The sequence below is a fragment of the Haliotis rufescens genome, unplaced genomic scaffold (genome assembly GCF_023055435.1).
Source record: "Haliotis rufescens isolate VD_foot unplaced genomic scaffold, xgHalRufe1.0.p SCAF_8, whole genome shotgun sequence".
NCBI classification, from domain to species: domain Eukaryota; kingdom Metazoa; phylum Mollusca; class Gastropoda; order Lepetellida; family Haliotidae; genus Haliotis; species Haliotis rufescens.
Genome location: NW_025964372.1, coordinates 46,586,487 through 46,658,575, shown reverse-complemented (window position 1 = coordinate 46,658,575; position 72,089 = coordinate 46,586,487). Strand labels below are relative to the sequence as shown.

At 37.7% G+C, this 72,089-nt stretch overlaps 2 protein-coding genes and 1 long non-coding RNA gene across 6 annotated transcripts; 1 reads left to right on the top strand and 2 right to left on the bottom strand.

The window, feature by feature from the left end:
• Positions 1-33,647: 33,647 nt before the first annotated feature.
• Positions 33,648-44,472, bottom strand: LOC124143588. Its single transcript, XM_046512615.2, has 5 exons — positions 44,239-44,472; positions 43,545-43,775; positions 35,806-35,958; positions 35,273-35,354; positions 33,648-34,651 (listed from the first exon to the last, which is right to left on the bottom strand). Exons 1-5 carry the CDS (start codon positions 44,398-44,400, stop codon positions 34,620-34,622), a joined length of 660 nt encoding a protein of 219 aa, XP_046368571.2. The 5' UTR covers positions 44,401-44,472; the 3' UTR covers positions 33,648-34,619.
• Positions 44,473-50,229: 5,757 nt separating this feature from the next.
• Positions 50,230-57,009, bottom strand: LOC124143616 (histidine N-acetyltransferase-like). 3 transcript variants are annotated; one of them, XM_046512642.2, is made up of 5 exons: positions 56,956-57,009; positions 55,801-56,036; positions 54,090-54,259; positions 52,883-53,116; positions 50,230-51,390 (listed from the first exon to the last, which is right to left on the bottom strand). In XM_046512642.2, the coding sequence occupies exons 3-5, from the start codon at positions 54,249-54,251 to the stop codon at positions 50,869-50,871; spliced, it is 918 nt and encodes a 305-aa protein (XP_046368598.2). In that variant the 5' UTR covers positions 54,252-54,259; positions 55,801-56,036; positions 56,956-57,009; the 3' UTR covers positions 50,230-50,868. The 3 variants fall into 3 exon arrangements, with proteins under 3 accessions (XP_046368598.2, XP_048245360.1, XP_048245359.1); XM_048389403.1 differs by lacking the exon at positions 56,956-57,009 and adding an exon at positions 54,884-54,952 and having other exon boundaries at positions 55,801-56,495; XM_048389402.1 differs by lacking the exon at positions 56,956-57,009 and having other exon boundaries at positions 55,801-56,494.
• Positions 57,010-58,743: 1,734 nt separating this feature from the next.
• On the top strand, positions 58,744-64,029 carry LOC124143587. 2 transcript variants are annotated; one of them, XR_006862305.1, is made up of 3 exons: positions 58,744-58,758; positions 62,928-63,051; positions 63,737-64,029. It is a non-coding gene; the product is annotated as an uncharacterized LOC124143587 (long non-coding RNA). The 2 variants fall into 2 exon arrangements; XR_006862306.1 differs by lacking the exon at positions 58,744-58,758 and adding an exon at positions 60,311-60,324.
• Positions 64,030-72,089: the final 8,060 nt, after the last annotated feature.

The window sequence follows — 72,089 nt, the reverse complement described above, 5'->3', positions numbered from 1 at the left end:
GCGTCGCGTCGGGTTTATCGCGATCCCCTCACGTCAGGTTTATGGCGTTCCCCTTGCATAAGGTTTATCGCGTTCCCCTCGCGTCAGGTTTATCGCAGGTTTATCCCGTTCCCGTCGCGTCAGGTTTATCGCGATCCCGTCGCGTCAGGTTTATCGCGATCCCGTCGCGTCAGGTTTATTGCGTTCCCCTCGCGTCAGGTTTATCGCAGGTTTATCTCGTTCCCGTCGCGTCAGGTTTATCGCGATCCCGTCGCGTCAGGATTATCGCGATCCCGTCGCGTCAGGTTTATCGCGATCCCGTCGCGTCAGGTTTATTGCGTTCCCCTCGCGTCAGGTTTATCGCAGGTTTATCTCGTTCCCGTCGCGTCAGGTTTATCGCATTTGACTGGTTTATATACGAGTGGCGGTACAGGACTTAGTCACTGCATGTCCTACCAGTCAAAATGCATGTGTATACAATAAATGTGTCTTACAATTCAAATGAATAACAGCTTGTACCAAGAAAATCTCTCGCGTCAGTTTGATCGTGTTGACTATTCATCTAACCACGCACTTTAAATTCTTCTTTAAATATATTTATTGTGACAATACATTAATGAGGCTACTGTAACACAGTATGTTCTGTATTGAACATAATCTCGTTATGTGTGTCTATGTACATATTTGGCCTCAACTATGTGACTGTAAGTGCAGTGTGTGTATCGAAGAGAAGTGGGTTGTCATACATTGAACCTTGAACTCTCTGACCAAATTGACAAACAATATTTGTGATTAATCTAATCTTAAAAATAGGTAACAGGAAAGTGATCAAAAATAAAAACATGACTTGATGCACTGAGGCGAAGTCAACCCTGAAGTGTGGATTTATATATATTTTTATAGTTTGTAGTGAGTGAGTGACATCGTCAATATTTCAGCCCTATCATGACTAAAGCAATTTATTCATTAAGAAAACATCAATTAAGACCATATAAAAAACTTGTCAGCAAAGGACAGTAATATAACTAGACAAATCCCAGATATCTACACTCACACGCAAAAGAAACGCAAGTCGAGTATGCAGTATACATGTTATTTATTTTCAACAGTAAAGACAAGAAATACTAATGGGGCAAGATTGACAAAAATTTGACTGAAGACATAATTGTTTTATTCAAATGTTAAGGGCTCACGCAGTATCGGGTCAATTCCCAAAATGTCAGTCAATACCTGGAGTGACCACAATTAGCATCGATCACTGCCACACATCTTCTGTACATTGAGTGGATCAGACGATTTGTGAAAGCCCTAGGGATCCTCCTGCATACATACAGAGCAGTTCACCGGCAGTTGTAGGGACTGGGCGCACATTGTGCAGACGCCTTTGAACATCATCTCACAAGTGCTCTGTCAACGTGGGAACGAGCGTTGTCCGGCTGGAAAATATGTTGTTGATGTTGTGCAAAAAATGGAACAACGTGGGATCTGATCACTTGGTCGATATACCGCTAAGCAGTGACGCCGTGTCCCTAACCTTGACCAATATTCAGAAAGGACATGGGTCCAAGTCTCGCATTATGTCCAATCCCTGCCCATATCATGACGCTAGGTCCACACCATTGATCCCTTTCAACAACGTTTCTGTCAGCGAAACGATCACCTCGACGCCGCCAAATTCTGACTCTTCCGTCTGCATGGGAGACACAAAAGCGACTTTCATCAGAGAAGATTACACGCCTCCACTCACGATGATGCCAATTGTGATGACCCTGTGCCCACTGAAGTCGTGCGGTTCGATGCCGTGGTTGGAGAACAGGACGACGTGCTGGTCGGCGACATCTGAGGTTGTTGGAACGGAGACGTCGGATCACAGAGTCCAGGCTAATGTGTCGATTATGTGTTCCTATGGTCTGTCGAGCACTTTCACTTGCAGTTAGGAACGGATGCCGCTGGTGTCGACGGGTAATCTGCCGATCTTGTCGAGGTGTTGTGACCCTAGGACGACCGCTCCGAGGAAGGTCATCTGTGGTCTGTGTAGCATTGTATTAATGCAGGAGACGGTAAATTATGGTAATGTTAACTTTGAAATGACGGGCAACATTTTGGACAGACTCTCCACCTTCCAAACGTCCGATAGCCTGGTTTATCTGAATTTGAGTTAGGCGTGGCATTGTTGACCAAGGAGTGGTAGGTCCAAGAATCGGCCACAGTTTTATACCTTCTACAGTTCGTGCATTTTCGATTTCGCGAGAAATGGGTGCATGATACCCACATAATTCATTGAAATGGTGCGTTTTGGCGATTCGTTTTTTATGTTGCGTTTTTACTCGGGGCTTCCAAAATGCAACCTAAAATATTGATAACACCATCAGGCTTCACTACATGCTAAAACATGTATCAATTTATAGTTCTGTGTTTGTTACCTATTTGCTTAAAACCACTTGCGTTTCTTTTCGCGTGAGTATATATTTAAGACAAGTATGGGACCATAAAAGGATATTACTAAACAGAACAATACATTGTAAAAACGGGCTACAGATCACCAGCAATTGAAGGTAGATCACCATACTAGGTTGGTTGGTTGTTTTTTTAACGCCGCACTCAGCAATATTCCAGCTATATGACGGCGGTCTGTAAATAATCGAGTCTGGACCAGACAATCCAGTGATTAATATCTTAATCATCGATCCACGCAATTGGGATCGATGACATGCATTAACCAAGTCAGCGAGCCTGACCACCCGATCCCGTTAGTCGCCTCTTACGAAAAGCATAGTCGCCTTTTACGGCAACCATGGGTTGCTGAAGACCAATTCTACCCCAGAATCTTCACGGGTCTCACCATACAAGTGTCATAGCTTTCTTCTAACACCAAATTCCTATTAGAAAATATATATCAATCAACCTATATCGGTAAACTAAATCTGACTATTCTTAAAGTAAATTCAGTATAGCGAATGCACTAACTGACCGCCGCATACAAGATATTTTATGTTTCACATATGCGGCTAAACACACGGTCACTCCAGCTGTGAGACAGTGGCTCATTATGCAAGTCTGCCCATATCCAGACAATACTTCCTCTCGCGAACATATATTAGTATATTAGTATATTAGTATACTAGTTGCACGGCAACATCCCAATATGAGTATGTGTACCAATGTCAATAACTTGTACGTTCCTACATTCAGTGACACATACTCATAGCAATGATTTGCCTGCAACTTAGTAACATTGAAAACTGAGTCGGCCAACATGTAATTATATTGTCTCTTATAACAGAATATCCACGCGTGACTGTTTTTCTACTGTTTTCTACCAGACACATTTTCGCGTAATTAATGCCTTTTAATAACCATCCGTTAAACAAATATATTGTACATCTTTACAGTCATGTTATTACCGGTTGTATGCCGATTGTATTATTATGATCGTACGTGTTGTACACGTATTGAATTGTTATAATTACATGTATGCAATTAGATGAATGTGACTCAACCTCTTATATATATTATCGTGCCATTACAATTAAATGTACTTCTGTGTAAACTCACTCTGCTTCCACCAATAAACGCCACCAACTCAACAGCCTTCTCTGTCCTTCAAGGTGATAGCCAGTCGTGACCGCTGCTACCGACTAATTCCCCCAATTAAGTAGTACACCCAAAAGACAAGCTACGTCACCCAAAAGACGCGCTACGTCACAAGGAACCATGGGGACTTATAGTACCTTTGCTACCTACGTGGACCCAGGATGTATACCATCCCTACAGCCGCTGGTGATTGTATGCAAACGTAGCCATCAATTAAACTAACAAATATACTACGATTAAAATCGTGGTAGGACTAAATTTACTTTGAATGAAGTGCAGTTCTGTGTTCTGAAGTTCTTTGGTTTCGCGGAAGAACATTGCAAGAAGGTTATTTTGTCGCTATTTGCCGGCTATCGGTCACATACGTTTCCCCACTCATATTAAGTAACGCAAAGAAAAATGGTTCTTTGAATACATAAAACATAACCTGAAAATATGTCAGCATCAACATAATTGTATTCTCTGAAAAAATTGACAAATAATATTTGGTTTAATCAAATCTTAAAAAGAGGTAACGGGAAAGTGAACAAAAATATAAACATGACTCGATGCACTGAGGCGTGGTCAACCTTCAAGTGCGGATTTATATACGACATTACACAAGTTTGAAATGAGGTACATTTCGAGTCGAACGGGAGCATGAGGATGAAATTCATACTTAAAATGATGGAACGGTTATGGAAAACACCCCGAGGAGTGAACCCTCACATGGCACAAGCAGATTGTGTTGCTTGTGTTTAAATAATCTCAAACGAAGTTGTACGATGTGGAATGGAATTGCGGGGATTGAACGGAGTGCTCTGAAACGTGTGTGTTTTGTTTTTCAACGTGAGAGCGTGTTATATATGGAGTTTGGGATTTGTTTGTTCTGGAATAATTTGCTTAGCTGTATGATCTAATGCTAGTTTTATTCTGTGCCCTGTCCTTCCTCATGTGCCGCCGCTTCACGGCCTAGAAAGCACAAAGAAGGACGGTCAACCCAGAAAACGGAATAGTTATGCAGTCTACTTATATTTTTCTCGTCTCCGATGACCAATCAGTAAAACAGGTAGGCGAGTTTGTTCATTGCTGATTCGGCAGAATTCATTTTACATACTTGAGGTACCAGTATTCATCGATAGCCATTCCATATCCAAATTACCGTAAGGACGATCCATTTTCTTTCATCTAGCAGACGATATCAAACACCAGAACCAAAGCATTTATTTAAGTTTAAGTCAGGTAAAATGTTACAAGACCAGGGGCAAATACTAAATTGATTATAATGCTGATAAATGCCATGCAGGGATTAAAAATAAAATAAAAAAGACGAGTTGATTGAACACCGGACAGAAGTTCCGGTAAAAGTTTACACGATCAAGTTTACTTTTCTGTCCGTTCACAGGTGTGAACTCAAAATATCAGGTCACGTGACTACCCATTTAGCAAATCAGCATAATAGAAACGGTGTAAACTTTTAAGTATGAAATTATTTCTTTACTGACGTATTCAATACATGTTCTCAAACATGTCACTCTGGAATAATATGGCGTCATAATACAAATGGTGACGTCATATGCCTTCATAGTAAATAAATCGACCGTTAATAACCAACTAAAGTTGTTCTGAAAATATTTATCAATCTGAATCTATGTATACGACGTTCGTTTCGCCGTGCCAAATCCCACGTTTAGTATTCTTCCATGATACTTAAGAAAACGTTTGACACACACCGGTCCAGCTTTTTTCCAGGCATCGAGTTCCACAATTCCTTTACTGATCCATTAATCCCTTTGCCAAATTGTTAGAAATATCTGTTCAGAGCATGTATATGAAATCAGTGTATACTGTTTTATTTGAAATAAACATTTTCCTACTACTGCATTGTTGTCTATGAATACTAATAGTTTTCCTAATATCCTGACTAAAGGTGGTCATTGTCTCCTCAGATGTATACCGTATTCGGCGTAATAAGCGCCCAGGGCTCATTCAAAATTAGAAATAGTTTGTTTTTATTAGAATATTATTTTGGTGGAAAAAAAACACAGTTGAAAAATAGATTTCGTGGTTTATGCTGACAGCCTGAAATGTTTACATACGACAGATATATTTTTCAAGAATTTAAATGCCCATAATAAAGGATGCATATAACACACGAGTGCGTATTATACGCGAATAAATCAATCTTTTGTACATTGACCAATCGGAGAGGGTGCTACTTTGGATTGTGGATAATTGGGATATATTAGCAAATATCGCCGTGGGCGCTTATTAGAGTGGAGCGCTTATGACGTCGAATACGGTATGTGAAATCAGCATATGCTATTTTACTTAACTTAAACAAAGTCTCTTTCAAAAACATACATTTTCTTACTTTTGCACTGGTGTTCATGAATACAAAGAGTTTTCATAATATTCCGACATAAGGGGGTCGTTTTTTCCTCGGATGCCATGCTTATGAGAACGTCATCTTGGCTGAACGTCATCGTGTGATGAAGATGACTTAAGACATGATAACGTAATGATGTGTCGTCACTGCCAAATATGTCAATATGGTACATGCGACCTGCATCGACTGTTTTGGGAGTTCCAATGGTCAACAAGGACACATCACCATTGTCGCCATTTGTGGACGCAAGAATCATAGAGTCTTGCAGAAATATGTACATCGTGTTTGAGGTCATCGGCCGAAGTGGCACCCAATCTACAGTGACTTTTCCATCGGGAAACAATTTACTGCATGACAGTTGGGAAGAGAATAGTGTTGTCATGTCATATTTTGTCATTTCCTTTATTATCGGAAACGATGTCGGTTTCGGTAACCTTGCCACCTCAGACGGGCTGCTGGTGTGGTAGATCAGATTCTGTAATTAAAGTAGGGATTTTACATTGTGTGACAATTTGTTAGTTGGTTACATAACGCCGGAAACAATATGTGAGATATATGACTGGAGTCTGAAAACAATCTGGACTAGACAATCCACGGATCGGAATGTGAGCATCAATCAGGGCATGATATCACACAAATATCGCAAACATGTCATTGAGCCTGAAGACCTGATCCATTTGTTTACCTTTTACGAACATGTTTCTGAAGACTAAGTTTAACCATGAAATCCTCCAGGTGTGGGGTCCCACAATTTTAATATAAATGTAAAATGTGGAATTTACTCAATGAAATCAAACAAGTGTACCTTAAGTGTCTTCATAGGGCTTCATATACATGTGTATCTGAATGTTCTTTCAGTTCTCCCATTCATCAGGGATACTGTACGTATCATTTAGAAAATACTACATGGTAAACACTAAAACCAAGAAGTAAAACATAAATCTCACCTTGTAAGACAGCTCAGTGAATGATTCTCTTAGACTTGGTCTTGCACTAACGTTAACGTTGCTTGAAGTCAGAACTTCGTATTTGACGGATTCTATACTTCGATACTGCTGACGTACATATTTCGTCAATGTTCGAAATATGCCTTGACCTTGGAAAGAGGCCTTCACCCTACCGCCACGAGACAGCAAACTCAGTCCTCCATCAATGAGAAAGGTTGCAGAGAAGCCAATCTGTGAGATGGGAAGTTTTATAAAGAATGTTCCAATGAGTTGTCAACAAATGAACCTTTTACCGGGAAATACCAATAGCTGAGACCCGATTATTTACAGGACACCGTACTATGATCGTAATGCAGCATGTCTATCTCCTCAAAATCAACATATTTACACAATAACAGATTCACAGATTAACAACGTTTTGCATATTAATATTAGCAAGTAATAAAAATAACGTAACATCGGCATTGACTCTTCAATATAGCGACTTGCTTATGCTCTCTGAATAAGTGTACTCGTATGAACTCCAGGAAAGAGAAGGTCAAGTTACCATTTTGATAAATCACAACGTAGTGTCACTTTACAGCGTTCCACAAAACGTCCTCTGGCTACTGGTGGTTACCATGCAATACTGAAAATTCTTAATATTGACTTATTAGTGAATATATAATTTTGTTTAGCAGACTGTGTTCTGGGAAACTACCAGATCACCGCCGACCATGTAGACGTATGACCTGTTGTTGGGGTCGTCTATAAAGCTGCCATAACCGTAACTGAGACACCTCTCCGATCCCCATGACGGCATCAAAGTCAGATCTGGTCGCTCGTCGAATTTCGTGCTGGGCCATATCAGTCGGTTTGCAACAAAATCAATACATGAGAACCACTGACGCGTGAACGTTCTCCTTCCTGTGCTGTTACTGTAGTGTTGTCATGTCATATTTTGTCATTTCCTTTATTATCGGAAACGATGTCGGTTTCGGTAACCTTGCCACCTCAGACGGGCTGCTGGTGTGGTAGATCAGATTCTGTAATTAAAGTAGGGATTTTACATTGTGTGACAATTTGTTAGTTGGTTACATAACGCCGGAAACAATATGTGAGATATATGACTGGAGTCTGAAAACAATCTGGACTAGACAATCCACGGATCGGAATGTGAGCATCAATCAGGGCATGATATCACACAAATATCGCAAACATGTCATTGAGCCTGAAGACCTGATCCATTTGTTTACCTTTTACGAACATGTTTCTGAAGACTAAGTTTAACCATGAAATCCTCCAGGTGTGGGGTCCCACAATTTTAATATAAATGTAAAATGTGGAATTTACTCAATGAAATCAAACAAGTGTACCTTAAGTGTCTTCATAGGGCTTCATATACATGTGTATCTGAATGTTCTTTCAGTTCTCCCATTCATCAGGGATACTGTACGTATCATTTAGAAAATACTACATGGTAAACACTAAAACCAAGAAGTAAAACATAAATCTCACCTTGTAAGACAGCTCAGTGAATGATTCTCTTAGACTTGGTCTTGCACTAACGTTAACGTTGCTTGAAGTCAGAACTTCGTATTTGACGGATTCTATACTTCGATACTGCTGACGTACATATTTCGTCAATGTTCGAAATATGCCTTGACCTTGGAAAGAGGCCTTCACCCTACCGCCACGAGACAGCAAACTCAGTCCTCCATCAATGAGAAAGGTTGCAGAGAAGCCAATCTGTGAGATGGGAAGTTTTATAAAGAATGTTCCAATGAGTTGTCAACAAATGAACCTTTTACCGGGAAATACCAATAGCTGAGACCCGATTATTTACAGGACACCGTACTATGATCGTAATGCAGCATGTCTATCTCCTCAAAATCAACATATTTACACAATAACAGATTCACAGATTAACAACGTTTTGCATATTAATATTAGCAAGTAATAAAAATAACGTAACATCGGCATTGACTCTTCAATATAGCGACTTGCTTATGCTCTCTGAATAAGTGTACTCGTATGAACTCCAGGAAAGAGAAGGTCAAGTTACCATTTTGATAAATCACAACGTAGTGTCACTTTACAGCGTTCCACAAAACGTCCTCTGGCTACTGGTGGTTACCATGCAATACTGAAAATTCTTAATATTGACTTATTAGTGAATATATAATTTTGTTTAGCAGACTGTGTTCTGGGAAACTACCAGATCACCGCCGACCATGTAGACGTATGACCTGTTGTTGGGGTCGTCTATAAAGCTGCCATAACCGTAACTGAGACACCTCTCCGATCCCCATGACGGCATCAAAGTCAGATCTGGTCGCTCGTCGAATTTCGTGCTGGGCCATATCAGTCGGTTTGCAACAAAATCAATACATGAGAACCACTGACGCGTGAACGTTCTCCTTCCTGTGCTGTTACTGTATAATATCATGATCTGTGTCGGGAAAAATAGTGAGGCTTGACTGACGGCTGGCGTGCATCGGAATGCAATATGATTAACATGCAAGTGGTAACGTGACATGGATACGTCACGTGGAGTCACTTTAAATTTACGGCGTTCCACAAAACGTCCTACTGGCAATACTGAAATTTGTTTGTATTTTGACTGAATAAAATATCAGTGAACCTATAAAATCGTTTTGCTGACTGTGACTGGGAACCTACCACATCACGGCCGACCATGTAGACGTATGACCTGTTGTTGGGGTCGTCTAAAAAGCTGTTGTAGCGGTAACGGAGGTAGTCCTTGCCGCTGTACACCTCTCCGATCCCCATGACGGCATCAAAGTCAGATCTGGTTGCTCGTCGAATTTCGTGCTGAGACATATCAGTCGGTTTGCAGAGAAGACAACACAATATTATATATACCGACTGACACCTGGTATGCTTCAGAATGCAACATAATTCACAGGCACGTGGTTTAGTGCATAAATATATAAATACCCGTATAAAAAGAGTATGTGACTCATACATATTGTAAGTATGACTGAATGTTTGCATAACGATGTTTGTAAAATCGTTATTTACACAACGCATATACAAATCTCTTTTTAATCAAACTGTCGTGAAACAAACTGATAAAAATGAAATTATATCAGAAAAAAACAATATACAAAACGGGGAGGAAATCCTGAGAGACCTAAGTACTAGATCAAGGTCACAGTGAAGGTCATTCGTCATGGACCGTTATTTCAATGAGTAGTATATTGAATTTCAGGAAGGTTGGTTTGTTGTTTTACGCCGCACTCAGCAATATTCCAGCCTTACGGCGGTCTGTAAATAATCGAGTCTGGACCAGACAATCCAGTGATTAATATCTTAATCATCGATCCACGCAATTGGGATCGATAACATGCTTCAAACAAGTCAGCGAGCCTGTCCACCCGATCCCGGCTTTATATATGACGTCACATAAGTTTTTAGTGAGTGAGTCAATATTGATAGTCATATCGGCAATATTTCAGCCCTATCGTGACTAAAGCAATTTATACATTAACCGTTAGCCAGCTGAATTATTTTCACACTTCTTACCCCTGCCTGCTGGATTAGTTTTAGCATAAGGCGCTCTAAAGAGGGTGGGTGATTTCCAACAGTCAGTGCCTCATTAAACAAGGGCCAATTGAAGAAATAATTTGCACATTTATTCATGATAGACAACTACACAGTACTATATAAAAATATCCCGATATTTTCAATCGATATTTTCAATCATAGCAAGGTTAAGACCAGAGCGAACACAAATTTGTAAATTTTCTTGAACTTACCTGAATTGCGTTAATGAAGGTGGTTTGCGTTTCATACTAGGAACCGTTTTGTATATCCTAACATTTGTGTAAATGATTTCAATAATCATATCTCCGATATCGTGATTTTTAATTGAGTAAAAGTTCGTTTTTTTATCGGCAAATAACAGCTCGATGGTAAATTATGAACCATTTCAGTAAATGTATTATGTAAACGTTAAACAGAAAAATACTTAATTTTCGAGGTCATCATGTCGGTTGCAGAAATACGATCATTCGGGGTTAATCTGACGTGCCATGTTATATAATTTGCAAGAAACAATTAATGACTTATAAATATTCATTAATCCTAATTTCAAGCGTTTTGGTTGAATATTTATGATATACAAAAATAAACAACCCGTGCCATGATGCTAGGAGACTTCCTAAAATCAAACATGGCGCGCTTCGCCCGACCTCTGAATAACGTTTGGCTATTTAATATCAACAAAGTATATTGCCTTAGAAATATGCCTTGGCGAAAGTTGACGATCTTCTCAATCGAAGGATGTTTTATTTGTCATTTTCCATTTAATATGACGAGAGAAAAACGAAATAAAGATCGTGAATTCAGATAGCAATATTTCAGTAAGTGCAAATGTCACCGGATGTTATGTCACAAACAGGGGATGTCTCCTGATATTTTTTAGTACCAAAACAATTACAGTAAATTTTAAAATATTTCGTCTATCACAAACAGCAAAAACATAAGTCAATACATAGTATCAGTAATCACCACTAATATGAAATATAAATGTGACTTTGACGATATAATTGCCGTATTATTTAATTTGTTTGACCTTGCATGCTCCCGTCACCCGGAAACGGTAGACGATAAATCAACATGCCACTTGCAAGTTTCTCGGTATCTTTTATTTGAACTTTTGTTGATATTTAAGAATCACCATTCAATTTTACGGTGAATATAAATGGGCATGATTCATATTTCTGCGATGTACACGCTGCTCAGTTTCACCATTATAAGTGTATCCCACGCAATACGTCTATAGATATCGTCGATCAGCAGGTGCGCGAAAATGGGCTTGACAAAACGTGTTTGAAAAGTACATTCGTGCGTTGTTGAATATGACAGGATATATATAAGCAATAAAATGGTACATACATATTTTCGGTGTTAGTTCCACATTACATTTGTGACAGTTTTCCTTTCATAATACATTCATAGATTCTAGCATAATTTTTAGAACAATTTCACAAAGCATTTCTCAATGTATTCCAAAAATATGAAGACCGCCATGATTGCGTATTGATTATAGATTTATAATTGCTTAATTATTTACAGCTGTTTACAGGTTTTAAAATTTTATGTTATATTTTTATATTTAGTAGTTATTTTTCCTCACAATGATTGTGTGTATTGACACTAAATATTTGTTAATGCGTCAGCACAGTGTAACTGATCAAACTTCAATTATTATCTTTAGTTAAAAGATATTTTATTCTACAATTATTATCTTTTACTCTGAACATCAATTATGTGAATAAGTAACTATTTGATATCATTTAAATTTAGTATTCCATAAATAATGAATAAATTGATCAGATCCTTAACATATACACAATTTACCTCATATGGACATTAAGCTTGTGCATCAAGTGGTTTGTTTCCAAATAAAACAATTCTAAAATATATTTGTAATAGGAATATGATACGTTACTTATTTGTAACAGTACATGAATTTTTTGTTTGTTTAATCACAAGAACCATGGTGGCACATAAGCTGGTGAGTTAGCCATATGTTTCTAAGAAAATGCTTTTTTCTGGTCAGCAAAGCCCGATGACTTTAATTCTTCTTATGTGGTCTTTTTTTGCATATACAGGTACTGCTGCAAACCTGCTTTTCCTTTGTATGCAATCACAGTATCACAACTTCCTCAGCTGGTGTGTGTAAAGGTTCCCCTGTCATCATGAAACTAGAATTATAAAGGAAAGTCATATTTACAATTAAAAACATATCTGTCTTTCCTTGAATACGCTTTGTCTGAGGAGTCATAAGGACTTTCTTAGATAGACCTAAGTCAAACCATGTGACAAGGTTGGTAGAATTATAACTTTAAAAGCCCTCATTTTTTTAGGTGTCCGTATTTTGCACATTTTTATATATTTTAAGGACAAAATGTGAGACGTGTAGGTCTGCCTGTTGTGTTACGTAAAACAAATTCTTGTTTTGAAATGAGAAAAGGAATCGTTCAGACGAAAATACTTTTATCCCATTGACTCACGAAAACCAGTTAAAATGTACAGGACATCAAGTGACCTTTGTACCCAAAATTCTAGGGATTTGGTACCCAAATGAGTATGTGATTTTGTAGATCTACCTAGAATTATTTCAAAGATATACATAAATTTGGGTCTTATACTTAACATACTATCAAAACAATACATTGTAACTTAGGTTTAACCAACTTATACAGGTCTCTTCTTCAGTGACAAGACGTCAAGTTTCTATCAAAACTAAACAATCAATTTCAAGGATCACAGTCATAATCATATTATGAACTTGATGGAATATTTTATTGTGTGTTCTGTTCATCTACATGAAAACATAAATATAAGTATAGATCTATTATCTTATTTTCTTAGGTACAAATTTACAAAGTATTTTGGGTACAATTTAATTTGTTTTGGGTACAAAATCACATAAAGGAGTCTACATATATTTACACTACCTCCATACAGTCGTCGTGTACCAATATTTTAATCGGTTCAGAGGACGGGAGGTTCTAAGAAAAAATTCATCAACATCTTTAATATTCTTAATTGTTCTCTTTGTTAGACCAATAACAACATTATGTTGTTATTATATTAGCACATCAATACGTTATATCGCTCTCCGTTGCGTTCGTTTTCAGAAAATAATTTTAAATTAAAATCTTCGAGCGTGAAATCCATTACGGTCTCGGATTTAGACTGACACATTTGATGGCGACAGTCACGAAGAACTATGAAACCAACAGGAGTGAAGACTGCTCTCCAGATCAATCAATAGTAAATAGTTGACGAAAAATAGAAAATAACGTATTTTCTTTTAAATTTGAATCTATTTCGGAATTTCTTTATGATAGCTTACCAACTTTAGCATATTTTTCTTTCATGTGTCACATGCGGTACGTAATTCCGGTTTCAGAAATGATAGCTAAAATTGCAAGTATTTTGATTATTTCTCGTACACTGCACTATTTAGCTATTGAATGGTTTATCTAGAATGTATATCAGTTCAGATTTTGCCTATCATTCAATATTTGTCATTTTTCGCAGTGTTTGTTGACTTTGTTCAACTCGCGAGTTAGGCCACGCCCAAACATGTCACTGACGTTTGTCGGTTTGTCAATGTGTCCGAAAGTTTATTAAACGGAATCATTTGCAAACTCTTTAAAAATGATTTTTTTTCTACAAAGATTTAAACAGGTGTGTCAATAGTTCTAGAAAATTAAGTTAGATGTAACAAAATGATTGTAATAGTCTAACGGGATAACTTTGCATGTTGAGTTGCTTGTTTACCGCCGTTGCCATGATCGTACAGGTTCCATCCAATCGATGATGATATGATTCAGATTGTTTTTGTTTATAATCAAAAACATCGAAATTTGCTAATTTTTTTAAATTAAGGAAATTCAGTGTTTTCCTTTCGTCAGCAAACAATATATTATGATCGAATGTGAAAACTGATAACATTATAAGGAAAATATCGACAGCAGCAACACGGCTAGTGACACAGTCTGTCGACCTTTTTCGACAGGTTATATAGGTTATATAATTTAGGTTATATAAAAAACCTGTCAGCAAAGGACAGTAATATTACTAGACTTATCACATATCTCTTTTTAAAACTAGTATGTGACCATAAAAAGTTATTAGAAAACATAACAATACATTGTAAGAACGGGCTACAGATCACTAGCAATTGATGGTAGATCACCATACTAGGAACCATGGGGACTTATAGTACCTTTGCTACCTACATGGACCCCAGGAGGATTTACACCATCCCTTCAGCCGCTGGCGATTGTATGCAAGTTTAGCCATCAAATATAATCGTGGTAGGACTAAATTTACTTTGAATAATGTGGAACTTACGTACCATAAGTTTGTAAAGAGGTACATATCTCGTGGAACGGGAGTATGAGGATGAAATTGATACTTATTGCTGTTTAAAATGACGTTTATGGAACGGGTATAGAAAACACCCCGAGGCATAAACATTAGCAAATTAGGAATATGACTGATTTGTGAAGGTGTTGCTTGTGTTTGGATAATCGCAAACAAAGTTGGAATGTAATGGCTGGATTGAACAGAGTGTTCTGAAACGTGTGTGTTTTGTGTTTCAACGTGAGGGTGTGTTATATTTGGAGTTTGGGATTTGTTTGTTCTGGAATAATTTGCTTAGCTGCATGATCTAATCCTAGCTTCATTTCCATGCCCTGTCCCTCCTCATGTGCCGCTGCTTCTCGGCCTAGAATACCGTAGATTCCAGTCTACGGATATTTGCCTCGTCTCCGATGACCAATCGGTAAAACAAGGAGGCAAGTTCGTTGGGGTTTTTTAATTTAAGTTTCGTTCCTTACATTTTAATGCCTTATTTATTTAAAAGCTAGATTATTTTTATGTGACTTGCCATTGAACATTTTCAGAGCCCATTTAGTGTTTTTCATTGTAGATTTGCTGTGTCTTGGTTTCTCCAATCTTGGAGGTTTTTTTCCCAAAACAACTGTGAATCGAGATTTAGTTTGGGATTGATCAGGACCAGTCGACAGCCACATGTAAGCAGGGAACAACATTGTTGTCATTCGCAATTGTCTTGGTGCTAGATTCCTGTCATTTCCGAAAACAAGGCATCAATGTTAACATTGATCAATAAATCAATTTCGTTCAACTCACTAATTTGGCAGAATTAAATTTCTTCACTTGCGTTACTAGTATTCATAGATAGACATTCCAAATCCACATCACCATAAGGACAATCCATTTTGTTTCATGTAGCAGATGACATCAAACACCAGAACCAAAGCATTTATTTAATTTTAAGTCAGATAAAATGTTACAAGACCAGGCAAAAAATACTTAATTGATTTTCATGCTAATAAATGCAGGGATTAAAAAGAAAATAGAAAAACGAGTTGATCGGAAACACCCATTGGGCGTTCGGGGAAACCGCAATAGAAGTTCTGGCAAAACTTCACAAGATGAATTTCACAAAAAAAATTAAAAAAGCACTAGTCAAGAATATTTCCAGGCATCGAGTTCCACACTTTCTCTACTGAGCCATTGATCCCTTTTCCAAATCGTAATTCATATCCGTTTACAGCAAATAGATGAAATCAGTGTATACTGTTTTATTTAAAATAAACATGTTCCTACTACTGCATTTTGTCCATGAATACTAAGAGTTTTCATAATATCCTGACTAAAGGGTGTCGTTTTCTCCTCAGATGTACAAGTGAAATCAGTATATGCTACTTTATTTAACATGAACAAAGTCTCTTTCAAAAACATACATTTTCTTACTACTGCACTGGTATTCATGAATACAAAGAGTTTTTATAATATCCTGACATAAGAGGGTCGTTTTTTACTCGGATGCCAAGCTTAAGAGAACGTCATCTTGGCTGAACGTCATCGTGTGATGAAGATGACTTAAGACATGATAACGTAATAGTGTGACGTCACTGCCAAATATGTCAATATGGTACATGCGACCTGCATCGACTGTTTTGGGAGTTCCAATGGTCAACAAGGACACATCACCATTTTCGCCATTTGTTGACGCAAGAATCAGAGAGTCTTGCTGAAATATGTACTTCGTGTTTGAGGTCATCGGTCGAAGTGGCACCCAATCTACCGTGACTTTTCCATCGGGAAACAATTTACTGCATGACAGTTGGGAGGAGAATAGTGTTGCCATGTCATATTTTGTCATTTCCTTTATTATCGGAAACGATGTCGGTTTCGGTAACCTTGCCACCTCAGACAGGCTGCTGGTGTAGTAGATCAGATTCTGTAATTAAAGTAGGGATTGTACATTGAGTGACAATTTGTTAATTTGTTACATAACGCCGGAAACAATATATGAGATATATGACTGCTATGATTGCAGTCTGAAAACAATCTGGACTAGACAATCCACTGATCGGAATGTGAGCATCAATCAGGGCATGATATCACACAAACATCGCAAACATGTCACTGAGCCTGAAGACCGGATCCATTTGTTTACCTTTTACGAACATGTTTCTGAAGACTAATTTTAACATGGAAATCCTCCAGGTGTGGGGTCCGACAATTTTAATATAAATGCAAAATGTGTAATTTACTCATTTAAATCAAACAAGTGTACCTTAAGTGTCTTCATAATGCTTCATATATCTGAATGTTGTTTCAGTTCTCCCATTTATCAGGGATACTGTTCGTATCATTTAGAAAATACTACGTGCACAAGAAAAAATACCCAAATATACAAAATATACAATTTTGTATATTTGGTATTTCCAAAATATACAATTTTGTATAGTTGGTATTTCCAAAACTATACAATTTTGTATATATGGATAGATTTTACCACTGCTTCATTGAATTTTTGAACTCGTAAGAGGTCTTCTTGGGGTTTGAAACTAATGTAACCGAACAGTATTTTTGCACGTGACAATAACACGTTAATACTATTTCATTATGGCAACTATATTTGGAGTGTTATGAAATAATTTTTATTTCTTTATGTTGACAGAATTTTACATAAGAAATAGAACATTTGTGCAGATTTTAGTAACAGATAATGTAAATAATACCGCTGTCTTAATTAGATCGCGGTTTGAAAAAGCACTGTTTGTATAACGAAAGGCTGCTGCTGTTTTAATTAGGTCGGAGTTAGAAAAGCACTGTTTGTTTAACGAAAGGCTGCCGCTGTATAAACTTAATTGGGGTTAGAAAAGCACTGTTTGTATAACGAAAGGCTGCCGCTTCTTAACTAGGTCGGGGTTAGAAAAGCACTGTTTGTATGGGGAAAGGCTGCCGCTGTCTTAACTAAATCGGGGTTAGAAAAAACACTGTTTGTATAGCGAATGACAGACGCTGTCTTAAATAAATCGGGGTTAGAAAAGCACTGGTTGTATAACGAGAGGCTGTCGCTGTCTAAACTAGAATAACCACTAAACGGAATAGCAAGAGAGTAGCCTTTTAGCGATTGTCACGATCATTGCAAAATAATAGATAAAAAATCCATGAATTTAAAATTGTACAAGGAAACATATATAGGAAACACATCGTTGGAATAAATTCCTATTATATTACGTTCACGACATTAGTTCTGGAGTTTTCAAAGTAAAATTTAATATATATGTTTCTGTGATTTCATGTAATGGTGATTCTAAATATGAAATATTGGTTGATATTGTTTGTCAAACAGTTGTACACACCGTCCATTGTGATACTTCTACTTAAGGATGTTTGTTTAGTCAATTGGCATGCGTTCATTGTAAACAAGGATCATTAGTGTGAAAGGATTACTAAGTTTGTCATCCAGTATAATGCACTTCCACGATTAGCATAATTAGAACAGAGTTTGTAATTAGGTACATCCGGACTCCAGTTAATCAAGGCAGCTACATCAGTTGAGAGTGTGAGCAACTGGAGAAGAGGCGAGCAACTCAATGTGATTAATGAATTAGTGGAATTTTAATAAATAAACGAACGCCTGTCGCAAAAAAGCATTCGAACATTGAACACGCACAATCGCAGATTTCTATGGTACATTTGAGGGTGAACGTGAACGAAGCCGTGCAGGATGCCTAACAGCGATTTGTCTTAAGAACACACAGTGAGCTCAGGTGAGTTTATTAATGATGATATTTTTATTAATTCATAGATATGGCGATCATGAGCGCTGACACTATATGTGTTCGCAATAGAACATTTGGAAGACTAGACACATATTGATTCACTATATGACTACATCAAATCCAGTATTTGTTTAATGCAACAGGTTTAAAGCATTCAAAATTGTGCATTATTATAAAAAAAAATGTGTGTCGCTTTGTCTCCCATGTAAAAAACATTAATTATTTGTTTTAAATATAATTTAATATTACTATGAGTTTTACATTATAACTAAAATTATGGAGTCTTGCATGTCGAGCCAACAAACTATTGTACATATTATTCACATTGGAATTTCTGTTTACTGTGTTTGCGGTGGGGTCCAGACAATTCCCCAAAGGGACAATTCCAAATACTACTGCGTAAAATATTAATGCTGATTTGGAGAAAATTACCAAATGGATGAAAGTAAGTAAAATTGAATCCAGAGAAAACAGAAGCTTTCTATTTCACGTTAAATTAAAGTCTTCCCAAGTGCAAAACCTAATCTTAAAATGAAAGGAATTAATATTTATGACTTTGGGAATAATATTTCAGTCAGATTCTGATATTGACGGGTTAAAAAGGAAATCTCTATGATTAATTGCCTTAGAAGTCTTAGATACCTTTCTGGTGTCCACCGCCGTAAACCATACTCACTCACTCAGTTAAATAACTCCTTTCACATAAATCGTTAGAAGTTATGAAAAGCATATAATGCCCATATTTGGGATAATTGTACCAAGAACAAGAATTAATCCTAGAATGTTTCCACTAAGATTCATTCCGGACGCTGAAATATTGCCGATGAGACGTTAAATTTTAACTCACTCACTCAATACGGACTATACGGACTATTTGTGGGGCGATAAGGGGTACAGGCCACGAGAAAATATATATAGAGAAACTAACACAGCCATTACACCTTTTTACAAGATGGAAAACATCTTTGCTGTTAGTAATTACATTTATAGAAATCAAACCAATATACAGGCTATATGTTGTAGAACAGAATGCTTTGCCGAGTTATTCCTACCTGATACCATTAATAATTGGAATAGTCATCTGATATAGAGGATTATTAAACTTGGACAGTGTGACTTATATACAGTTAAGCCATGATACCAGATTTTGTCACATAATCCTTTATCGCCTCGGACTCGGTTGTAGTGATTTAAACTTCCATCGGCTTACAAGACAATATATTAAGAAACGATTCGCCTTTCTATTCTAAAGGCTAAGTGAGTTTATATTCAGTGGTTTATGGGAAACAATTTGTCAATTTAGCTATTTTTAAATCGGTCCATGTACATCCTACGTTCGGGTGAATTTGCACTAATGTTATAACTTAAGAATTAATTCATATTTTAAGACACGTATTAAGTATTAAACAGTTAAATAGCTTTTCTTAGTAATTGAACACCTTTCCATCGACCGCACCAAACTGTTGACCAATCGTTTTTCATGTATTCTACGTCAAATAAGATCAGAACACGTGTATAATTACAAAATCCCCAGGATACCAATAACAACGAAATGTACAAATTAACAAACATGACCAACATTATTATTTCATGATAATGTAGGTGTCATGCATGTAATTATAGCTATATAAACATATGTTTAATTATTCAGTTTGTGTGAAGTCGGTCATAAATACAAGAAACAGTTGATTCTGAAATTCTTTAATCATGTACTTTTAAGTATATTTTCCCAATATTATGTTATCCCCAAAAGGGTAATTATATTCATGTTATATTTATCAGTCAATTTTTTAATACGAATTACGTAACATTTATGCTACTTTGATTTTATAAGACCAATGTTGTTGTTACAGATTCAGGGACCGACTAGGTTCATTACATGTCATAAAAGTGCCGGGACATAATGTGGTGGCAATACATTCTCTAATTAACACCTGTCACAAAGGGACGGGCCATTTGGGTTTGTCCTCAGGGAATGTGTTATGCAATTTGTGTATTCACGAAATAACATTCAACAAGTCGGGTGATTAAGGATTGATGCATTTGCACTTCATATAAATAAATGAATTACATTATTTTCTTAATCGTGTGCGAAATACGCATAATGTCGGAAAGCGCAAGTTAAATCCCCAAATACTGACTTCGTTCCTAAATAAATCACAACCCTCACTTATAATTGTATCACTGTATCACTTTAAATGTTAATGATGTAAATCACGTATCTGTCCATTTTTAATGTAGAATACGCCAGTCACTCAACCAGTTCCACTATTACTTTCCCAAAAGATCAAAGGTTAAAAACAGTTATCAAGATTTAATTTCCATATCGTTAGATATATTTAATCTTAACATTGAAACATCTTCATGTATTATTCTGTATTGAATGACATTAGATATATGCTCCTATACCGCCGCTGGTGTCTTAATTTGCGAGAATTAAACATTTAGTTTGCATCCAACCATGCGCGTCCGAAATTATACAGCGTCAAGCTTTCAGAGCGCCAAATAAGTTTTCCAAAGTAGAAATTAAGCAAAATGAATATTTATCAAGTTTCCTTTTGCTAGAACATATGCATGCTGTTATGGTTTTTCAAATCTTCGTTCTCTCTGTTGTTAACAATATTAAAACAACAAGTACTATAAAATATAATACGGAAATATATTACATATCATTTACGCATCCGGCTGCTCACAAAACAATGCTATTAAACAATATTTGTGTCCCAGGGACTGAATACCAATTAGACCAAGCCAGCTCTACAGATACTGATTCTCTCAAAGACAGCAAGCTACATTATACAGTTAATTGAAAACTGTAATCTCAAACATATCTAATGCTACTTCAACACTTTATCATAAACTTAGCAGTTGAATATTCTGTAAAATTGAAATTAATCCTCTATTAGTTTACAGTGACGATTCTTGCAGGCTATATAATGCAGGCACGGCCCGTTATGTATCATTCAATCTTTATCTTTCTCACTTTCTTATAAAGGCATAATGATCGATAATCTCTTCTGTTGCAGTGTGAAATGTTAATTTATTGTGAGTAAGGCTAATCCCTTTCTCCAGACATAAATTGATCACTCACCAACAACTGACAAGGGATTACTCCTCGTTAAGGCAATACTAAGTGATACAATATACTGCAGATTAATTAACTAATTAAGGGTTAAATGAGATTGTTTACTCAGAGTGTGATGTAATCCGTTTGATGTCGTATTACAAAGAGTGAATCTTCAAAAAGGGTAAGCATACCCAACACTACCAGTAGCACCTGGCATTCCCAAATAGTGTTGTTCTAATACATCAAGCTATAATACTGACACGTTGCTTAAGGGTCATCGGAATAAATTTGAATTTGATTTTCACATATTCTCCTCCATTGCTCATGAGCATATACATGGATATACATACATATGCATTATAAATTTGAAATGCAATTGTAAATAAAGTTGTTGTTTTTCTTCAGAAGAGTCGTAACCGAGTCCTCGGGATACGCCATCGCAACCTTCCCGTCCAGAAGAAACAGAGGTACGAGGACGCATTAAAGATAGCTCAGTTGATGCCCTCCGAGGAAAGTAACTATGACGAAGACGGCATAAAGATCTTTTACAGTACGACCAAAGAACTGCGAGTCGACGGAACTGCAGATGGCGAAGAGGCTCGCAGATGAGACATACATTAAGAAGCTGGACAGTACAGCAGCTTTCCCTAAGGCAAGACGTGTCCGTTGACCACCATCCAAAAACCCATTCCCTGACATGAAGCAGGATATGTCATGGGTCAATACCGAGTATGGAATCCCGTGGTGTGGTGTGGTGTGGTGTGGTGTGGTGTGGTGTGTATAACGTAATATATGTGGGTGGGTTAGTGACTGAATTTGCGGATGTGTGTGTTCGTTGTACTTCTATGGGAGGGGTGATGCGTATTTTGTCTCAAAAGCCAAAATGGTTGGTTGTTTAAATAGTGACACTTTAATAAACTATTCTTCTTCTTCTTTTTGTTCATTGTCAAGATGCTGTGTATTACTTCCCAGACTGATGACATGTGTTATCATTTTTTATCTTCAAATATCACGATGTGCCCACTGATACCGTCATTATGTTAATTGCCTGATTGTTTAGAACTATCAGTCGCGATATGTTATATGATTGCTTTGTATAACATCGGCATGCTGTTCACTTTCATTGGGACTGGATGCTTTGCACAATAGCGATAGTATCTCACTGTTTATTATTTTTTTATCATTTGCATTTACATAAGTAAAGAACATATCAATTTAATCTGAATACGTCAATGTGACAATTTCTTGTTCTAAAAATTACAGGTATAAGTATTCATATTCGACTTCTTATCATTTGTATTTGTAAGAATTTTTTAAAAATTTCTTGCGCCTGTTGCATTTATGGTCGTAGTTTGTTGACTTTGCTAACAATATTAGACTGAGCCCCAAGAAATGATTTGAACATTTGATTGCATTTTAAGCAATTTTGTGCCGTCTGGACAATATTCATACCAACAAATGTAACAGTGGCAAAATTAAAAAAAGCAAAGATGGCGGATGTAAAATTTCGGAGTTAAATCAGTTCTTTTAAAAAATCGGGAATAGTTTCTGCGCACCCGGCCACCTGGGTTCCAGCCACCAATGCCTAAGTCCACTTTTGCCTACAAATAAATAAAACAGTGTGGAATAAATCCTACACAATGAAAACAACATACCCATGCTAGGAATGAGCTCTTTGAAATTTCTTTGAAATCATCAAATATCTGCTGGTGTATATACTACAAGTAGAGATTGCTGCAGAGCATCAATAGCTCCCCGCCATATAATGTTATGTGCAGAGGAAGGAAGTGTAAGCTATGGGAGGAGAGAATTTGTGTTAAGTACAAATTGGTTGTTATTAATGTACTTATCTTTGGAAAGCACAATAAAAGAAACAGTGTGTCAGCACAAAGAAAACCAAGGCAAGAAAACTGGGCCTGTCAGGCAAACCTTGATGTTTACCCACTATTAGTACCAATAAAAAAATCCTATATAGATAACACAACAAATGTCACTCTAAAGCATGCTTTTGCAGCAAATATCAATATTTCTGGTCAAAATGTTGGTTGGTTTAAATAAAGCAAACTTTTAAAAAAGTAAACACAAAAAATGTAATGAATACACTCTAAATATATTTCAGTTCAAATGTAAAAATTCACGCAATCATTAATGGATTCCCATTTATCTAGCAGCAAGTTAGGAACATACAGTTTGGTCACGTTATCTATAAATATTGAGAATTATCTTACATATTGTAAAAACAAAGGCCATAGGTCACTTTTCTCAAAACTTCTTTTAAGTAATCACAAACTAAAAATTGAAAAAAATGTAGATATACAAAAACACCAACCCCATTTAAACAACGTCTCTGTGAAACATGTGATGTCTCAGAAGATGAACAACATTACGCACTGTCTTACATAATACAACCAAGAAAGAGAATCACAAATAATCCCCAATCATGATAAAGAATTTGGTACACTCTGTTAAAAGGAGCAGATTCTTAATAAGTTTACCAACAGTTATCCAGAAACAACTTCCAAGATCTGTTAACATATCAACAATTACAAACAAATTCCTTGTACATGTATGTACAACATTACCATAGTTTTGCTCAATTCTCATATTGTTTCCATATCATTACAAAACCCCGTTTTAGAAATTAAATTCTACCTCTTTTGAATGTTGAATGTTCCTGTGTTTTTTAATTGTCGTTTATTGTGCATGTATTTTGTAGTTTGTGATTGTGCAATATTGCCACTGTTCTTCATGGAATGTTCCGCAATACATATCTCATCTAAAACATCTTTGTTGTATAATAGTTTCTTACAGTTGTTTACGGGGGCATGGTTGGCCCAGTCGCCGAAGGCGCTGCAATTCGCTATGCAGAGTTGTGTTCCTTGGGCACGCCAGAAACCTATGACAGTGTGTTTGAATCTCGGTTCGCCCCGATTTTGTTGTCAGCACAAAACCCTTGCTCGTTGGTTTCACCAAAGTGGTGAACGTCTAAGACCTGCATCACTTCAGACTTTCATCCCACTTCAAGCTGACACGGAATACTATTCAAGACGGCGTTAAACCCAACTACCTCACTCACTGTTGTGTATGGTTCCGTTTGGTTAACTGGGTTTGTGTTGGTATTGCTTCCGGCTTAGATTGGAAACTTGTTTAGAAGAATGTTACTATGTTCAACCCAAACATCGTGAAGATATCATGCAACCGTATTATCTTTTTGGAAAATAATTGCAAACTGCAGACCAACCTGTTGATTTCCTATGTATCCAGAAGCAAAGAACATATACGGGTGTATGATCTCTGCTGGAAGTTAATTTTTTTTGTCAAATAATAAACCATGCAGAAACGTAAACCGCCGCGTGAAACGGTATGTACCATACATTACATACAGTGAAGTATTTAAAACAATGCTGTGCTCAACTATGCACAGCAAGCGCCATACATGTGATTATGAAGACAACTAATAAAAAAATTCTCATATCAAACCCGTTGTTTTACATGTGTTGTTTATTGAAGAAAGTCATACTTTATAGAAGCCTCTTATTTAATCGTGTTGAACAATATGTTGCAATAGCAGTGTGAAAATTGAGTGCGCGTGGCAGGCTTGGCCTAAATTCCTTCCTGGAACGTTTCTCGATGGCTGCCTGAATAACATACGATACATTGCAAAGGTAGTGCGCAATTAAACTGTTCGGGTAAGGGAGATAATCACTCACTCTCAGTGATACAGCTTGAATAAGATACGATGTACAGCAATGCAAGGTCAGTGCGTGAATTTATCACTTCTATACTACGCCTATAGCTAAAGGAGATAATCGCTCAATGCGCAATAGTTTATTCTTACAAATTATAGACCGGTTAACTTTAGCGAAATGGGATCATTTTTAGCTCTTTTAAAAACAAAATGAACAAATTTCATGGGCTATCAGCATTACGAAAAGTGACTAAGTCTCAGAATAGCAAGATGATTTTGAAGTATCTCTTATTGCTGGAAAAGATAAACATCAACATTTCACGCACATTTCACATGATTTGTATGTTTCGTTTCGGTAACTGTGTGGCTTGAAATTTCAAAGAAACCAACATGTCGACTTACATGCTACAAATTTAACCTCTCCCGTATACTTCCCCGCCTTAAGGGCGGGGAAGAATAAGAACTAATGCAATGATGCAGAAATGATGCACTGATAGTAGGTGTCGCTGAAAATCACTGGTGCATGACTTTGTTTATTGTAGGCCGTAGGCATTAGTGGATGTAGGCATTAGTGGACGAGGACGCCACCTGGGAGCAATACTGCCACAAACGTGCAATGACCCTTTCCCCATGTTGAAGCATATTGAGAAAAGCATACCTTTGTACTTATTATCTTTTGTAAAACATAAAACATTAATACAACATATATCCCCGTGTTATGGATTGTCGGACGCTGAATAAACATTCATATTTTTTTCACATGAACAACTGTAAAACGTCTCATTCACTTATAAAAGACAACTTTATCATAAAAAAGTCATTATTGGATTATTAACAATTTCTGTGTGACTGTGCGTTCCGCCTAGATTTGACATTATAACAATGTTTACCCTACAATTAAACCGACACCTCAGAACAAACCAAATTCAACACTTTAAATTAATAATAAAATAGTTTTCATCCTCTGTGCAATCCACACTGTTGGCTAATCTGCCATGTGCACGAGTGCATGTTACAAATCACATCGCGGCCTCCCCGTACAAACGAATCCAAGCTCAGCACAAATTGATTTCAACACTTTCAAAACAGAAGTCACCGCCAATGCAATCACCCCCGACAGCTAATCCCCTCTGTGCATTTGACCATAAAGTCTACTCACATACCAAGCACCGCGCCAGGAAAAGTACCAGACGCCTCAATCGCTTACCCGTCAATATCATTGCAAGGAGAGTATGTACTCCCGCTAACAGTGTGGAGTACTAATTAAACATTTCAGTAATGTTACACGCCACTATATCAGTTTTTTGTAACTTGCTGATACTATTTTGCACATACAAAACAATTATCCTCCTTTACAAACATATACAAAGAAACACAGTGCTCAACTTTAAACACTTCAATTTGCATATATATATAATAATTATACACAAATACATAACAAATATCTCCCTTTACCAATATATATAAAGAAAACAAATTTGGATATACCATATATACAAATTTGTATATTTTTGTATATATCATCATTCCAATCTTGTATATCCTTTGGAAATATCATCTTTCCAAACGATATACAAGCTTGTATATATGGATTTTTTTTGCAGTGATGGCAAACACTAAAAGCAAGACGTAATACATAAATCTCACCTTGTAAGACAGCTCAGTAAAAGTTTCTCTTACACTTGGTCTTGCACTAACGTTAACGTTGCTTGAAGTCAGAACTTCGTATTTGACGGATTCTATACTTTGATACTGCTGACGTATATATGTCTTCAATGTTCGAAAAGTGCCTTGACCTCGGAAAGAGGCCTTCACCCTACCGCCACGAGACAGCAAACTCAGTCCTCCATCAATGAGAAAGGTTGCAGAGAAGCCAATCTGTGAGATGGGAAGTTTTATAAAGAATGTTCCAATGGGTTGTCTAATAAGGAAACTTTTACCTGGAAATACCAATAGCTGAGACCCGATTATTTACAGGCCACCGTACTATGATCGTAATGCAGCATATCTATCTCCTCAAAATCAACATATTTACACAATAATAGATTCACAGATTAACAACGTTTTGCATATGAACAAGTAATAAAAATAACGTAACATCGGCATTGACTCTTCAATATAGCGACTTGTTTATGCTCTATGAATATGTGTACTCTTATGAACTCCAGGAAAGTGAAGGTCAATTTACTATTTTGGTAAATCACAACGTGATGTCACTTTACAGCGTTCCACACAACGTCCTACAAGCAATACTGAAAATTGTTTATATTTTGACTGAATAAAATATCAGTGAATATATAAAATCGTTTAGCTGACTGTGTTCTGGGAACCTACCACATCACGGCCGACCATGTAGACGTATGACCTGTTGTTGGGGTCGTCTAAAAAGTTGTTATAGCGGTAACGGAGGTAGTCCTTGCCGTTGTACACCTCTCCGATCCCCATGACGGCATTAAAGTCAGATCTGGTCGCTCGTCGAATATCGTGCTGAGCCATATCAGTCGGTTTGCAGAAAAGACAACACAATATTATGGGAAGAAGTGAAACGTGAACGTTCTGCTGTAGCTTTTACTGAATCGTTACCTGCTCTGTTTCGTGAAGTTTAGTGAGGTCTGACTGACAGCTGGTATGCTTCAGAATGCAACATAATTAACAAGCAGGTGGTTTAGTGCATAAACATATAAATACCGGTATGAAAAGAGTATGTGACTCATACGTATTGTAAGTGTAAACGAATATACAAATCTCTTTTTTATCAAACTGTCGTGAAACAAACTGACAAAAATGAAATTATATCAGAAAAAACTGTTTGCAATGAGCAATCAAAAGAACTACCAACAATATACAAAACGGGGACGAGATATTGAGAGACTTAAGTACTAGGTCAAGGTCACAGTGAAGGTCATTCGTCATGGACGGTTATTTCAATGAGTGGTATATTGAATTCCAGGAAGGTTGGTTGGTTGGTTTGTTGTTTTACGCCGCACTCAGCAATATTCCAGGTATATCACGGCGGTCTGTAAATAATCGAGTCTGGACCAGACAATCCAGTGATTGATATCTTAATCTTCGATCCACGCAATTGGGATCGATGACATGCTTCAAACAAGTCAGCGAGCCTGACCACCCGATCCCGGATTTATATATGACGTCACATAAGTTTGTAGTGAGTGAGTCAATATTAATAGTCATTTCGGCAATATTTCAGCCCTATCGACACTAAAGCAATTTATGCATTAACCTTTAGCCTGCTGAATAATTTTCACACTACTTACCCCTGCCTGCTGGATTAATTTTAGCATAAGGCGCTCTAAAGAGGGTGGGTGATTTCCAACAGTCGGTGCCTCATTAAACAAGGGCCAATTGAAGAAATATTTTGCACATTTATTCATGATAGACAACTACACAGTACTATTTAAAAATATCCCAATATTTTCAATCATAGCAAGGTTAAGACCAGAGCGAACCCAAATTTGTAAATTTTCTTGAACTTACCTTAATTGCGTTATTGAAGGTGGTTTGCGTTTCATGCTTGGAACCTTTTAATATCGTAACATTTGTGCAAATGATTTCAATAATCATATCTCCGATATCGTGATTTTAATTGAGTAAAAGTTCGTTTTTTTATGGGCAAATAACAGCGCGATGGTAAATTATGAACCATTTCAGTAAAAGTATTATCTAAACGTTAAACAGAAAAATAACTTAATTTTCGAGGTCATCATGTCGGTTGCAGAAATACGATCATTCGGGTTAATCTGACGTGCCATGTTATAAAATTTGCAGGAAACAATTAATGACTTATAAATATTCATTAATCCTAATTTCAATCGTTTTGGTTGAATATTTACGATATACAAAAATAAACAACCCGTGTCATGATGCTAGCAGACGTCCTAAAATCTAACATGGCGCGCTTCGCCCGACCTCTAAATAACGTTTTGCTATTTCAATATCAACAAAGTTTACATTGCCTTAATAAATATGCCTTGGCGAAAGTTGACGATCTTCTCAATCGAAGGATGTTTTATTTGTCATTTTCCAATTAATATGACGAGAGAAAATCGAAAATAAGATCGTGAATTCAGATAGCAATATTTCAGTAAGTGCAAATGTCACCGGATGGGATGTCACAGACAGGGATTGTCTCCTGATAATTTTTAGTACCAAAACAATTACAGTAAATCACATACAGCAAAAACATAAGTCAATACATAGTATCAGTAATCACCACTAATATGAAATATAAATGTGACTTTGACGATATAATTGGCGTATTATTGTATTTGTTTGACCTTGCATGCTCCCGTCACCCGGAAACGGTAGACGATCAATCAACATGCCACTTGCAAGTTTCTTGGTATCTTTTATTTGAACTTTTGTTGATATTTAAGAATCGCCATTCAATGTTACGTTGAATATAAATGGACATGATTCATATTTCTGCGATGTACACGCTGATAAGTTTCACTATTATAAGTGTATCCCACGCAATACGTCTATATATATCGTCGATCAGCAGGTGCGCGAAAATGGGCTTGACAAAACGTGTTTCAAAAGTACATTCCTGCATTGTTGAATATGATAGGATATATATAAGCAATAAAATGCTTCATACATATTTTCGGTGTAAGTTCCACATTACATTTGTGACAGTTTTCCTTTCATAATACATTCATAGATTCTAGCATGATTATTGGTCAATGCGTCAGCACAGTGTTACTGATCAAACTTCAATTGTTATCTTTAGTTTTAAGATATTTTATTCTACAATTATTATCTTTAATTCTCTGAACATCAATTATGTGAATAAGTAACTATTTGATGTCATTTAATTTTAGTTTTCCATAAATAATGAATAAATTGATCAGATCCTTAACATATACACACTAAACTCATATGGACATTCATCTTGTGCATCAAGTGGTTTGTTTCCAAATAAAACAATTCTAAAATATATTTGTAATAGGAATATGATACATTACTTATTTGTAACAGTACATGAAATTGTTGTTTGTTTAATCACAAGAACCATGGTGGCACATAAGCTGGTGAGTAAGCCATATGTATCTAAGAAAATGCTATCTCAGTCTTCTGGTTGGCCTGTATACATGTTTACCCTTGCCAGATGTATTTTTTCTGGTCAGCCACGCCCCATAATTCTCCTCATGTGGTCTATTTTGCATATACAGGTACTGCTGCAAACCTGTTTATCCTTTGTATTCAATCAAATTATCACAACTTCCTCAGCTGGTGTGAGTAAAAGTTCCCCTGTCATCATGAAACAAGAATTATAAAGGAAAGTCATATTTACAATTAAAAACATATCTGTCTTTCCTTGAATACTCTTTGTCTAAGTGCCAGAAATTGTCAGTGTCATAAAAACAAATTTAAAAAAATTCCTAAGGACTTTTCTTAGATAGACCTAAGTCAAACCATGTGACAAGGTAGGTAGAATTATAACTTTAAAAGCCCTCATTTCTGAGGTGTCCATATTTTTCACATTTTTATATATTTTAGGACAAGATGTGTGACGTGTAGGTCTGCCTGTTTTGTTACGTAAAACAAATTCTTGTTTTGAAATGAGAAAAGGAATCATTCAGACGAAAATTCTTTTTTATCCCATTGATTCACGAAAACCAGTTTAAATGTACAGTAGATCTAGTGACTTTTGTACCCAAAATTCTAGGGATTTGGTACCCAAATGAGTATGTGATTTTGTAGATCTACCTAGAATTATTTCAAATATATACATTAATTTTGGTGTCTTAAACTTAACATACTATCACAAATATACATTCTAACTTAGGTTTAACCAACTTAACTGGTCTCTTCTTCAGTGACAAGACGTCAAGTTTCTATCAAAACTAAACAATCAATTTCCACGATCACAGTCATAATCATGTTATGAACTTGATGAAATTTTTTTTGTGTGTTCTGTTCATCTACATGAAAACATAAATATAAGTATAGATCTATTGTCTTATTTTCTTAGGTACAAACTCACAAAGTATTTTGGGTACAATTTAATTTGTTTTGGGTACAAAATCACATATAGGAGTCTATATATATTTGCACTACCTCCATACAGTCGTCGTGTACCAATATTTTAATCGGTTCAGAGGACAACATCTTTAATATTCTAAATTGTTCTCTTTGTAATGTTAGACCAATAACAACCTTATGTTGTTATTATTATGGCACATCAATACGTTATATCGCTCTCCGTTGCGTTCGTTTTGAGAAATAAAAATTAAATTAAAATCATCGAGCGTGAAATCCATTACGGTTTCGGATTTAGACTGACACATTGGATTGCGACAATCACAAAGAAATATGAAACCAACAGGAGTGAAGACTGCTCTCCAGATCAATCAATAGTAAATAGTTGACGAAAAATAGTAAATAATGTATTTTTTTTTTAATTTGAATCTATTTCGGAATTTTTGGCATATTTTTCTTTCATGTGTCACATGCGGTACGTGCTTCCAGTTTCAGAAATGATAGCTAAAATTGCAAGTATTTTGATTATTTCTTGTAAACTGCTCTATTTAGCTATTGAATGGTTTACCTAGAATGTATATCAATTCAGATTTTGCCTATCATTCAATATTTGTCATTTTTCGCTGTGTTTGTTGACTTTGTTCAACTCGCGAGTTAGGCCACGATGACGTTTGTCGGTTTGTCAATGTGTCCGAAAGTTTATCAACCGAAATCATTTGCAAACTCTTTAAAAATAATTTTTTTCTCTACAAAGATTTAAACATGTGTGTCAATAGTTCTAGAAAATTAAGTTAGATGTAACAAAATGATTGTAATAGTCTAACGGGATAACTTTGCATGTTGAGTTGCTTGTTTACCGCCGTTGCCATGATCGTACAAGTTCCAACCAATCGATGATGTAATGATTCAGATTGTTTTTGTTTATAATCAAAAACATCGAAATTTGCTATTTTTTTTAAATTAAGGAAATTCAGTGTTTTCCTTTCGTCAGCAAACAATATATTATGATCGAATGTGAAAACTGATAACATTATAAGGAAAATATCGACAGTAGCAACACGGCTAGTGACACAGTCTGTCGACCTTTTTCGACAGTAGCGTTGAGAGCTTTAAGTAAACATCAATTTAGGTTATATAAAAAACCTGTCAGCAAAGGACAGTAATATTACTAAACTTATCACATATCTCTTTTTAAAACTAGTATTTGACCATAAAAAGTTATTAGAAAACATAACAATACATTGTAAGAACGGGCTACAGATCACTAGCAATTGATGGTAGATCACCATACTAGGAACCATTGGGACTTATAGTACCTTTGCTACCTAAATGGACCCCAGGAGGATTTACAACATCCCTTCAGCCGCTGGCGATTGTATGCAAGTTTAGCCATCAATTAAAATCGTGGTAGGACTAAATTTACTTTGAATGATGTGGAACTTACGTACCATAAGTTTGTAAAGAGGTACATATCTCGTGGAACGGGAGTATGAGGATGAAATTGATACTTATTGCTGTTTAAAATGACGTTTATGGAACAGGTATAGAAAACACCCGAGGCATAAACCTTAGCAAATTAGGAATATGACTGATTTGTGAAGGTGTTGCTTGTGTTTGGATAATCGCAAACCAAGTTGGAATGGAATGGCTGGATTGAACGGAGTGCTCTGAAACGTGTGTGTTTTCTGTTTCAACGTGAGGGTGTGTTATATTTGGAGTTTGTGATTTGTTTGTACTGGAATAATTTGCTTAGCTGTATGATCTAATCCTATCTTCATTTCCATGCCCTGTCCCTCCTCATGTGCCGCTGCTTCTCGGCCTAGAATACCGTAGATTCCAGTCTACGGATATTTGCCTCGTCTCCGATGACCAATCGGTAAAACAAGGAGGCAAGTTTGTTGTTGTTTTTAATTTAAGTTTCGTTCCTTACATTTTAATGCCTTATTTATTTAAAAGCTAGATTATTTTTATGTGACTTGCCATTGAACATTTTCAGAGCCCATTTAGTGTTTTTCATTGTAGATTTGCTGTGTCTTGGTTTCTCCAATCTTAGAGGGTTTTTTCCCCGACATAATTGTGAATCGAGTTTTAGTTTGGGATTGATCATGACCAGTCGGCAGCCACATGTAAGCAGGGAACAACATTGTTGTCATTCCCAATTGTCTTGGTGCTAGATTCCTGTCATTTCCGAAAACAAGGCATCAATGTTAACATCGATCAATAAATCAATTTCGTTCAACTCACTAATTTGGCAGAATTAAATTTCTTCACTTGCGTTACTAGTATTCATAGATAGACATTCCAAATCCACATCACCATAAGGACAATCCATTTTGTTTCATGTAGCAGATGACATCAAACACCAGAACCAAAGCATTTATTTAATTTTAAGTCAGATAAAATGTTACAAGACCAGGCAAAAAATACTTAATTGATTTTCATGCTAATAAATGCAGGGATTAAAAAGAAAATAGAAAAACGAGTTGATCGGAAACACCCATGGGGCGTTCGGGGAAACGCGAAAAGAAGTTCTGGCAAAACTTCACAAGATCAATTTCACACAAAAAAATCAAAAAGGTTTCACACACACTAGTCAAGAATATTTCCAGGCATCGAGTTCCACACTTTCTTTACTGAGCCATTGATCCCTTTTCCAAATCGTAATTCATATCCGTTTAGAGCAAATAGATGAAATCAGTGTATTCTGTTTTTTTCTAAAATAAACATGGTCCTACTACTGCATTTTGTCCATGAATACTAAGAGTTTTCATAATATCCTGACTAAAGGGTGTCGTTTTCTCCTCAGATGTACAAGTGAAATCAGTGTATGCTACTTTATTTAACATGAACAAAGTCTCTTTCAAAAACATACATTTTCTTACTACTGCACTGGTATTCATGAATACAAAGAGTTTTCATAATATCCCGACATAAGGAGGTCGTTTTTTCCTCGGATGCCAAGCTTACAAGAACGTCATCTTGGCTGAACGTCATCGTGTGATGAAGATGACTTAAGACATGATAACGTAATGATGTGACGTCACTGCCAAATATGTCAATATGGTACATGCGACCTGCATCTACTGTTTTGGGAATTCCAATGGTCAACAAGGACACATCACCATTTTCGCCATTGGTAGACGCAAGAATCAGAGAGTCTTCCTGAAATATGTACTTCGTGTTTGAGGTCATCGGTCGAAGTGGCACCAAATCTACCGTGACTTTTCCATCGGGAAACAATTTACTGCATGACAGTTGGGAGGAGAATAGTGTTGCCATGTCATATTTTGTCATTTCCTTTATTATCGGAAACGATGTCGGTTTCGGTAACCTTGCCACCTCAGACAGGCTGCTCGTGTAGTAGATCAGATTCTGTAATTAAAGTAGGGATTGTACATTGAGTGACAATTTGTTAGTTTGTTACATAACGCCGGAAACAATATGTGAGATATATGACTGCTATGATTGCAGTCTGAAAACAATCTGGACTAGACAATCCACTGATCGGAATGTCAGCATCAATCAGGGCATGATATCACACAAACATCGCAAACATGTCACTGAGACTGAAGACCTGATCCATTTGTTTAACTTTTACGAACATGTTTCTGAAGACTAATTTTAACATGGAAATCCTCCAGGTGTGGGGTCCGACAATTTTAATATAAATGCAAAATGTGGAATTTACTCATTTAAATCAAACAAGTGTACCTTAAGTTTCTTCATAATGCTTCATATATCTGAATGTTGTTTCAGTTCTCCCATTTATCAGGGATACTGTTCGTATCATTTAGAAAATACTACATGGCAAACACTAAAAGCAAGACGTAATACACAAATCTCGACTTGTAATACAGCTCAGTAAAAGATTCTCTTAGACTTGGTCTTGCACTAACGTTAACGTTGTTTGTAGTCAGAACTTCGTATGTGACGGATTCTATACTTTGATACTGCTGACGTATATATGTCTTCAATGTTCGAAAAATGTCTGACCTCGGAAAGAGGCCTTCACCCTACCGCCACGAGACAGCAAACTCAGTCCTCCATCAATGAGAAAGGTTGCAGAGAAGCCAATCTGTGAGATGGGAAGTTTTATAAAGAATGTTCCAATGGGTTGTCTAATAAGGAAACTTTTACCTGGAAATACCAATAGCTGAGACCCGATTATTTACAGGCCACCGTACTATGATCGTAATGCAGCATATCTATCTCCTCAAAATCAACATATTTACACAATAATAGATTCACAGATTAACAACGTTTTGCATATGAACAAGTAATAAAAATAACGTAACATCAGCATTGACTCTTCAATATAGCGACTTGTTTATGCTCTTTGAATATGTGTACTCTTATGAACTCCAGGAAAGTGAAGGTCAATTTACTATTTTGGTAAATCACAACGTCACTTTACAGCGTTCCACAAAACGTCCTACAAGCAATACTAAAAATTGTTTATATTTTGACTGAATAAAATATCAGTGAATATATAAAATCGTTTAGCTGACTGTGTTCTGGGAACCTACCACATCACGGCCGACCATGTAGACGTATGACCTGTTGTTGGGGTCGTCTAAAAACCTGTTATAGCGGTAACGGAGGTAGTCCTTGCCGTTGTACACCTCTCCGATCCCCATGACGGCATTAAAGTCAGATCTGGTCGCTCGTCGAATATCGTGCTGAGCCATATCAGTCGGTTTGCAGAAAAGACAACACAATATTATGGGAAGAAGTGAAACGTGAACGTTCTGCTGTAGCTTTTACTGAATCGTTACTTGCTCTGTTTCGTGCAGTTAGTGAGGTCTGACTGACAGCTGGTATGCTTCAGAATGCAACATAATTAACAAGCAGGTGGTTTAGTGCATAACCATATAAATACAGGTATGAAAAGAGTATGTGACTCATACGTATTGTAAGTGTAAAAGAATATCCAAATCTCTTTTTTATCAAACTGTCGTGAAACAAACTGACAAAAATGAAATTATATCAGAAAAAAACTGTTTGCAATGAGCAATCAAAAGAACTACCAACAATATACAAAAGGGGGACGAGATATTGAGAGACTTAAGTACTAGGTCAAGGTCACAGTGAAGGTCATGGACGGTTATTTCAATGAGTGGTATATTGAATTCCAGGAAGGTTGGTTGGTTGGTTGGTTGTTTTACGCCGCACTCAGCAATATTCCAGCTATATCACGGCGGTCTGTAAATAATCGAGTCTGGACCAGACAATCCAGTGATTGATATCTTAATCATCGATCCACACAATTGGGATCGATGACGTGCTTCATACAAGTCAGCGAGCCTGACCACCCGATCCCGGATTTATATATGACGTCACATAAGTTTGTAGTGAGTGAGTCAATATTAATAGTCATTTCGGCAATATTTCAGCCCTATCGACACTAAAGCAATTTATGCATTAACCTTTAGCCTGCTGAATTATTTTCACACTTCTTACCCCTGCCTGCTGGATTAATTTTAGCATAAGGCGCTCTAAAGAGGGTGGGTGATTTCCAACAGTCGGTGCCTCATTAAACAAGGGCCAATTGAAGAAATATTTTGCACATTTATTCATGATAGACAACTACACAGTACTATTTAAAAATATCCCAATATTTTCAATCATAGCAAGGTTAAGACCAGAGCGAACCCAAATTTGTAAATTTTCTTGAACTTACCTGAATTGCGTTATTGAAGGTGGTTTGCGTTTCATGCTTGGAACCTTTTAATATCGTAACATTTGTGCAAATGATTTCAATAATCATATCTCCGATTATCGTGATTTTAATTGAGTAAAAGTTCGTTTTTTTATGGGCAAATAACAGCGCGATGGTAAATTATGAACCATTTCAGTAAAAGTATTATCTAAACGTTAAACAGAAAAATAACTTAATTTTCGAGGTCATCATGTCGGTTGCAGAAATACGATCATTCGGGTTAATCTGACGTGCCATGTTATAAAATTTGCAGGAAACAATTAATGACTTATAAATATTCATTAATCCTAATTTCAATCGTTTTGGTTGAATATTTACGATATACAAAAATAAACAACCCGTGTCATGATGCTAGCAGACGTCCTAAAATCTAACATGGCGCGCTTCGCCCGACCTCTGAATAACGTTTTGCTATTTCAATATCAACAAAGTTTACATTGCCTTAATAAATATGCCTTGGCGAAAGTTGACGATCTTCTCAATCGAAGGATGTTTTATTTGTCATTTTCCAATTAATATGACGAGAGAAAAACGAAATAAAGATCGTGAATTCAGATAGCAATATTTCAGTAAGTGCAAATGTCACCGGATGGGATGTCACAGACAGGGATTGTCTCCTGATAATTTTTAGTACCAAAACAATTACAGTAAATCACATACAGCAAAAACATAAGTCAATACATAGTATCAGTAATCACCACTAATATGAAATATAAATGTGACTTTGACGATATAATTGGCGTATTATTTAATTTGTTTGGCCTTGCATGCTCCCGTCACCCAGAAACGGTAGACGATCAATCAACATGTCACTTGCAAGTTTCTCGGTATCTTTTATTTGAACTTTTGTTGATATTTAAGAATCGCCATTCAATGTTACGTTGAATATAAATGGACATGATTCATATTTCTGCGATGTACACGCTGATAAGTTTCACTATTATAAGTGTATCCCACGCAATACGTCTATACATGTATATATCGTCGATCAGCAGGTGCGCGAAAATGGGCTTGACAAAACGTGTTTCAAAAGTACATTCCTGCATTGTTGAATATGATAGGAAAAATATAAGCAATAAAATGCTACATACATATTTTCGGTGTAAGTTCCACATTACATTTGTGATAGTTTTCCTTTCATAATACATTCATAGATTCTAGCATGATTATTGGTCAATGCGTCAGCACAGTGTTACTGATCAAACTTCAATTGTTATCTTTAGTTTTAAGATATTTTATTCTACAATTATTATCTTTAATTCTCTGAACATCAATTATGTGAATAAGTAACTATTTGATGTCATTTAATTTTAGTTTTCCATAAATAATGAATAAATTGATCAGATCCTTAACATATACACACTAAACTCATATGGCAGTCATCTTGTGCATCAAGTGGTTTGTTTCCAAATAAAACAATTCTAAAATATATTTGTAATAGGAATATGATATATTACTTATTTGTAACAGTACATGAAATTGTTGTTTGTTTAATCACAAGAACCATGGTGGCACATAAGCTGGTGAGTAAGCCATATGTATCTAAGAAAATGCTATCTCAGTCTTCTGGTTGGAGTGAAAGGAATTGTGCCTGTATACATGTTTACCCTTGCCAGATGTATTTTTTCTGGTCAGCCACGCCCCATAATTCTCCTCATGTGGTCTATTTTGCATATACAGGTACTGCTGCAAACCTGTTTATCCTTTGTATTCAATCAAATTATCACAACTTCCTCAGCTGGTGTGAGTAAAAGTTCCCCTGTCATCATGAAACAAGAATTATAAAGGAAAGTCATATTTACAATTAAAAACATATCTGTCTTTCCTTGAATACTCTTTGTCTAAGTGCCAGAAATTGTCAGTGTCATAAAAACAAATTTAAAAAAATTCCTAAGGACTTTTCTTAGATAGACCTAAGTCAAACCATGTGACAAGGTAGGTAGAATTATAACTTTAAAAGCCCTCATTTCTGAGGTGTCCATATTTTTCACATTTTTATATATTTTAGGACAAGATGTATGACGTGTAGGTCTGCCTGTTTTGTTACGTAAAACAAATTCTTGTTTTGAAATGAGAAAAGGAATCATTCAGACGAAAATTCTTTTTTATCCCATTGATTCACAAAAACCAGTTTAAATGTACAGTAGATCTAGTGACTTTTGTACCCAACATTCTAGGGATTTGGTACCCAAATGAGTATGTGATTTTGTAGATCTACCTAGAATTATTTCAAATATATACATTAATTTTAGTATCTTAAACTTAACATACTATCACAAATATACATTCTAACTTAGGTTTAACCAACTTAACTGGTCTCTTCTTCAGTGACAAGACGTCAAGTTTCTATCAAAACTAAACAATCAATTTCCACGATCACAGTCATAATCATGTTATGAACTTGATGAAATATTTTATTGTGTGTTCTGTTCATCTACATGAAAACATAAATATAAGCATAGATCTATTGTCTTATTTTCTTAGGTACAAATTCACAAAGTATTTTGGGTACAATTTAATTTGTTTTGGGTACAAAATCACATATAGGAGTCTATATATATTTGCACTACCTCCATACAGTCGTCGTGTACCAATATTTTAATCGGTTCAGAGGACGGGAGGTTCTCAGAAAAATATTCAACAACATCTTTAATATTCTAAATTGTTCTCTTTGTAATGTTAGACCAATAACAACCTTATGTTGTTATTATTATGGCACATCAATACGTTATATCGCTCTCCGTTGCGTTCGTTTTGAGAAAAAAAAAATTAAATTAAAATCATCGAGCGTGAAATCCATTACGGTTTCGGATTTAGACTGACACATTTGATTGCGACAATCACGAAGAAATATGAAACCAACAGGAGTGAAGACTGCTCTCCAGATCAATCAATAGTAAATAGTTGACGAAAAATAGTAAATAATGTATTTTCTTTTGAATTTGAATCTATTTCGGAATTTTTGGCATATTTTTCTTTCATGTGTCACATGTGGTACGTGCTTCCGGTTTCAGAAATGATAGCTAAAATTGCAAGTATTTTGATTATTTCTTGTAAACTGCACTATTTAAATATTGAATGGTTTACCTAGAATGTATATCAATTCAGATTTTGCCTATCATTCAATATTTGTCATTTTTCGCTGTGTTTGTTGACTTTGTTCAACTCGCGAGTTAGGCCACGATGACGTTTGTCGGTTTGTCAATGTGTCCGAAAGTTTATCAACCGAAATCATTTGCAAACTCTTTAAAAATGATTTTTTTTCTACAAAGATTTAAACAGGTGTGTCAATAGTTCTAGAAAATTAAGTTAGATGTAACAAAATGATTGTAATAGTCTAACGGGATAACTTTGCATGTTGAGTTGCTTGTTTACCGCCGTTGCCATGATCGTACAAGTTCCAACCAATCGATGATGATATGATTCAGATTGTTTTTGTTTATAATCAAAAACATCGAAATTTGCTATTTTTTTTAAATTAAGGAAATTCAGTGTTTTCCTTTCGTCAGCAAACAATATATTATGATCGAATGTGAAAACTGATAACATTATAAGGAAAATATCGACAGTAGCAACACGGCTAGTGACACAGTCTGTCGACCTTTTTCGACAGTAGCGTTGAGAGCTTTAAGTAAACATCAATTTAGGTTATATAAAAAACCTGTCAGCAAAGGACAGTAATATTACTAGACTTATCACATATCTATTTTTAAAACTAGTATGTGACCATAAAAAGTTATTAGAAAACATAACAATACATTGTAAGAACGGGCTACAGATCACTAGCAATTGATGGTAGATCATCATACTAGGAACCATGGGGACTTATAGTACCTTTGCTACCTACATGGACCCCAGGAGGATTTACAACATCCCTTCAGCCGCTGGCGATTGTATGCAAGTTTAGCCATCAATTAAAATCGTGGTAGGACTAAATTTACTTTGAATGATGTGGAACTTACGTACCATAAGTTTGTAAAGAGGTACATATCTCGTGGAACGGGAGAATGAGGATGAAATTGATACTTATTGCTGTTTAAAATGACGTTTATGGAACAGGTATGGAAAACACCCGAGGCATAAACATTAGCAAATTAGGAATATGACTGATTTGTGAAGGTGTTGCTTGTGTTTGGATAATCGCAAACCAAGTTGGAATGGAATTGCTGGATTGAACGGAGTGCTCTGAAACGTGTGTGTTTTGTGTTTCAACGTGAGGGTGTGTTACATTTGGAGTTTGGGATTTGTTTGTTCTGGAATAATTTGCTTAGCTGTATGATCTAATCCTATCTTCATTTCCATGCCCTGTCCCTCCTCATGTGCCGCTGCTTCTCGGCCTAGAATACCGTAGATTCCAGTCTACGGATATTTGCCTCGTCTCCGATGACCAATCGGTAAAACAAGGAGGCAAGTTTGTTGTTGTTTTTAATTTAAGTTTCGTTCCTTACATTTTAATGCCTTATTTATTTAAAAGCTAGATTAATTTTATGTGACTTGCCATTGAACATTTTCAGAGCCCATTTAGTGTTTTTCATTGTAGATTTGCTGTGTCTTGGTTTCTCTAATCTTAGAGGGTTTTTTCCCCGACATAATTGTGAATCGAGATTTAGTTTGGGATTGATCATGACCAGTCGGCAGCCACATGTAAGCAGGGAACAACATTGTTGTCATTCCCAATTGTCTTGGTGCTAGATTCCTGTCATTTCCGAAAACAAGGCATCAATGTTAACATCGATCAATAAATCAATTTCGTTCAACTCACTAATTTGGCAGAATTAAATTTCTTCACTTGCGTTACTAGTATTCATAGATAGACATTCCAAATCCACATCACCATAAGGACAATCCATTTTGTTTCATGTAGCAGATGACATCAAACACCAGAACCAAAGCATTTATTTAATTTTAAGTCAGATAAAATGTTACAAGACCAGGCAAAAAATACTTAATTGATTTTCATGCTAATAAATGCAGGGATTAAAAAGAAAATAGAAAAACGAGTTGATCGGAAACACCCATGGGGCGTTCGGGGAAACGCGAAAAGAAGTTCTGGCAAAACTTCACAAGATCAATTTCACACAAAAAAATCAAAAAGGTTTCACACACACTAGTCAAGAATATTTCCAGGCATCGAGTTCCACACTTTCTTTACTGAGCCATTGATCCCTTTTCCAAATCGTAATTCATATCCGTTTAGAGCAAATAGATGAAATCAGTGTATTCTGTTTTTTTCTAAAATAAACATGGTCCTACTACTGCATTTTGTCCATGAATACTAAGAGTTTTCATAATATCCTGACTAAAGGGTGTCGTTTTCTCCTCAGATGTACAAGTGAAATCAGTGTATGCTACTTTATTTAACATGAACAAAGTCTCTTTCAAAAACATACATTTTCTTACTACTGCACTGGTATTCATGAATACAAAGAGTTTTCATAATATCCCGACATAAGGAGGTCGTTTTTTCCTCGGATGCCAAGCTTACAAGAACGTCATCTTGGCTGAACGTCATCGTGTGATGAAGATGACTTAAGACATGATAACGTAATGATGTGACGTCACTGCCAAATATGTCAATATGGTACATGCGACCTGCATCTACTGTTTGGGGAGTTCCAATGGTCAACAAGGACACATCACCATTTTCGCCATTGGTAGACGCAAGAATCATAGAGTCTTCCTGAAATATGTACTTCGTGTTTGAGGTTATCGGTCGAAGTGGCACCCAATCTACCGTGACTTTTCCATCGGGAAACAATTTACTGCATGACAGTTGGGAGGAGAATAGTGTTGCCATGTCATATTTTGTCATTTCCTTTATTATCGGAAACGATGTCGGTTTCGGTAACCTTGCCACCTCAGACAGGCTTGTGGTGTAGTAGATCAGATTCTGTAATTAAGTATGGATTGTACATTGTGTGACAATTTGTTAGTTTGTTACATAACGCCGGAAACAATATGTGAGATATATGACTGCAGTCTGAAAACAATCTGGACTAGAGAATCCACTGATCGGAATGTGAGCATCAATCAGGGCATGATATCACACAAACATCGCAAACATGTCACTGAGCCTGAAGACCGGATCCATTTGTTTACCTTTTACGAGCAGGTTCCTGAAGACTAATTTTAACCAGGAAATCCTCCAGGTGTTTGGTCGGTCTAATTGGTGACAATTTTAATGTAATGCAAAATGTGGAATTTACTCAATTAAATCGAACAATTGTACCTTAAGTGTCTTCATAATGCTTCAGGGGCGGTCGGGTAGCCTAGTGGTTAAAGCGTTCGCTCGTCACGCCGAAGACCCGGGTTCGATTCCCGACATGGGTACAATGTGTGAAGCCCATTTCTGGTGTCCCCCGCCGTGATATTGATGGAATATTGCTAAAAGCGGCGTAAAACCAAACTCACTCACTCACTCACTCATAATGCTTCATTTATATGAATGTTGTTTCAGTTCTCCCATTAATCAGGGATACATATTGTATCATTTAAAAAATACTGCATCGCAATTACTAAAACCAAGACGTAATACATAAATCTCACCTTGTAAGACAGCTCAGAAAAAGATTCTCTTAGACTTGGTCTTGCACTAACGTTAACGTTGTTTGTAGTCAGAACTTCGTATTTGACGGATTCTATACTTTGATACTGCTGACGTACATATTTCTTCAATGTTCGAAATATGCCTTGACCTTGGACAGAGGCCTTCACCCTACCGCCACGAGACAGCAAACTCAGTCCTCCATCAATGAGAAAGGTTGCAGAGAAGCCAATCTATGAGATGGGAAGTTTTATAAAGAATGTTCCAATGTGTTGTCAACAAATGAACCTTTTACCGGGAAAAACCAATAGCTGAGACCCGATTATTTACAGGCCACGGTCCTATGATCGTAATGTAGCATGTCTATCACCTCAAAATCAACATATTTACACAAAAATAGATTCACTGATTAACAACGTTTTGCTTATGAGCAAGTAATAAAAATAACGTAACATCGGCATTGACTCTTCAATATAGCGACTTGTTTATGCTCTATGAACATGTGTACTCTTATGAACTCCAGGAAAGTGAAGGTCAATTTACCATTTTGGTAAATCACAACGTAGTGTCGGTTTACAGCGTTCCACAAAACGTCCTCTGGCTACTGGTGGTTGCCAAGCAATACTGAAAATTGTTAACATTGACTTATTAGTTAATATATAAAATCTTTTAGCAGAATGTGTTCTGGGAACCTACCACATCACCGCCGACCATGTAGACGTATGACCTGTTGTTGGGGTCGTCTATAAAGCTCTCATAACTGTAACGGAGATAGTCCCTGCCGTTGTTCACCTCTCCGATCCCCATAATGGCATCAAAGTCAGATCTCATCGCTCGTCGAATATCGTGCTGAGCCATATCAGTCGGTTTGCAGGAAAGACAACACAATAAATAAATGGGAACCAGCGACACTTGAACGTTCTCCTTCCTGTGCGGCTTGACTGACGGCTGGCGTGCATCGGAATGCAGTATAATTACCATGCAAGTGGTTAAGTGACATAAATACATAAATATCTGCATTAAAAGAGTATGTGTCTCTTGTGTATTGTAGAAAGTGAAACGTGAACGTTCTGTTATATGTGCTTTTACTGAATCGTTGTCATGAAATTTAGTGAGGTTTGACTGACAGCTGGTATGCTTCAGAATGCAACATAATTAACAGGCACGTGGTTTAGTGCATAAATATATAAATATCGGTATTAAAAGAGTATGTGACGCATACGTATTGTAAGTGTGGCTGAATGTTTGTATGTTTGTAACTGTCTGCAATGAGCAATCATAAGAACTACCAACAATATACAAAACGGGGACGAGATCTTGAGAGACCTTAGTACTAGATCAAGGTCACAGTGAAGGTCATTCGTCATGGACGGTTATTTCGATGAGTGGTATATTGAATTCAAGGAAGGTTGGTTTCTCGTTTTACGCCGCACTCAGCAATATTCCAGCTATATTACGGCGGTCTGTAAATAATCGAATCTGGACCAGACAATCCAGTGATTGATATCTTAATCATCGATCCACGCAATTTGGATCGATGACATGTTCAACCAAGTCAGCGAGCCTGACCACCCGATCCCGACAGTCGCCTCTTTCGAAAAGCAAAGTCGCCTTTTACGGCAAGCATGGGTTGTTGAAGACCTATTCTACCCCGAATCTTCACGGGTCCTGTTTTCGTGTATATGCTCGACAGCCCTTTTGGAATGTTTTGAAATACTTGTCACTGATATTGACCGTCAGAACCACTCTAAAAATCATACCACACCGAAAACGTATTATGACAGACGAAGTGTTCACTTTAGTAAGTAGGATATACTCTTCCGTAGGAACCGATTTCTGAATTTATTTCTTCATTTCAATTTGGAAATACCACTTACCATTGCAAATATGCGGCTTTGCTGTCCATTTGCGCATATATCTAATATTACATATCGATCTTCGTGTATGTACACACCCTGAAATTAAGTAAGCACCCCTCATATTTCCAGGAATCAGTCAATGTCCTTGCAGCCTAGTGCAAAATGCGTTCGAGATAACAATATCTAATGATGTGTATTGCTTGCCAGAGTCATCCAGAATGAAGAAAACAAGGGTTTTAATTGGAACAATGACATGTACTCTGAATTGTTGACATTTTAAAGAAAAATGTTATATTCACCAAAGTGAAATTACTATTGCCGCACAATAAGTACTGAACTGCTTCAAACTAGACTGTTTCAACTGAATCCTAAACCAATGTTAGTAGATGCAGCAACCCCTTTCCGTAGTCATAAGAAATCTATGCTTGAAGCAGAGTCGATTGTACGTTTCCGACTATATCATAAGTATGTGTTTATGAATCACTATCAAATAGTGATGATACCAGGTGTTCACGAATAGGTGTACCTGTCCTGCCCCACAGGTGGCACCCGTCACAAACACATGCAAAGGCAAGTCAATTGTTCACCTGAAAAAACAAGGGAACATATGGTGTATGTCAAAGTAGGGAATTGCATCGGACATCATTTTTGTCACTGATGCGTCTATTTTGGAAATGTCTTCTAACGTTTTGAAAGCTTTAGTGAGGCTTTGAATGATGTAACCTTGATCAAACAACTTCTGAGCAAGAGTTGTATGACGCTGAAATCTTGGAAGAAAAAGCATGCTCGATTTTATCTCAAAAGTTGTGAAATGTGAACACCAAAGGCAGGAGCTGCTGGAATATTGCTCGACATGAAGGGAAGGTTGAGGTCATTCCTCTTGTCATACAGTGGAGAGAATTGTGTCACTCTTAATCCTAATGATAATTTTCGGTTAAGAGGCCTCAATTTATATCCCAATTTTTAACAGGTTCGTGTGGGTTCCACCCTGTCTGACCATCATAATTAGGATCAGGGAGTCCCACAAGGCAGTATTTTGTCTGTAACTCTGTTAAGTATAAAGATTGATAGTCTGTCAAAGGTTTTACATGATTCAATTGATGGTTCCCTTTTTGTGGACGATTTTTTTTATTTTTCGCGTCATGGAAAAAATATGCATACCATCGAGAGACAGTTGCAGCCTTGACTCAACAAAATCGAAAAATGGTGTCTTGAAAATGGTTTTAGGTTTTCCAAAGCTGAGACCAATTGTATTCATTTCTGTAGGAAATACAAGCATCATAAAGATCCAGATCTATTTTTACATGCCACTCCTATCAAGGCTGTTGAAGAACCCAAGTTCCTGGGTCTCATTTTCGATCACCCTTTGACTTTTAAGCCACATATTAATTATCTTAAAACTAAGTGTCTGAAGGCTCTAGATTTGTTGAAAGTAGTTGCTAATACAAAGTGGGGAGGTGATCAGACAACCCTCCACCACTTGTATAGGTCTCTGATTCCCTTAATTAGATTATGGCTCCATCGTTTATGGTGGAGCCTGTAAGAGCAATTTACAAAAGTAAACGGTTCATCATCTTTTCAGATTTATTATCGTGTATACAGACAATCAAATCTATCTTTTCACATCATCCGTTCATTTTAGATACTTTAGAATTATATAATGGCCTTGCTACTGGCCAATACGACATCGTCTTTTGCTGGTTGCCCAGTCATGTTGGAATCACGGGTAACACTATGGCTGATGCTGCAGCAAAGGCAGCTCTCAACAAATCTGTGGCACCACTTCTTCTACCATACAGTGACTTTAAACCTGTTATTAGATGCTACATGTATATCAAAGACCTAATATGCAGAAGAAGTTGGACACTCAAGTGGATATTAATAAATTACATACAATAAAAGCAAATATTGGTTATACCTACTTTGGTTGTCAGTCCAGATTTGAAGAAGTCGTATTAAGACGATGTCGTATTGGCCATTCTTGTTATACTCATGAATATTTGTTCAAAGGTGAGGATCCTCCATTCTGTATCCCTTGTGATGAAAGAATCACAGTCAAGCATGTCCTGCTTGACTGTATCGATTTTTCCATCACAAGGGATAATTATTTCCAGGTTTCATCTATGACGGATCTTTTTAATGTAAGTACTCATTCAATTATTGTTTTTTTAAAAGAAATTGAATTAATATATAAATTTTAATCAAATGTATTGTAAAAAATATGTGATTTTAATTTGGTAAAATGATTTTATAACTGTGATTGTTTGTGGCTGTACCTTCAAAGGGGGTTGAAGTAACGTAAAATAATTGTCCCCCTGAGAGGGTACATAAGTCCTATTTCATTCAAAGTATTTTTCATTTTCCATGGTTTTAATCGCAGAATACTTGTTTGTTTTTAAATGCTTTCGCTTAAACTTTCTAACAATCACCAGTAGCCAGAGGGATGGCGTAAATCCTGCTTGGGTACCACGCAGGAAGCAGATGTACCGTACCGTAAGTCCCCGTGGTCCCTTGTATGATGGCTTAACTTTGGTTGTTGGTGATATCTAGCCAACCTTTATAATGTATTGTACTGATTAGTCAAAATTACATAGTTACTTACTAGTTTTTTTTATTTATAGCTATGATACTTTAGTTCTTTTACTGTCCATTGACGACAGATTTTATAGTCTATATTTATGTATTATTACTGTACAACTTGATTAAGCCACGATATGGCTGAAATATTGCCGACGTGACTATAAATCTGAACTCACTCACTTACTAATCCTTACGCAACAGATGAGGCGGTCTCACTGGTCTCCTTTATTTCTAGTTCAGATCAGTGAAAGGGAGTTGGCTTTTTGATGGTTATTGAAAGATATCAGATCACCGATATATATGAAGCTGGACAAATTACCTTGTTTTGGCATTGGCAATTCGAGCAGAAATTCCGATTCACATGCATGAAGAAACAGATCCATAACGGGGAGCAGAATTGGTGCCCATGGATATGCCTACCTGTTGCCTAAATGTCTTACATCTACATGTTACATAAATGTTTTCAATGAGGAAGTATTTCACATATTGTTTTCACATATAGTAAACTTCAGATGTCATTTTCTTTCATTTTTGACAAATTGTCCTGAGCCACTGAATATAGATACGTAACTGTATCTGTGTTCACCACTTTTTGTAACAAAAGGCTCATGGATCAAGGAATGAAGTTGTCGTAACTTTTAGACAGGTGGATCTCTCCCTCGAACTTGACAGCCTGTGATCCATCACGACAGGTCTTGTGGCCAACGCTTGATTGTCAAAACGGGAGATAACTGCCGTCTACAGTATGTCATGTTGATATCGAGGTCCGTTCAGTTTACCCTACACAGTGATCCAGTCAAGTTTGCTATTGAGTGAAACACATCCCCATACTATAACCGATCGCCAACCAAAATGGATGGGTCTCTGGAATGGTGTGTGCAGCTTTGACTGTATTTGCCCGCCTCCAGACACGTGTACGACCGTCTACCATTGTATAATAGAAAACCTTTATCAGAGAAATGGACTCAATATTCCATTTTATATGTTGATTCGACCATACCAAATGAACCGTTTTTCAGTCCTAAGTTAACAAGGGGCGTATGGTTAATCTTCTGTCTCTGTATCCAGCTGTACTGTTGTCAAATGGATCTCGTGCAAAGAGCCTTAATAATAATCCATCTTTTCTCCTGGCTGTCTTGCGAGGGTGACCTGGGCGTGGCCTGATCTTAACTTATATGTTGTTTGGTATTCCTGCATTTATCATGTATGATGACGTCCCATTTCCCTTCAATACATTCCTGCATATCCCATTCCAATAATCTGCCAGCTCAACGCTTCCGACTATCTACGACGTGCCATGATCGTGTTTTTTACTGAGCATGCAGCCTGTGTTGAGAAATGTGTGCCTGCAATGGTCGTAACCAGTATGTGGTTTCGGGCATTTCGTGGGTGTTGTGCTTAAGGTGCAGTATGTGCAACATCAAGAGCTATGCGAGGTATTGTCAACGTTATGTTATGTTATGTTGTGGGAAAGGGGTTCCTCCTTCCCGATTATATGATAGCATGGGTTGTCGGATACCATTGTTATATGCATCATATGTAGACTACTGAAGATCGATGTAATCACATGCTCGTTTTTGTGTTGAAAAAATAGATAACTGATTTTAATGTTAATGTCACCAATCAGAATCAAGCATGATATGTGCTAATATTTGTTCTCTATGGGTTGAAAGGCAACGAGGTCAATGATGCGTTTATGCTTGTTTTTATTAGATTCTAATGTCCTCGTAAAACACAGATGCACTGCAAATGCAACATACATTTGATAATATCATGTCATATTCTGTTTGATGACATATACCAGCTACACCACATGCATGTCACGATCCAGTAGAAATTCCCAGTAAGAATATAGATCTCCATAAACCTATGCTTGGCCTGCTGACTTGGTGGATGAATGTCATCGTATCCCATTTGCATATGATGTCAATCACTTGATTGTCTGGTCCAGACTCGATTATTTACAGAACGCAGTCATATAGCTGAAACATTGCTGAGTGAAGCTTTAAATACAAACAAACAAAAGCAAATGGAATCTTGAAACATGATATAATATGACTTTGAATAATAAAGTATTTTTCAGAGTTTAAATATGTGGTTGGTTGGTTGGTTGGTTGTTTAACGCCGCACTCAGCATTAGTCCAGCTATATCACGGCAGTCTCTAAATAATCGAGTCTAGACCAGACAATCCAGTGATTAATATCATGAGCATCGATCCTCGGAATTGGGATCGATGACATGCATCAACCAAGTCAGGGAGCCTGACCACCCAATCCCGTTAGTCGCCTCTTACGACAAGCATAGTCGCCTTTTACGGCAAGCATGGATTGCTGAAGACCTATTCTACCCCGGATCTTCACGGGTCTTAAATATGTGGATCCGATTATATACACGTGTGATAAGAAGTGATCTTCGTGGTATCTGTCATTGGTAATATAATCAATATATTACATGGCAATATTTACGTGTTGCCGTCCTGTAGCTAGGATATTGCTGACCGCGTGTTAAGCAACAGCAAAAACGACATGTCCCCAGCTTGTGATTCAAGGATAGAAGCGGTAACTTGGTGTGCATTGTTTCATCATATCATTATTGTGTGGAGATATGAGTCCCTAGATTGTCTGATCGCGACTCGATGATTTCCAGATCGACGTCATGTAGCCGCAATATTGTTGAATGCAAAACAAACCTTTTCAAATTGTTTCACATTTTTCTTTATGTAATATTTCGAACGGACTGCCTATGTTATATAGAAAAAATGCATTTGTAAGAAGTCCCTCTGCCCTGAGTCTAACTTTAACGTATCCCAGTTGCAAATCTTCGTAATTAAGACTAAGACATGATGACTCAAGGAACATTTCCTCGACCGTGAACATCTGACATTTTTCACCTGAAACTCTTTTCAAAATAAATCATTTCAGTCATCGGAAAATCGAATGGAGGAACCCCCAGGCCTTTTATAATATCATCCCCGTTATTTCCTAACTCGAATGCAGTTATAATCTGAAATACAACTGCTTTCTGAGTCAGCGAGCGTAGGTACTCCATGTGACGAATAATGTGATGACGTAGGACGGAGCCGTCGCTTCCGAAAACATCGAGACTATATCTGATTCCCTTCTCACACTGCATTGGTGTTCCAACCGTGAGAAGTGACACGTGAGTGTCATCGCCCCTTGACTGGAGCGCTAATGAGCTTGGTGCGAGTATGTACTTCATGTTGGAGAGTAGCAGGCGTAGGGGAACCCAATCTATGATTATCTTGTCTCCAGGAAACAGTTTCTCGCGTGTAATGTTGTCCTCAAATAATGACATCATAGCTGACGAGTTGACCTCCTCCAGAATTATATCGGTTGGCGGGGTGAGAGGTTGAATATCTTCCATCTTAAAGTGATAATTCAAGAAGTTCTGCAATGACAAGAGGCAATACAAGAACAAATTTGTCTTTCAACAAGAAACGTGCTTGTGTGTATGTGCCCCTGTTCTTATTGAATTGCTGAATACTTATAATATCCCAAATGACACAACTTTTGTCAAACATGAACTATATGCCATAAATGTACACATCTTCTTCAGTCCGTATGGCTCAGCGAGGACAGACAGCAGCGTACAGCGACCTTAAGACATGTTTCGAAGCAAGACTTATTTCCCGAGAAGATTTCATTAATCATGCATCAATTATATAAAGTCAACATTTCAAGATTGATAAGTGACTGTTGATGACACCACAGCAAGATCCCTGTAAGATTTATTTATACTAAAGTCAAGTGAAAGAAGTTCGCGATCATAATATTGTCATTTTGGACAAAACCCTTTGCATATTCATGAGTGAGTGAGTTGGGTTTTACGCCGCTTTTAACAATATTCCAGTCATATCGCGACGTGTCAGCTCCATGTGGGAGGAAAGCCCTAAGTTCTTAGACGTTTACCACTTCGGTGAAACCCACGAGCACGGTAATGGTGCTGACAAACCTAGAAACTTAATCGGGACGACTTTCATACTCAGTTAACTCCCTTGCATCGGAAAAATTAAGCTTTCCATACTTCCCACTATTGTAAATATGTGATAGGAAAGATGATGTTTCCAAGTATGGAAATATTTGAAAATGGTTGTGGATGTTTGAAAATGCCTATGTATTGGAGAGGTTATAATTATTTTGTAATTATAGTGTAAACAAAAGAGAGAGAATATGATGGATGTCATCACAAAATTCACAAGCATATTCCCCTAACGTTATGTTCGTCGTATGAAGAAATAATTTTTTGACGTCCATTATATTCTCTCTCTCACGTGCATCACTTCTAAATACCATATATGTATTAGTATACGTGATAAGCAGGGCTCTCTTAGTAAGTGTAGTGTCATGTTCATAAAGTTTTAGAAGATTTCCACATTGACTAACTCGGCAACTTCATTATAATCAATACTGTTTGAATGTTTTAGGATAGATTCATTACAATGATGTTCATCCGGCTATGTCAATACACCATTAAAGTCAAAACCTGTACGAATGTTATCTTTAGAACGGGATGCAATATAACACGTCTAAAGGGCGTTGTATGTGATAGTAGAAGCATATCCTGCTCCCACATCGACAACGTGAACACTTTCCGATTCAAGAAACTAATTTTGTCCTAAAAGGCGACTATGCTTGTCGTGAGAGGCCCCTTACGGGATCGGGTGGTCAGGCTCGCTGACTTGGTTGATGCATGTCATCGTATCCCAATTGCGTTTATCGATGCTCATGATGTCTATCACTTGATTGTCTGGTCCAGACTCGATTATTTACAGACCGCCGTCATATAGCAGGAATACTGCTGAGTGTGGCGTTAAACAACAAACGAACAAACAAAACAAGTAACCAATTATGTTTCATCATAGCGTATAATATTTACAAACCTTTCTTGAAATTTCAGTATGGGTTTTCCTAAGGCTGTCTTTCTTAGCTTCAAAGTTGCAATTGTTGGTGGTCATGGCGTCGTATTGGATGCTGTCTACGTCTTTGTATTCTGCGTAAACGTGTTTCATAAGACGGCCATAAACCCCTTGTCCTTGGAAGTCTTTCTTAACCCTGCTGCCTCGAACTAGAAAGGTCAGCCCATCGTCGACCAGGAAAGAAGTGCAGAAGCCAACCTACGTAGACGAGGGGTCATAAATAAATTATACATGCATTATCACAGGGTTTGTCCTAAGAAGGTGAACAAAGGTCTGGTCTGGGATTTGTTTTACCTTTTTCGAGAACACCTGGTGTCATCACTTACATTTACAAATTATACAATTGTATACGTTACTCAGTCTTTCATGCTTAGAGGAATCAGTTTCGTCTAATCGATACTGGTTGTTCTTTGGTGTTGATATTTTACATATGAAGACAAAAATTTAAATAAAAACATTCACCTCAGGTCGAACCAAAACAAATGACAGTGTCTGCTGGGTATGCTGTATTTGTTTGAAAAATGTGTTGTAAAAATATATAAATTGCGTGTCTTAAAGAAGTTGAAGAAAATATAGCTCACCATTCAACGAATATTAAATCTCCCTCAGACAGGATGTCAAAATGTGTTAGCTTTGTATTTCTTAGATCCCTTCATTTAGATTTGTGGATTAGTTATCTGGTAACAGTTCTGAGACGGTTCATTGTTAATGGTCATTATAGCTAAAATGGATAGATTTATCATTAAACCGCCCGCACGTTATCAGAAATGAGCGGGCCACTGTAAAATGCCCTCATATTGCTTGACGACGGGTCATTATCAAGCCTGTTGTTAGGTGACGTCATAGGGTAGAGAAAATGACGTCACGTATTACATTGACGTCATCTGGTTTGTTCTATGACGTTTCCATATTTGTAAAATGTGGTCAGTGACATTCGTGTTGATTGCACTAAATGTTTCAAAACCGATGTTATAGTTTCTTTTTATTTGATAACAAATTCCATCCATTTTAGCTATAATAACGGTAACGCTCGTTTTCAGGGCATTATCATTTGCAGAAGCCCTCCGTCTTTTCAACTGCCCTCCTTCGTCGGGCAGTTAATGGAAAACCTTAGGCTTCTTTAAATGATAATGCCCTGAAAATAGCGTTACCCATATAGTATGCTACTTACTATCTCCTCACCGACGACGTAGACATACGACTGGGCGTAAGGGTCGTCCATAAAAAGGGGATAATGATGACGCAGGTAGTCAATACCCCCGTAAACGTCCCCAATGGCCATGACGCGGTCGAAGTCATCAACCGTGGCTCGCCTGATGTGGTAGTCAGACATGGTTACTTCTGCAAAGAGGAATGAGTCAGAGAGAATGTAAATGTGGTTTGCAATCATCAGGTTTAACCTTTTACACGCCAGGTGTTCTGAAAACATAATGCATTGTGGTAGCGAGTGTTTGGCTCCTCACTCTCAGGCAAAACCATTGTATGTCATGAAGACGTGACTGGTATACCAGTCCCCTCTCCCCACTCCTCAACACACACACCTGACACACACACACACACACACACACACACACACACACACACACACACACATATGTATTCACACACATACACACGCACCTGACACACATATATATTCACACACATACACACTATACACACGCACGCAAGCACACGCACGCACGCACGCACGCACGCACGCACACACATACATACATACATGCATGCATACATACATACATACATACATACATACATACATACATACATACATACATACATACATACATACAATTTCAACACACACACAGAGAATAAGATGATCTCTAAGCCTAAGCGAGACTGTGATTGTGAGTCGATGACGCAGCACGGGGGAAGTTAAGATCAAGAATTACAGTGAGCGAGGGAATACAGAAAGTTGACATATAGAGAAATGAGTGGAGTGGAGACGTTAAACAAACACACCTAAAGGTCTCACTCCCGTGATCCCGTACTGTGCTTGTGCGACAAGACGCTGACCATGCAGGCTGTTGTCTGAATCAGAATACGTTAGCTGACTTTTTAGCAAACAGAAATCCACCACGGTAGGTCACGGCGACTCGACCAGTTAGGCCACAGCTAGGATATGATTTCAAATATGTGTTATAGTGCAAACCATTTCAATACTTTTATTTATAATTGTGCAAACCATGTTAATACTTTTATTTAACATGTCATTTATCTAAATACCTAACTGGTTCAATGTGTTTCCAAGTGCACCGAAATTCTATGCCCTTTGTCTGTTTAATATATTCAGCAAACATTCGGCGTATCCCCTCTTATCATAAGCCCCTCCGGGCAGGACCCTTAATCTCCAGCGCTATCTATAAATTTCAATTAACACCTCCTAACGTCGCCGGATCTTACGTCTATACATACACGTGGGACAATGACCTTGCCACACGTTACGTAATACCTCGCTCTACAAAACGCGACTGACATGGTCAGTCAGGGAGACAGCCTGGAGAGACAGTCTGGAGACAGACAGAAGGTAAGTGACAGAACGGTCCTCCCACCCGGGAAGATTGGCCACTCGGTCCCGGTATGCGTTCTGTCACGTTATTATCAACATGTACCTTTTCGACTCATTTCAACCATCAACAATAAACATGGCTGCTGTCGTCTTAAACTTCACCCCTGAGTTTTGTCTTCCGTCATCACCCCGAGGGCCGAAACATACGCCCTTGGACATATGGAAAAAGTTGCGGGTCGATTATTTAAACATATTCATGTCTTCTCACATGCTATAACAGGGTATTGTTCACAAACTGTTGTGTTCCATAACGAATATACATATAAAGGACTACATTTTTTAACATGTAAATCAAACAAACATCACTGACCTTTCTGTGGGTGTACACGTAGAACCTTGAGAGAGACAACGCAAATATGGGCCGCAGCACCCGCCGTGCGGAACTCGGTCAGTATGTCAGTGTTTAACACCAGTTGATAATTTATGTACACTCGAAGATAATACTTGACCCGCGGAGTTGAAACCAAGCTGCCAGTCTACTTCCAATAAGACCTCCTCCGTGGTCTAGTGGTCTAATAGTGGATTAGTCTCCTGTAGGAGGAGCTGCTGTTGATTCGATGTAAGAACAAGATTTGTTTACAATGTTTAACGTGGCACTCAGCAACATTACAGCTAAATCGCGGGAATGATTTTTGTTTATGTCAGGGTTTCATTGCGCAATATGAAAGGATCGATGTATTATCATGAAACGTTTTGAAAGCCTTGAATTTAACCCTGATCAAACAATTTTTTTAGCAGGCATGTCATATTTCGACTGTATGGAATAAATAATTGCATAATTAATACTTTTGCATTTAATCGATTTCTGGGATGGCACTTGCTTGCACTAGCTTCTTTAGGTGGAACAAGATCCCAAAGATAATCCAGTGATGTATTTTTAACCATTTATAAAGTATATAAATTGTTAAGTGTTAATTTGCACAACTGTCTTTCACCTAAAGCGTGACGTGTTTCTTAATAAAAGCTGCAATATTGCCTTTACTCCAGACAGCGCTGTTATTAAGGTATCTTAGTTTATCATATAATGGGTAGGTTTCTCGGCAGGATAAAGCCAACGGATAAAAACGATATCCGTTGGGGTCATATGCGGATAGAGATGCAAATATCAAAGGTCAAGTAGGGACTACTTTCACTGTTTATAAACAAACATGGCGTCGCCCTCGTCATTCGGCGATCGAGTCAGAATTAACCATCGGGAATCTGGATAAACTACAGGGATAATTGCTATTATCATCAAAAGAACAGTCTAATATACTGAAAATCATAGTCTAAATGTGACGTAGCTAAGGCATTTTATAAGTTTTGGCAACTTTGGCGATATAAATTTCGAAACAATTTTACGAGGGCACGAGGCCTAGCCAAGCGGGATTAGTAGCCATATCTGCGCTTGTAGACCTCTGCGGCTTGAAACCTTCTCCACAAATTAAAATAGTTGGATTTGGCCGAAATATGTTTGAATTGTTACCTTGTTTCGTTTTGTCGCTGTGTGTACATCTGACTACACTTCTTAACGTTATGACAGGACAGACCGACTGTGAACAACGTCTGACCGTGGTCGTGACGTCTCATAGACTAGGGTTAGAGTAGCTTCCTTTTGACAAAGGGCAGTTACTCTAGCGGACAGACCGATGGATTGCCGCGAAAGGCAATTAAAAACAATTGTTGTTTATCGTATATGTTGCTCGACACTGTATAAGAAACAGATTTCAGTTGGAACTATATTGGCTACTGTCACTGTCCGACTGACACATCACTTACCCTGTGACGTAATAAATATTAATTCGCGCATTCCAGGAAAACTCGCAATGTTTCGGTAATGTTTGTGAGAGAGGGAAAGCGATTTTGAAGCACAGAATTAAAGAATGGCATTATATGATAAAGAGGTTATCACGCTTGTGTGTTTGGGGATGATAAATATCCTTTGTTAGGAATAAACATTGTATTTAGCGAGCCTTGGCCTCTATTTACGTTTTGGACCTCATTTGGCAAAATTAATTGTTTTTACATAGTGCCTAAAGTCTTTGGCATGTGTATCGGACAACTGATATATTATAATGATTTGACAGTTATTATAGATTTCAAGGCAAAGATCGCCAAATCCTGTCCGGTGACCTATCGGAGTTAATCCCTTCCATCTTATAGCCTGACCGCCTCCGTGGTCTAGTGGTAGAGCGTCCGCCCGGAGAGCGGAAGGTCCGGGGTTTGATCCCCGGCCGCGTCATACCAAAAGACGTTAAAAGATGGTACTTGTTGTTACCCTGTCTGGCGCTCGGCATTAAGGGGCTTAAAACAAGGACTGATCGGCTCGAAGTCAGTATACTGTGTCTGAATGGGGTATTCATGTTAAACTGCTGCATGGTATTTCAGTGCATGGGCTAGCACTATAAATCGGCATGAGTTCGAACCAGTACAAGCAGCCACACACACGTGCATGCACGTCGCTATATAAGTGCAATAATCTTGGACGCGACGTTAAACCCAATTTCACCTCACCCCTTCTTATAGTCACTTACTGGAAACTTTAAATTGATTGCAGTGCAGTAGCACGGTCAAATTGAAAACAATTACCGCGCTAAATCGAAACCTGCATGTTGTCTCTCTCATTTATCATTTAGTAAAACATCACGTTTCACGGAAAAAATAATCTGAATTTGATAGGTCATTACTCGGACGCTTTTATCTTTGTGATGTAATGTATTACCAAAGAGAAGTCTTTGGCCGAATCGCTCACCCAAGCTCCTCACAGCAATAGTCCGTTCACGGAGCTCTCGCTGCCACCTGTCAAAACTCCCCACTATGATAGGTGGTCCCAACCATGCGTGGAGTTCAACTCGCAACCGAATGAATGTTATTGTTTACAAACAAGTGACGACTGTCGTGACGCCGAATACACTTACCGCTGATAAATTACTTCTTTTTTTGTCAATTCGAATTTCTATTTCATTAAAACTATTATCTTTAATTGATATGGTAAGAATGTAAAGGAGAAGTTGGTTGATTTTCCGTTAGTCTGCAATCTCGAACCAATCTTATTATTAAAACAATAAAGTAAATTCATCTGGAAAACATGGTCAGTCGAGAGTGTAACGAAGGTGTCACGCGCTGGGAAGGAGCTCAGCGACATAGGGGAAGTAACTCTGATAGGCTACGTCGAAACTCTGATTCATAGTTTAACATCATTCTCGCTGTAAAGAGCTCTAAACCACTTCCGGTGTTGAGAAACGTGTCTTATGAGTTTTGTTGTGGTGAATATATATACACATCTCAGGTATGTATAGCACATATCATATTGGGTGTGGAGAAACAGGGTTGCTGGTACATTTAGGAGTGATTTTCGCGAACACGGTTTTCAGAAACTTGTCACAATGATTCTGTTTTAAACTGTTGAATAAACCCTTGTCCACTTCAGATCATCAGTTCTTGCGATTCTCAGTTGTGACTTGCAGTTGTAGACAATTGTTATGAAAATAGAATCGCCATATGAAATATGTTATTACAGTGATTTACAGAAATGAAATTGTACTACTAAAGGCAAGATCGTATTTTTAATGTTACAAATAAACATGTTATATGATAGAACAACAAAGGACACTGAAATATTCTCAGGTGCAGTTTAAAGGGGCACTGATCTAACGCAATTCCCCGGACTGGTTGTTGCCTTTGTTATTGTTTTTCCCCCCGTGAGTACCCGGATGATACGCAACGCAACTGAGCGTGACCAGAGACTGGGCTACCGTCTGCAAGGACAGCTAAATAAACTTGGAGGCTGGAGGCAATATTTGTTTTACGCATTTTTGCATAAACACTGATTTGTTAACCGTGATCTAAAAAGATTTCGACAAAGTGCGCATGTTAATTAATTTCTTCAGCCTAAACTAACAGACAAAAAGAACGGCGGAGCTCATCGGATGTCGTCATTTGGAAATACCCCAGATGGTTATAGTTAACACTAAAAAAAGTATCCATGCAGTGAAAGCATTTTCGGTTTTCGGATTGCGTCGATAATACGATTACTACTCCCTTGTTGTCATCCACGTTTTCTCGCATAACCCTACACTTGTGTATTTGTCGTCATTCACTTGATGCTGAGTTAATGAATTTATTACAGGTACAATTAGTGGTAGCACCACATAGATTACCTGACAAAGGTTCCCATTTGGCATTTATTGTGTCTGGGGTAATTATTCAATCTAAATCCAGGTTTGAAGTGAGGTGAAATGTGTTGTGTAATATGCACGTGGCAGACCAGCAAGAGGTGAATGATCAGTTGATTTACTTTTTTTTGTAAATCAACGGATCGTTCCTAGTCATCAAAGGATTAACAGAAAATACGTTGATTGATTAATCACTGTTATCTTGCACAGTGGATATGTCAAAAGTGAGTGTTTACATGTCTAGGTTTACTAAAACAAAGGGAAAACACACATATCCTTGCGTGAAGTGCCGATGTAAAAACAACATACTTTGTTCAAAGGGTTAACTGATAATACGTTGATTGATTGATCATTGTTATCTATCACTCAATGGATTTTTTAGGAACCGTGGACGTTATGAAAATAGTTGTCACGTGGGCTTTCTCAGCTGACCCATGAGACTTGACACCTATGTGAAACACCTGAAACAATCCAAGTGATCAGTTGAGAAACGAACACGGGTTATAATATCCCGAAACGATATATATCTTTTAAAATATGTGATTGTTACAGAGACACGTGACATCAAATAGGTTTCTTTGTACAGCTGCAGACGAGGGGGATATTGTTCCTTTGTGTGGATATTCACGGATACATTCCTCGAACAAGGAAGCTGCCTAAAATTTATACACATAAATTTGGTAGGTTGTAGTTATGGTATTTGCATTTTGTTTTCCTTCATTTGCTGTAGTATTGAACCGATTCGTCCTTGTTTCTCTACGTCTTGGTTGGGAAATTCTTCAATGCGCTTTAGACGTTGTTTTCACAGGCCTTTTCCCTTGTAAGCGTGTATATATTACCGTCAATTTGTAAAATGTAATTCTCTCAGGCAATTTATAAAATGTGTAAATATTTCAGTCATTTTGACTAAAAAATCTGTCCACATTGATTAAGGCGATCAAAAGGGCCTACAAACATCACAACAGATTATTATGTAGGATTAAAAGCCAAACAACATAGAAATGTACTTTTCAACGTAACATTTTCATTCTCTTGGTGATGACATTAAACATCAAAATGTTTGGAATTCGTTATCATAATAATACAGATGGAAATGTTTTTCAGTCACTTTGTTAAATAACTGAATATTTAGGCGTTGAATAAATTTGAAAATGTTACACATTTTGACAGTAAAAAATGTACACACTATCAAAAAGCAATGCTCAGGTGAAATATTTACTTTGTGTTGCAAGTCAAAATAGTGTAAACGAAAATCGCAAAATTACCAAGCAATTGAGTGACTTATCAAAACTTCGTCACCATTACCGATGCTAACCACAAAGATACCTACATTTACTTATTATCTCCAAAACTGTATTTCATTTTGTTGATCAATGTGACCATACGCCCTCTATATTACTACCCATAAAAGTGACTAATGCGCTTACGAATGGCGCAGCAGAGGTCGCGAACTAGTCTAGATTTCTGCTATACATCCGGGTACTCACTGGGAAAAAACAATAACAAAGGCAACAACCAGTCCCGGGGAATTGCGTTAGATCAGTGCCCCTTTAATACATTTCCACCAGTTTATCGGTCATGTTTGTAGTATAATTTTAAGTATGCAGTAACAGTATCTAGTGCTACTGGGATATATGCATTGGCTAGAAAAGCATGTCAATGGGAAGTTGACTACATGATGTGATAAAATAGATTTGAGACCTATGAGAATTACCGCATTCAAAGTAATAAGCGCCCCGCTCTAATAAGCGCCCAAGTCAATATTTGCTAATATATTGGCTAGTGAACAATCCCAAATAGCACCCCTTCCGATTGATCAATGTACACAAGACTTATTTATTCGTGTATAATACGCACTCGTGTGATATATGCACCCTTAATTATGGGCAATTATATTCTGGAAAATATATCTGTCGTCTAAATACGCACATACTTTTCTTTTGTATCATTTCTGGCTGTCAGCATAAACCACTAAATTTATGATTTTTCAATTCTGTTTTTTTGCTCACTAAAATTTTATTCTAATAAGAGCCCCCTATTTCTCATTTTGAGAGCGCCCTGGGTGCTTGTTATGTCGAATATGGTATATCTAAATCTTCCTGAGTCACTTACCTCCAAATATAATTTTTTCTCATTCTTTCAACAAGAACAGCCAAAAGCACATTAATAAATACTTTTTAAGCTCACTTTGTTGTTTGTAAGACTGATCTGTTCTTCACACACCCAAATGTGCAGAATGATGAACTCCATTTCACTTGTTAAAAGTAAGTTAAGACCTATTGTTTAGTCAGCAGGATAAAACAATTGTCCATGTTTCAAGAAATATAAGATTCCTAAGAAATAGAGAGTCTGAGTCCAATAAAGGTGTAATATAGCTGATTGCGAAGTAACAAGACATTTCACTCACTCTACCCACACAATTTTTTTTTTTTTTTTAAGATTTACATCATCATGATCATGTTAGCTTGATAATGGTGATAGACAAATACAGTGTACATGTTGTATTTAGAAAATTATTGCATGAAAATATTTCACAAGTGATTGCTGCGCCCCTGCAGTGTTTTACTGTTAGGTAAACAACTCCCACTCGCTGTTTATGTCTTACATATATACATGAAGAAGTTCAAGCGAATAAGACCTCGCATAAACAGGCAACCTGAATCCTATATGTATTTCTTTCTGTGACCTGCTAACGTGAAGACTGTGCCACAAATATGAGGTGAGGTGAAATGGGGTTCAACGTCGCGTCCAAGATTATTGCACTTTTATAGCGACGTGCATGCACATGTATGTGTGTGTGTGTGAGGCTGCTTGTACTAATCCGGACTGATGCGGATTTATAGTGCTAGCACACTGAGATACCATGCCGCAGTTTTAACAGGAATACCCCACTCAGACACATTATACTGACTCCGAGCCGACCAGTCTTTGTTTTAGCCCCTTAATGCCGAGCGCCAGACAGGGTAACAACAAGTACCATCTTTTAACGTCTTTTGGTATGACACGGCTGGGGATCGAACCCCGGACCTTCCGCTCTCCGGGCGGATGCTCTACCTCTAAACTAGGAGGCGGCCGCCACAAATATGAACATTTTGTCTGGTCACTCAGTGAGTTTCACGAGAACAGACACATGTCCTTCATTTATTTCACCTTACAACTTATCATGACTTACTGTTACCATGATACTCTGATTTTATTTGTAGATTGGGTCATGTTGTATTAATTTTTATGAGTCATGCTAATTAAATGTACATGATGTAAATGCCATTCCACTCTTTTTCAGAACTTAACCTCAGATCAACACGACTGTCAACTTGGAGACTGAAATATTCTCACCTACTTTTCAACAGCATGATTGAAATTACGTGTAATGACCGTCTTGGAAAGAAAGTTCGTGTGAAGTGCAAGTATCCTTTATCCCAGTGTGGCCCCAGCACACCGTTGCTTGTTGTCAGAGAGGAATAAATTGGAAACCCGTTGGGATTCCTGGGTTAGAATTGACCCAAAGCAACAAATGCGTGTCGTAAGAGGCAACTTACAGAATCATGTGGTCAACTTGGTGACTTGGTTGATGGCGTGTCAACATACCACAACCAGGGTTTTACCTTGACCTAAAAAACTAGGCGTCCTGGAAATCCCGATTTAATTATTTCAAATGTCCTCTCAGGAATATGAGAGTCCTGTAAAGTATTGAAATGGAGCCATATACTATACTGTAGGGGGCATGGGTGGCCCAGTCGTCAAAGGTGACGCGATTCGCTGTGCAGAGTTGCATCCCTTGGGCACGTCAGAAACCTATGATCGTGGATTTGAATCCCAGTTCGCCCCGATTATGTTTCTAGGTTTGTCAGCACCATACCCATGCTTGTGGGTTTCACCAAAGTGGTAAACATCTAAGACCTGCATCACTTTCGGCTTTCCTACCACATCAAGTTGACATGCTGTGATGTCAACAGAATACTGTTCAAAGCATAAAATCAGGGGTAGAAACTAGCATTTTTAGTCCACTAATCCCTATAATGATTACATATAGCAAAACCCTTAAAATGGTAAATTTCTACTAGCCCTTATGATACCTTAACTATTGCACAGATTGGCAAGGACTACAGGACTAGTGCCAATTTCTAAGGCTGTAAAATGTGTAAAATTTTGTAATAACAAGACTTGTCTTGTCACATATTTGGTATGAATATTATTGGGCGTCCGTCTTCTCCGCGTTCATTCTATACATTGTGCGTTCTGGATGCCCATTTCTGCATGGTGTTGAAACAGGGGTCCGGAAACCGTCATATGCGCCGGACATGTCCGATTGGGAATCTCAAATGTCCGTTTTAAAATATTGCTTACCGGACATTTTAAAAAGTATTGTCCGGACATTCTTAAATTTTGACCGGACATGATCAACAGTTAGGACTGAGCAGTTTCTGTCTGCAGTTGCAACACAATGAAGATTAACTACACTGACAAGCTTTGTTTGTTTTGATTGCTGTAAATACATCGTACCTACATGATAGTCCAATCGGTCAATCACTGTAATAGGCAATAAACTGAGTTGACACTGATTAATCGAGGATTAATTACTGAGAACATCTTGTTAATTTGAGTGAAAGGTGTTTACAACTGTACATTAATACCTTGCATCATCGATGTACCTCATTATCCTCACAATGCTACGATACGTAACCTCAGACAAGAAGCGAAAGCGTGACGACAGTTGAACCCTGCTAATGATGTGAATAGTTGCTCATAATATCGAGTACTGGATCATGTGGATTGTCTGGTCTGTATTGAACAACACACACACATACATAAAGGTCTTAAGGGGGTAAACCCTTCAGAAGTTGGGTGCCAAATTCACAGATTTAAGCTGGATATGACTCACAATGTGTCTACCCATTATCAATTCATTAATAAATACCGTATTGGTTTTCAAAATTATGTGAACAAAGCCTTATACTCTGGATAGCATTACCTTTCCACCCATCATGAAACAAAATGCACCAACTGATTGCACAATACCATTAGAATGAGAGATATTACCCAAAATTAAGCACCAACTTGTTGATGGCAATATCTTGTCAGCTGGGACCTATTAACACGATTAAATGTGGAATGTTTTTTTAGAAAATGGCTGTGATATGTATCAACACCTGATGTTGGCATATTGTCTCGCTCGAAGTGAAAATTATCTATTTTCCAAGAAATCAGATTAGAAATCTGCAAGCACTTTTTAGAGTCACAAAAGCTGGCTCATTCAGCAAACTTGTAGTTCAGGAGCAGATGTAGTCATGAAGCCACACTGGCGTCCTTCTTTGTCTCCAGGGGGCACGGGTGGCCCAGTCGTCTAAGGCGCCGCAATTCGCTGTGCAGAGTTGCGTCCCTTGGGCACGCCAGAAACCTTTTGATTGAATCCCGGTTCGCCCCGATTATGTTTCTAGGTTTGTCAGCACCATACCTGTGCTCGTGGGTATCACCGAAGTGGTAAACGTCTAAGACCTGCATCTCTTGGGGCTTTCCTCCCACATAAAGCTGACATGCCGTGATATGACTCGAATACTGTTAAAAGCGGCGTTAAACCCAGCTCACTCACTCACTCTTTGTCTCCAGGACTCCATTTCAGTAAACCGACACTAACCCCTGGATCCATTCCAGTGGTTCTTGTGATCCTTGGGATCTTAAATTACCCGCCCTTGATTTTCAATTTACCAACCTATCAAATGTAAGAAATGTTATATTGGGATAACACTGTCTTAGTAAAGACTATAGTACAGATTCTCATAGATTTGGGGGTTTCAGTCCCATCCAGGATTGGAACCCACACTGCCAGCGTGAGGCACCTCATCACCAGCACTCTGGAATACTGGCATTAAACCAAGCTCACACTCACACCAGTTATGTAATCGTACCCCAACAGCATGAATAGTTGCGCATGCTGTCAATGGGCAGTTGGATAGCCTAGTGGTTGAAGCTAGTCACACTGAAGACCCGGGTTCTATTACCATCATGGGTACAATGTGTAAAGCCCATTTCTGGTGTCCCCCCGCAGTGATATTGCTGGAATATTGCTAAACATGCTAAAAGTGGCATAAAACCATACTCACTCACACTGTTAACCCTAGTTTGCAGACCAGACTTGATTAGTGATATTTCTGTGATATTGCAGCAGCAGAAAACAACATTCACTCATTCACTCACTCACTCCAATCTCACTTGACGTGTTGATGCCTTAACCAAGCTTCAGCTCCGATGACACCATAGGGGATCTGAAAAAGTTGATAGCAGCACAGACAGGCACCAGGTGGGACAAGATCGTCCTCAAGAAATGGTATGTATGGCTGGCAAGTCTAGATTGATACAGTTTTCGAAGAGTCTCTCGGCTCAATTTTGTTATATTTTATTGAGATGATTGACAACTGTTGTCTTGTGAAATACTTCTGTTTCAGAGAATAGTTGTTGGTCTAGTTGCTGTGATAATGCTTGAGTGTTTCTGAGAGCAGCGTTCAACATTCACTCATGCCAGCACTTAAATATTGAGGGCACTAAACGGCCAGTCATTCCCCTAAGGCACTGGAAGTTGCAGATTTGTCTCCCTTAGGCATGCTAGCATCCCGTGATTGTTGATTCAAATCCCACATTTGGCCTCATTGTGATTGTTAGTTTTTCATCACCTAACCTAGATTGTGCTCATGGAATTCTCACCATCGTATATGTCCACCACCTCATCCCTTTGGGAGGGGGCATGGGTGGCCCAGTCATCTAAGGCACTGCAATTCACTGTGCAGAGTTGCATCCCTTGGGCACACCAGAAACATATGACCATGGGTTAGAATTCCTATTCGTCATTATGTTTCTAGGTTTATGAGCACAATACCCGTGCTCGTGGATTTCCCCAAAGTGGTAGATGTCTAAGATCTGCCTCACTTAACAAGCTGACACGCTGTGATAGAACTTGAATACTGTTCAAAGCGGAATTAATCCAACTCGCTCACTCGCTCACTTTCAACTATCATCCTGTCATTGACGTGATTGAGGTAAAAGGTGTCAAACCATGTTGAGTTTACTATAAATGTGCCAAACTGTTTTGTTGTTTTTTGAACAATTGAAATGTTATTGTGAATGGATTACATCCAGAATTAGCCCTGTTATCCCTCACTTCTTGCAAAAGCTGAATTGATTGAAGAATGCAGCCAGGGATTTATCTCAGACTTCAAACTATGACTATTGGAGGAAAACATAATTTTGTTCCAAATTTTAATTTTTCCTTTTTTGTTTTGTAAATTAAGGGGTATTTTAATATTTCATGCAAAAATATTAAATTAAACATCAAAGCCTCTTGTGCATTATTGGTCCTGTTATCAGTGAAATGCAAATCACCTTTGCAAGGCAGTAAGTTGGAGATGAAGATCGACCTCTGAGCAGGTCTAGATAAACCCCTGGGAGGGTCAGACTGCCTCTGTGGTCTGGTGGTAGAGTGTCCACCCGGAGAGAGTGAGGTCTTGGGTTTGATCCCCAGGTGCGTTATATACGTGCGTCATATATATATTGATCAAATACTACAGACAGAATCTGAAGGACTCTCTACCACTGAACTTTTAATTATCATTACCATGACTACTTTATAAACATGAAGCCTGTTTTTTTTGTTTCAGGTACACAATCTTCAAGGACCATGTGACACTAGGTGACTGTATCCTTTCCTATAAGAGTTTCATTCTTGTAAATAATCTTTCAGATCTTTACACGGGGTATTTCGTCTCAGCTATCAATACGGCGGTTGGGTAGACCCAGTAAGTGGACCCGTGAAGATCCAGGGTAGAATAGGTCTTCAGCAACCCATGCTTGCCGTGAAAGGCGACTATGTTTGTCGTAAAAGGCGACTAATGGGACTGGGTGGTCAGACTCGCTGACTTGGTAGATGCATGTCATCGTATCCCAATTGCGTGGATCGATGCTCATGATGTCAACCACTGGATTGTCTGGTCCTGACTCGATTATTTACAGACCACCGTCATATAGCTGGAATATTGCTGAGTTCGGTGTTAAACACAAACAAAAAACAAAAACAAAATTGTGGTTCAGCGTTCCTCAGATGGGTTCGTTCCCCACATGTGTACAATGTGTGAAGCCCATTTCTTGTGTCCCCCACTGTGATATTGCTCTAATGTTGCTTAAAGTGGTGTAAAAACAAACTCACTCACTCTATTATAAAAACAACATCCACTAAACCGCTTTCATCCTGCCTCTCTAAGCATCAATACTTCACAGGTTTGTATGCACCATGTTCCTCCATCATCTGTGAATACATCTTCCTGAGGCAAGGGCGTTAACTGACGACACAAGTCCAGTTTCCACCCTTGCTGAACTAGGCTGGAATTTCCAGGCTGGACTGTAGCGCCACCAGTGGCTACTATGAGTTTCGTCCCTTGTATGTCCTACCTATTGACCAATCAGATTCTACCTCTCATATCACTTGCAATTGCTTCAAACAAAATGGCGGGACCTAGTCAAGCCGATCTGATCGATAATCAAGATATATGTTGTAATGTGCAAAATATCTGTGTCCACCAAGTTGGTGGTAGACATGCTTTGCAAATCCTTCAGTCGACCAAAATCTGCACGTTGAAATCCATGTTGTTTACGAACTGGATGTCTAGTTCGTTACGGTTTTGATTGGACTATGCATGGACTCAGGAAGATACTGTGAATACACATGGTATGTAATGTTGTAGTGACGAGTCACTTTTTGCTTTTTGTCAGGTAATGAAATAAGGCCATGTATAAGTCGTGGAAGTCAAATAATTCGTACTCCATGCATGAACTTTGTCTGTACCCAACTGTTGCCTGATATTGAAGCAATGTGTGGAGTAGAGACCTCAAGGAAATGGCAAATATTACACAAGAAATGTTGCCGATGTTGTCTGAGCTCTAATTTGTCCTGGGGGCACGGGTGGCCCAGTCATCTAAGGTGCCGCGATTCGCTGTGCAGAGTTGTGTCCCTTGGGCACGCCAGTTCCGAATCCCAGTTCGCCCCGATTATGTTTCTAGGTTTATCAGCACCATACCCGTGCTCGTGGGTTTCACCGAAGTGGTAAACGTCTGAGACCTGCATCACTTCGGGCTTTCCTCCCACATTAAGCTGACACGCCGCGATATAACTGGAATACTGTTAAAAGCGGCGTTAAACCCAACTCACTCACTCACTCTAATTGGTCCTAGCTGTTGCTGGTCTCCCTTTCATTGGATCCAGGCCATTGCTTGAATCGTTGGTTAGAAATACTGACTACACTGCAAGGCATTGGTATGTATTCATGAATGAGAACATAGCGTATGCAAGTCCAAGAACTGAGGATGATCTGCACAAATAATTATTGAACTTACATATATAATAATCATTCCAGCTACCGAACTACTTTCCTTAACATACACCAAGATGAAATTCACGATGGGATGAACCTTGAGCTGTATTATCAATGAAGAGTGGTTGTGTGGAACATGTCATCTGTGCAATGCCTGGCACTGAGCAAGTTACTTGGCTACTGGCTCCTGGAACCATGGCAACATTACCCCGTGTGGATGAAGAGTGACAGTTGTATATATGATTCATCATCCTAATTTGATAATATTGTTAATGCTCATCCCTACTGTCCACATCTTGGTTCCACCATTTTGGTTTTACTGATGGATGCTGACCAGTATTTGTCTTTCATTTGGTTGTTAATAAACATTTTTCTACCACGTCAACTTAAGAATACCTGTGGACGTTTGTTTTGCATTAGGATTCACAGAAGCTAGATATCAAAGTTTAATCAAGAAAGGACTAAAATGACTAGAAGAACTCATACGATTTAAACACATTGAGTTTTACTGTCACCATGAAGTTACAATTATGTGAGATTTAACAAAAAAATTGTATCTTAATAATTTCTGGGTTTTCAGACCTGGTGGTGTCAATCTAATTATAATCAGATCTTTTACTCAGATACAATACATCTCTGCATAAAACCTGAGGATACTTACATAGGAGTGACCTCTGGAGCACCCGAGTAAACTTTGACCTCCCAGTCTAAATGAAAGCTATGTGGTTCTTGAGTCAGTCAGCTGGCTTCCGTTCTTCACCACCTCGATTTCGATAATAGATCGGATTTCAATTTTAGCAAAAGAAAACCGTCTTAGAACGTAAATATACCCTCTGTAGTGCATCCTTTTGGGTGTAGATTGCCATGATGCTAAAAAACATTTGGATGTATAAATTTTCCAAACAGTATAAATGTGCAGCTTACGTTGCATTCAGACTCAGTGACTTCGTTGATTGCTTGTCATCGTACGCCAATGGCAGGATTGTTTCCAACAATATCAATCACTGGATTGTCTGGTTCGGATTTGATTGTTTACAGGCTGCAGTCCTTCAGCTGGAATAAACACTCTGCCATAACCATGCTTGTTGGTTACATAAAAATGGTTAATATCTACAGCTGACTTCACTTTGGGCTTTCGTCCCACACAATTTTGCATGATATCAATAAAAACTGTGTAAGGAGGTGTAAGCCCAACACCATCAATCACTCACATAAACACTGAACATTTAATGAGGCCATTCACACGAGATACCTGTGCGGCAAGTATTCATATCCATGTTGTATGATGCTATCTTGTATTGTTGATTTTCTGACATTCATGTACCGGTAACTGTATGTATTTTTTCAGTCAAAATATTTCAGTCAGTCAGTATTTTGTCAAGTAAAGACCATGCTAATTTTATGTTAGTTGTATCTAGCTACGTTTTCTCCAGGCAAAAATCTCAGTCTCATTTTTAAATAACAAATATGTTGTTGGGATGGTCTCCATGAGTTAAAAAGAACTCCACAACTTATTTTGGACAGGTTGTTTATGAAGCATAACCACATGTTTTGGAGACAACTACAACACTTCAGCTTACAGATTCCTCTAGTTTGAGTATACCGGTAGTTCATAACCCTGAATATGCTGATGAATATCAGATAAAAATATCAGTTGACGATGCAAATAAATCTTAGCGCTGAATACACAAAAAGACTTTTCCTGCCAGTAAATTTTGTATCACAGAATTGTTTTCAGGTTTTATAATGCAAGTATTGAAGGTATTTGCCATGTTATGTGAAATCATTTGATACTTTCCAGACACATTTCATTTTTAATATTTTTGGAATGTCATGGTTCTTGACAGCCGGTGCCTATTTTCGTGAAGGACCTTTTCATGTCATGACTGCATGTTTCGAATGCATATATGTAAATATAAAATGCTCTGGTTGTCTTGAACCTGCTCTCCAAGTGATGTGACATACATTATGTAATATCAAATGCTAATGTATTTTTTAATAAATGCATTCATTGAGTAATGGAGTGTCAGGTTGTTTGTAGCTTTGTTTGTTTGTTGTTTGTTGTTTGTTTGTTGTTTGTTGTTTAACGCCGCACTCAGCAATATTCCAGCTATATGACGACAGTCTGTGAATAATCGAGTCTGGACCAGACAATCCGGTGATTGACATTATGAGCACTGATCCATGCAAATGGGATGCAATTACATGCATCAACCAAGTCAGCGAACCTGACCACCCGATCCCATTATTCGCCTCTTACAACAAGCATAGTCGCCTTTTACAGCAAGCATAGGTTGCTGAAGATTCCTCACATGGGTACAATGTGTGAAGTCCATTTTCCAGTGTCCCCCGTCATGATATTGCTGGAATATTGCTAAAGGCAGCGTAACACCATACTCACTCACTCAGTCGTGAAATAGCTGGGAGCGTTAGGGTAGTCTAGTGGGCAAAGCGTCGGCTCGTCACGCCAAAGAACCGAATTCGATTCCCCACATGGGTACAATCGGTGGAGCCCAATTTCCGGTGTCCCCCGCTGTGATATTGCTGGAATATTGCTAAAAGCGGCGTAAAACCATACTCACTCACTCAGTCCTGAAATAGCTGGGATATGGCTTACAGTGGGGTAAAACAAAAAGAAGATAAGTTAGTTACATCCAGTCATCCAGAGATTGAACGGTTCATATTAATTGTATGCATACCAACAATGACAAGAAGACATAATCACTTCTGTTTATCACAAATAATATACAAAAGGTCAATACACATTAAAAACATTTACAGTTCGTACATGTGAGGAGTTATGAAAAGTCAAAGCACGTAACAGGAATACTGTGGATTATGATGTAATAGACAGTGTTAGCGATGCGATAAATCAATCCGATGGACAATCTTATCACGATCTTATTGCGATGCAAATAAGGTACCCAAGTAGGAGCTACTTTTAATAAGCTACATGTTCATTCAATGTTTATCCTTATTTGTCAATATTTATTAGTGCCTTGCGTTGATAGACTAAGAGGAATATTTTGATGGAAGTCATGATCAGTCATGGGCGATCGCAATATACACATGTACATAATTATATATTT

What these genes read in the sequence shown, in the direction of transcription:
- LOC124143588 (XM_046512615.2), bottom strand. Translation starts at nt 44,400, where the DNA reads ATGGCTCAGCACGATATTCGACGAGCGATGAGATCTGACTTTGATGCC. An exon ending in ACATGGTCGGCGGTGATGTG is followed by an intron (nt 43,776 to 44,238) that starts GTAGGTTCCCAG and finishes CCCATCTCATAG; the next exon opens with ATTGGCTTCTCTGCAACCTT. An exon ending in ACATGGTCGGCCGTGATGTG is followed by an intron (nt 35,355 to 35,805) that starts GTAGGTTCCCAG and finishes CCCATCTCACAG; the next exon opens with ATTGGCTTCTCTGCAACCTT.
- LOC124143616 (XM_046512642.2), bottom strand. Translation starts at nt 54,251, where the DNA reads ATGTCTGACTACCACATCAGGCGAGCCACGGTTGATGACTTCGACCGC. An exon ending in ACGTCGTCGGTGAGGAGATA is followed by an intron (nt 53,117 to 54,089) that starts GTAAGTAGCATA and finishes TCGTCTACGTAG; the next exon opens with GTTGGCTTCTGCACTTCTTT. An exon ending in ATACTGAAATTTCAAGAAAG is followed by an intron (nt 51,391 to 52,882) that starts GTTTGTAAATAT and finishes TTGTCATTGCAG; the next exon opens with AACTTCTTGAATTATCACTT.